Source organism: Pelobates fuscus, chromosome 6 (genome assembly GCF_036172605.1).
Source record: "Pelobates fuscus isolate aPelFus1 chromosome 6, aPelFus1.pri, whole genome shotgun sequence".
Lineage (NCBI taxonomy): Eukaryota > Metazoa > Chordata > Amphibia > Anura > Pelobatidae > Pelobates > Pelobates fuscus.
This window is the reverse complement of record NC_086322.1, coordinates 188,155,120-188,227,208: the sequence shown is the minus strand read 5'-3', so window position 1 is coordinate 188,227,208 and position 72,089 is coordinate 188,155,120. Positions and strand designations below refer to the sequence as shown.

Below are 72,089 nucleotides of genomic sequence, written 5' to 3'. Positions count from 1 at the left end.
ACACCACGGGTACCAGATAGGTGACAACGAGCACCCTGGGATGCCTGTTGTGGTTGGTCTTCCTCCTCCTCCTCAAAGTCACATTCCTCCTCTGACTCCTCTTCCTCACAATCCTCTTCCAGCGTTGCCGCAGGTCCAGCAAACGATGCTGATAAGGCTGTTTCTGGTGGTGATGGTGACCACAACTCTTCCTCTTCATGCTTATCTACGGCCTGATCGAGCACTCTTTGCAGGGCACGCTCCAGGAAGAAAACACGCTGATGGTGCCTTTGTTGCGACTGACTAGGTTTGTCACCTCCTCAAAAGGACGCATGATCCTACAGGCATTGCGCATGAGCGTCCAGTAACTTGGCAAAAAATTCCCAGCTCCGCAGAGGCTGTCCTAACACCCCAGTCATACAAATACTCATTAACTGCTTTTTCTTGTTGGAGCAGGCGGTCGAACATTAGGAGTGTTGAATTCCAACGTGTTGGGCTGTCGCAAATCAAGCACCTCACTGGCATGTTGTTTCGCCGCTGGATATCGGAAAAGTGCGCCATGGCCATGTAGGAACGCCTGAAATAACCACACACCTTCCTGGCCTGCTTAAGGACGTCCTGTAAGCCTGGGTACTTATGCACAAAGCATTGTATGATCAGATTACACACATGTGCCATGCACGGCACATGTGTCAACTTGCCCAAATGCAATGCCGCCAACAAATTTCTTCTGTTGTCACAAACCACTTTGCCGATCTCCAGTTGGTGCGGAGTCAGCCACTGATCCACCTGTGCGTTCAGGGCGGACATGAGTGCTGGTCCGGTGTGACTCTCTGCTTTCAGGCAAGTAAACCCCAAGACGGCGTGACACTGCCGTATCCGGGATATGGAACAGTACCTGGGGAGCTGGGGGGGTGCCGTTGATGTGGCGCAAGAAGCAGCAGCAGAAGAGGACTCAGCCGAGGAGGTTATGGAAGAGGATGGAGTAGGAGGAGTAGAGGAGGTGGCAGCAGGCCTGCCTGCAAGTCATGGCGGTGTCACCAACTCCTCTGCAGAGCCACGCATTCCATGCTTGGCAGCCGTCAGCAGGTTTACCCAATGCGCAGTGTAGGTGATATACCTGCCCTGACCATGCTTTGCAGACCAGGTATCAGTGGTCAGATGGACCCTTGCACCAACACTGTGTGCCAGACATGCCATTGCTTCCTTTTGCACAATTGAGTACAGGTTGGGGATTGCCTTTTGTGGAAAGAAAATTCGGCCGGGTACCTTCCACTGCGGTGTCCCAATAGCTACAAATTTTTGGAACGCCTCAGACTCCACCAGCTTGTATGGTAAAAGCTGGTGGGCTAAGATTTCAGTCAAGCCAGCTGTCAGACACCGGGCAAGGGGGTGACTTTGTGACATTGGCTTCTTACGCTCAAACATGTCCTTGACAGACACCTGACTGTGGGCAGATGAGCAGGAACTGCTCAAGGCGAGAGACGGAGGGGCGCATGGTTGAGAGGGGGCAAGGAGGACAGCAGTGGTTAACGTGGCTGAAGATGCTGGACCAGGAGGAGGATGGCGGCTTTGAATTTGTGTGCTGCTTGTACTCATGTGTTGATCCCATAGGCGTTTGTGATGTGCGATCATGTGCCTTCGCAAAGCAGTTGTACCTAGGTGGGTGTTGGACTTCCCACGACTCAGTTTCTTTTGGCACAGGTTGCAAATGGCATCGCTGTTGTCAGAGGCAGACACAAAAAAAAATGCCACACTGCTGAGCTCTGCAATGACGGCATTCTGGTGGTGGCAACAGCATGCGTTGATTGGCGTGCTGTCTGGCTGACCCCGGATGCCGATGCATGCTGTCTGACTGTGCCACTAGCTCCTTGCGACGACCTCCCCCTGCTTCCAACTCATCTCCTCCTCCTCCTCTCTGTCTCGCCATCTGAACTTTCCCCCTGTTCTTCTTCTCTTCTAGCGGGCACCCACGTGACATCCACGCATCGTCATCATCAACCGCTTCACTTGTATCTGACAACTCAGCAAAGAAAGCAGCAGTGGGTACAACAGCATCATCATCACACGGTATGCAGGGGCGGACTGACCGGTCGGGCACTTCGGACATGGTCCGAGGGCCCGGCCGGGAGGGGGGCCCGCCATCAGGGGGCCCGGCCGCCCCTTTAAATGCTGCAGCCGCCTGAGCGCTCTCTTAAGAGCGCTCAGGCGGCTGCAGCTTCTCACCTCCCCTCCCCGTAGCGTGGCCGAGCTGCTCTGCGTCCGCGGTGCCGGCCGGAGTTATAGGAAGGTGCACACACACTGAGTGTGCACCTTCCTGTCAGTCCGGCCGGGTACAGGAAACAGAAACTCCTGTTCCGCGCGGAACAGGAGTTTCTGTTTCCTGTACCCGGCCGGACTGACAGGAAGGTGCACACTCAGTGTGTGTGCACCTTCCTATCAATCCGGTCGGCACAGCGGACGCAGAGCCTCTCGGCCACGCTACGGGGAGGGGGTAAAAAGAGAGAGGGAGGGAGAGAGGGAGAGAGGGAGGGAGAGAGGGAGGGAGGGAGAGAGGGAGGGAGGGAGGGAGAGAGGGAGGGAGGGAGGGAGGGAGAGAGGGAGGGAGGGTGGGAGGGAGGGAGAGAGGGAGGGAGGGAGGGAGGGAGAGAGGGAGGGAGGGAGGGGGGGGAGTTAAAAGAGAGAGGGAGGGGGGGTTAAAAGAGAGAGGGAGGGGGGGTTAAAAGAGAGGGAGGGGGGGCAGGGGCGGACTGACCGGTCGGGCACTTCGGACATGGTCCGAGGGCCCGGCCGGGAGGGGGGCCCGCCATCAGGGGGCCCGGCCGCCCCTTTAAATGCTGCAGCCGCCTGAGCGCTCTCTTAAGAGCGCTCAGGCGGCTGCAGCTTCTCACCTCCCCTCCCCGTAGCGTGGCCGAGCTGCTCTGCGTCCGCAGTGCCGGCCGGAGTTATAGGAAGGTGCACACACACTGAGTGTGCACCTTCCTGTCAGTCCGGCCGGGTACAGGAAACAGAAACTCCTGTTCCGCGCGGAACAGGAGTTTCTGTTTCCTGTACCCGGCCGGACTGACAGGAAGGTGCACACTCAGTGTGTGCGCACCTTCCTATCAATCCGGTCGGCACAGCGGACGCAGAGCCTCTCGGCCACGCTACGGGGAGGGGGTAAAAAGAGAGAGGGAGGGAGAGAGGGAGAGAGGGAGGGAGAGAGGGAGGGAGGGAGGGAGGGAGAGAGGGAGGGAGGGAGGGAGGGAGAGAGGGAGGGAGGGAGGGAGGGAGGGGGGGGAGTTAAAAGAGAGAGGGAGGGGGGGTTAAAAGAGAGAGGGAGGGGGGGGTTAAAAGAGAGAGGGAGGGGGGGTTAAAAGAGAGGGGGGGGTTAAAAGAGAGAGGGAGGGGGGGGTTAAAAGAGAGAGGGAGGGGGGGTTAAAAGAGAGAGGGAGGGGGGGTTAAAAGAGAGAGGGAGGGGGGTTAAAAGAGAGAGGGAGGGGGTTAAAAGAGAGAGGGAGAGGGGTTAAAAGAGAGAGGGAGGGGGGGTTAAAAGAGAGAGGGGGGGTAAAAGAGAGAGGGAGGGGGGGTTAAAAGAGAGAGGGAGGGGGGGTTAAAAGAGAGAGGGAGGGGGGTAAAAAGAGAGAGGGAGGGGGGTTAAAAGAGAGAGGGAGGGGGGGTAAAAAGAGAGAGGGAGGGGGGTTAAAAGAGAGAGGGAGGGGGGGTTAAAAGGGAGGGGGGTTAAGAGAGGGGGGGGGTTGTTAAAAGAGATGGGTTAAAAGAGAGAGGGAGGGGGGTTTAAAAGAGGGAGGGGGGTTAAAAGAGAGAGGGAGGGGGGTTAACAGAGAGAGAGGAGGTTAAAAGAGAGAGGGGGGTTAAAAGAGAGAGGGAGGGGGGTAAAAAGAGAGAGGGAGGGGGTAAAAAGAGAGAGGGAGGGGGGTAAGAAGAGAGAGGGAGGGGGTAAGAAGAGGGAGGGGGGTAAGAAGAGGGAGGGGGTAAGAAGAGAGAGAGGGGTAAGAAGAGAGAGAGGGGTAAGAAGGGAGGGGGGAGTAAGAAGAGGGGGAGGGGGAGTAAAAGAGGAAGGGGGGAGTAAGAAGAGGGGGAGGGGAGAGTAAGAAGAGGGGGGAGGGAGTAAGAAGAGGGGAGATTAAGAAGAGAGGGGGGGAGTAAAGGGGGTAAGAAGAGGGGAGGGGGGAGTAAAAAGAGGAAGGGGGAGTAAGAAGAGGGGGGAGGGGGGTAAGAAGAGGGGGGAGGGGGTAAGAAGAGGGGGGAGTAAGAAGAGGGAGGAGTAAGAAGAGGGGGAGGGGGAGTAAGAAGATGGAGAGAGTAAGAAGGGGGAGTAAGAAGATGGGGAGAGTAAGAAGGGGGAGTAAGGAGAGGGGGAGGGGGGAGTAAGAAGAGGGGAGAGTAAGAATGGGGGTAAGAAGGGGTAAGAAGAGGGGGAGGGGGGGTAAGAAGAGGGGGAGGGGGAGTAAGAGGAGGGCAATTGCCCCCTCCCCTGTCCGCAGGCACCGTGCGGGCAGCCGGCAGGGGAGGGAGGAAGAGAGGACCCGGGAGCTCAGCCTGCAGCTCCTCTGGGTCCTTCTTGCGCGAGCACAGATCGTTGCCGCGGTTACCACGGCAACGTTACGGCTCTTGCAAGAGTAAACTCTAGCCCTGGAGCTACGGGCTAGAGTTCACTCTCAACACTGTGACCACCAGGTATTCCTGGTGGTCGCAGTGGTGAGAGTGAACTTTAGCCCCATAAACACACTGCCCCCACACCATACACATTCACACACTGCCCACCATACACACACACTGCCCCCACACACACCATACACATTTACACACATTGCCTCACACACACACACACATACACTGCCCACCCATACACACACAGCCCCCCATACTAACATTGCCACACACATACACAGCCCCCTCGTACACACATTGCCCCACACACCCTACACATTCACACACTACACCCCCTCACACACACTGAACCTTTCACACAGACTGCACCCCTTACACATTGCACCACTGCTCCTATACCCTACTACAGCCTCATATCCCAGCAGACCCCAGGTAAGTTGTCAAACTGTTCTTAAACGGTTTGACTACTTACTCTGGGAGGGGGGCCCGGCCCTCCTGGCACCATAACGACTACACAGAGTAGTAGTGGTTATTGTGCATGGATTATTTCTTTAAATAATCTACGAGTGCCCCAGTAGCCAGCAAGCCAGCCAACCCACAGGCCAGCCAGCCCACAGGCTGGCCAGTAGACAGCCAGCCAGCCTACAGGCCACCAGTTAGGCTTAAAGCCAGCAACCCCACAGCCTTCCAACCGCAGCCAGCAAGCCACAGCCTGCCAGCCAGCAAGCCACAGCCTGCCAGCCGCAGCCAGCAAGCCCACAGCCTGCCAGCCGCAGCCAGAAAGCCCACAGCCTGCCGGCAGTAGCCAGTAAGCCCACAGCCTGCCAGCAAGCCCACAGCCTGCCAGCCGCAGCCAGTAAGCCCACAGCCTGTCAGCAAGCCCACAGCCTGCTAGCCGCAGCCAGTAAGCCCACAGCCTTCCAGCAAGCCCACAGCCTGCCAGCCGCAGCCAGCAAGCCCACAGCCTGCCGGCAGTAGCCAGCAAGCCCACAGCCTGCCGGCAGTAGCCAGCAAGCCCACAGCCTGCCAGCAAGCCCACAGCCTGCCAGCCGCAGCCAGTAAGCCCACAGCCTTCCAGCAAGCCCACAGACTGCCAGCCAGCAACAGTAATTAAGGTAAGAGGAGCCAACTTGGCCTAGGTATCAGCTATGTTGTGTTGCTATTTTGTGAATAGGAACCAGAGTGTTGGAGAGACCCCCCTCCAGGCCCCATAAGACTCCATTGTAGTCTCTAATGGGACCTGGAGGAAATTCTTTCTAACACACTCTCTAAAGGACACTGAGATAGCCTCTGCTAGAATGCTCCCCCCCTCCATGGCCCATTAGCCCTCAATTGTAGTCTCTACTGGGGCCTGGAGGCGACTGTTTCCAGCAGGGACACTGAGATGGCCTCTGTTAGAAAGACCCCCTTCCAAGCCTGTTAGACTCCATTGTAGTCTCTAATAGGGCCTGGAGGGGATTCTTTCTAACACACTCTCTAAAGGACACTGAGATAGCCTCTGCTAGAAAGACCCCCCTCCATGGCCCATTAGCCCTCAATTGTAGTCTCTACTGGGGCCTTGAAGGGATTATTGCACTTTTGTTCCTTGTGTCTAAAGATTGTGTAGGGTGTGGCTGGAGGCGGGACATGGGTGGCGCTTGCTGCGGAGTATGGGTGGGGCCTGTAAGGGGGCCCTTGATTTATTTTGCCCGGGGGCCCTGAGGGTTCTCAGTCCGCCCCTGACCGTATGTGTGTAATGCTGCCTGACTGAGACATATCCCTGTCATCTACATCCTCTGGCAATAATGGTTGCGCATCACTAATTTCTTCCAACTGATGTGTAAATAACTCCTCTGACAGATCAAGTGAAGCGGCTGTGGTGCTAGAGTTGGTGGTGGCGGCAGGCGGGCGAGTGGTAACTTGAGAGGTGCCCGAAGCTAAGCTGGAGGAGGATGGTGCGTCAAGGTTCCGAGTGGAAGCTGTAGAAGATTGGGTGTCCTGTGTTAGCCAGTCAACTATGTCCTCAGAACTTTTCAAGTTCAGGGTACGTGGCCTTTGAACACTGGGCATTATTCTAGGGCCAAAGGGAATCAAAGCACCACAACCACGACGGCCCCTGCATGGTGGCCCGCCTCTGCCTGTAATTTATTTTTCGATTAGTGGTACTATGCGTGCAAGCTACTGTGACAACAGATATGAGTGGCACTGGTACGACACTGTGCCCTGACAGGCCCTGAAACGCACACTCGTGAAGGAAACTGACTGCTATTATATTACAGTTTTAAAAAAAATGTACACTACTGTTACACCAGATATGAGTTGCACTGGTGACACTGTGCCCTGGCAGGCCCTGAAACGCACACTCGTGAAGGAAACTGACTGCTGTTATATTACAGTCCAAAAAGTTTTTTTGGTTTAAATGCAAGCTACTGTGACACCAGTGAGTGAGTGGTGGCAATGGGCAGGCCCTGAAACGCACACTAGTGAAGGAAACTGACTGCTTTTATATTACAGTCAAAAAAGTTTTTTTGGTTTAAATGCAAGCTATTGTGACACCAGTAAATGAGTGGTGGCACTGGGCAAGTGGGCACAGTATATGCTGCAATTACATTACACAAAAAAAAAAGCAGACTGATGTTCTAACCCTTGGGGTGCTGTCCTTACAGCAGAGATCAGATGAGTCCTTCAGGACTGTAGTGGACACTGAATACACTAGCCTAGCTATCAATTTCCCTATCAAATCAGCAGCAGCTACACTGTCCCTACTCTCACTAAGAACGCAGCTTCACAATGAATGTAAAATGGATGCTGTCCAGGAGGTGGGAAGGTCTGGGAGGGAGGGTCTGCTGCTGATTGGCTGGAATGTGTCTGCTGACTGTGAGGTACAGGCCAGGGTCAAAGTTTACTCAATGATGATGAATAGGGGGCGGACCGAACAGCGCATGTGTTCGCCATCCGTGGCGAATGCGAACAAGCTATGTTCGCCAGGAACTATTCGCCAGCGAACAGTTCGGGACATCATTAATCCCCACCAAAAATAAACCAAAATCTGTGCAAAAGGGGTTCTTTTCATGATGATTTATCCACCACAAAATATACTTAGATATTAAAAATATTACAAATATCCTTAATATTAAAGATAAAAATTCTTCAATATAAAATTTAATAAAATTACATGATCACATGTCCTTGTGGGTTAGCATATATAGGGAGGACCACTAGAACTCTTAACACTAGAATCCAGGAACATGTTAGGAATATTAAAAATGTTTTTTTAAAACATTGTGTATCTTTGCATTTCAACAATTATCATAATAGTAATCCATATCTAAAGGAATTTATGGGAATCCAAAAGGTAATTGGAAATTGGAGTGGTGGAGATCCCATGAAATTAATTGGACAAACAGAGATGAAATGGATTTTTAATTTAAACACTATGCAACCTTATGGTCTTAATGATGATTTTGAAATATGCCACTTTTTATAATTTTAAATAAAAAATGTTATTAAAAAATTGTTATATTAAAAAAAATTGTTATCAATATTTTACTGTTTTATATCGAATTTTATTACATTTTATATTGACAAATTTTTATCTTTAATATTTAGGATATTTTTTTAATATTTTTAATATCTAAGTATATTTTGTGGTGGATAAATCATCATGAAAAGAACCCCTTTTGCACAGATTTTGGTTTATTTTTGGTGGGGATGTTAAAAGTGATCTTGAATGTATTCAGTATATACTAATAGTTTGTATCTCTTTGCTTATGTCTCTATAATGCTCTAATATGAGCATATTGCCCTAATAATAGAGGAAGAATGTGGACATTACTATGGACGTGTAACTGCCAACACTATGCCCTTCAGCAAAATGGCGGAATTACCCTTTATGGATTAAGAAACCTGACAGTGAATTTGCGTCACAGGAAATGACGCCAAACTCCATGTGACTAGGAAGAAGACATCACCTAGCAGTGGGGTCAATATAGACCTTTCAGATTCCCGGAAGTGACGCCACGCGCACGAATGTACGTACATGCGTGATGACGTCACTGATAAGGGATAAAGTATTTCAGCTGTAATTCTTCACACTCCCCCACAGAAACGTCCGTGATTGGTTGGAATGTGGCTCGTTTCCTCCAATCCGGACGGGAGGCGGGGAATTTAATCGGAACGAATCAGGATGGAAGTCACCAATTGAGAAAGCCGAGAGAAATTGTTGAAACTTGTTTTGGACAGCTACCAGTATATTGTATGTATTTTATTGATTTTAAATGTTTATGTAATAAATCTTTATTGGATCACATACATCTGGTATATCTTCTATCCTGCTGAAAGAGGGAAGGAGTCATCCCCCAAAAAAGGGTTCACGGGCTAATATACTCAGAGCCAGGTCATAGGCTCTTATCCAGGTGAGAAGCAACCTTCACCATTATTTATACATTATATAATGTTATTGTAGCGGAATGCAGTATTATAATCCACGATCTCCGCTGGTATCACAGGAACATCCACAGTCAGCGCTAGAAAGCAAGGCAATATCCCAATCCTCCCAATAACTGGACGAAACACAGTCTGGGAGTCAACTAACTGGCTTTATTCACAAGCTGGCATATTTATACAGTTCCCCATGCAAGGGGTTTCCGTACAGATGTTTCAGGGGATTTATCCCATCATGCAGTATAATTCTCCCAACAGGCCTTGCTGCACGAGAGGGATACTCCCACTAAAATGGACGGTTAAGTGGATTATCCCCTCGTGCAGCAAAACTGACAATTTACATTAAAATACAGTTTTTGTGTTTTATTTCGGTATATTGACATAACCGAACGTTCGGTAGATAGCTGGGATCTAAGCGCATCTTTTGAGAGAATACCGCTCAGCTCCCAGCTGAACTAACTGAACGCCGCAACAAATAAGGTTATACATTGAAGTTCTCCTCAATCTGTCGATTGTACTTAGGGGAACGATCCTACCGAACACCGGGCTCCCGAACGGCCTGGAAGGACAGCGGTGTTCGTGTCGTCGAGTAGCCGTTTTCAGTTCCAGGCGCTCGATGACCAAACACCGCTGAAGAATAGCGAATCCAAGATGGCCGACCGCCGCATGGTCGGTAGTCGAACGACGGCCACCTAGGAGAGCCTCTAATTACCGATTGCAACATTGTTGCAATCAGTTAACAAGCGCCACACGACTCTAAGTGTGTGGTCCACCAGGGGAGCCCGTATTCGTTTGACGAACAGCCCGGATAGCCGCTGTTCGTCGAACGAAGTACTTGCATGCTGGTAGCTTACGGCTGCCAGCATGCAAACTGCCATAGTACAGTACACACACAGCAAAATACACACAGCACACAATACAGCCTACAGACAACCTTTCTACATTGTAGTCCAGAAGTGGCTAGGTTTGCCACAATGCTCCCCCAGAACCAAGTCGGCATACACAGTCTTGGGGATGTCCAGGAGAGTACTCACAGATCACTTTTCAAGTTCAGTTTGTCTAGATAATCCGGCGGCGTTACCGTTTTGTTTCCCTGGGCGGTAATGTATGGTAAAGTCGAAGGGCTGCAGCGCCAAACTCCAGCGCAGCAGCCTGGCATTGTCCCCAGCCACACGGTTCAGCCACACCAACGGGTTGTGATCTGTGAGTAAGGAAAAAGGTTGTCCATACAAATACGGCTGTAACTTTTTGAGGGCCCACACCACGGCCAGGCATTCTTTTTCAATGGCGGCGTAGCTTACTTCACGGGGCAACAACTTTCGGCTCAAGTAAGCTACGGGATGTTCTCCGCCATCTGCTCCAACTTGGCTCAGCACTGCTCCCAATCCAAACATTGAAGCGTCTGTGTGGACAAGAAATCTTTTAGTTGGATCAGGTGCAGTAAGTACAGGAGCATTAGTTAAAGCAGTCTTGAGTTGTTGAAATGCCTGCTCACACTCTGGGGCCCAGACAACCTGTCGGGGAAGGTTCTTGCGGGTCAAGTCAGTCAAGGGTTTGGCCAGGGCACTGTAATTGGGCACGAACTTTCTATAATACCCCGCTGTACCTAGGAAAGCTAGCACTTGGGTTTTGGTCCTTGAGGTGGGCCACTTTGCTACGGCTTCAATCTTTGCTGGCTCGGGTTTCTGTTGCCCACACCCCACCCGGTGGCCCAAATACTGCACTTCGGCCATCCCTATGTGACACTTGCTGGGTTTGAGGGTTAACCCTGCCTCCCCAATACGATCTAGAATAGCCCCTATATGTCGTAGGTGCTCTTCCCAGGTCTGGCTAAATATGGCGATGTCATCTAAGTACGCACAGGCATAACCTTGGAAGCCGTCCAGTAGCCGATAGGTAACTGTCCCGGGGTTTTGACTCGGTGGGTGGCCAGCGGAGTGTACCCAGGCAAATTGGAGAAGGTAGCCCCTTTAGCTACGATCAGCTCTTGTACCTGGGCACGTTCCTGAGGGCTTAGCCGCTCCCCCAGCTGAACCCCCCGGGATGGCTCTATCTGCCCCTCCGGCTCTAATAGGTCAGGTAGGGGCAGGTTCTCCTGATCCTCGGAGGCTGAGGCACATATCGCCGTCATGTTCTCTATCCTCTCATGGTAGGGTTTGAGCATGTTCACATGGAGCATGGGTCTCTTCCCTACCCCTGAGCAGGGGACAATCACATAGGTGGTGTCACATCTCTGTTCCACCACCTGGTATGGGCCTTGCCAGATGGCCTGCAGCTTGTCTGTGCGGACAGGTTTTAAAATCAACACCTTCTGTCCCACTTGAAAGCTGCGGTCTCTGGCTCCCCTATCGTACCAGCGGCGCTGGCGTTGTTGGGCCGCCTGGAGGTTGGTGCGCACAGTCTGAGTCAGCGCCTCCAGACGGTCCCGGAACTCCAGTACGTATGATACAATAGGGGTTCCATCTGGGCTACTCTCTCCTTCCCAGTGCTCCCTAATTAGATCTAATGGCCCTCGTACCCTCCTCCCGATCAGTAATTCAAACGGGGAGAATCCTGTCAATTCCTGGGGTACTTCCCTATACGCAAAGAGCAGGTGAGGTAAAAACCTCTCCCAGTCTTTATGTGTTTCTCCAAACGTACGGAGCATCTGCTTCAGCGTACCATTGAATCTTTCGCATAGCCCATTGGACTGGCAGTGGTAGGCAGAATTCACTATTGGCTTAATGCCACATGCCTTCCACAGTTGTTGGGTGACTTCGGCGGTGAATTGGGTGCCCCTGTCAGATATTATTTCTTGGGGAAACCCCACCCGGGAAAATACCTTCATTAAAGCCTCAGCCACAGTTTCGGCGTGAATATTAGTGAGGGCTATGGCCTCGGGGTACCTGGTGGCGTAGTCCACTACAGTTAGGATATATATTTTCCCAGAGGGACTGGGTTTTGGTAAGGGCCCACTATGTCTACAGCTACCCTACTGAAAGGTTCTGCAATAATAGGGAGGGGACATAGTTTGGCTTTGTGGCGGTCACCCCGCTTGCCTACTCGTTGGCAAACGTCACAGGAGGTGCAATACTGTTGCACATCTTTAGAAATTCTGGGCCAGAAGAATGCATGGGTTAACCGGTACCGGGTACGGGTCATCCCTAGATGCCCGGACAAGGGGATATCGTGAGCAATCCTAAGTAGCTCCTGCCTATACTTCTGGGGAACTACTAGCTGCTTGGTTGTCCCTGTGACTGACCCTCCTATTTCTCTTTCCTCAATGCGGTACAGTAGCCCCTTCTCCCATGTGTACCGTTCTCCCTCTAACCCTGCCTGGTCGGTGTGTACTCTGTCCCTGTATACCTGTAGGGTGGGGTCTGACTTCACCTCTGCCTAAAATGTAGTTGGGGTATCCCAGGACATGTGTGTCATGTGGGGGGTCATGGTCTCTTACCTGAGCCTCAGAGTGTATTGGTGGAGCCGTGGTGCGAGCCTGTTGCCGTGTAGTCACTGGATGGGCTTCCGGGTGTGGAGCCTGGGGTATAAAAGCAGAAGTCATCTGGCCCAAGTCATTCCCCAGTACAACGTCCGCGGGCAAATTATGCATGAGACCCACTTTCACAGTCCCCTCTCCTACACCCCAATCCAAATGCACCTTGGCAGTGGGTAGTCTGTACACTGCTCCCCCTGCCACTCGTACTGCCACTGATTCGCCAGTGTGGGTTGAACCTGGGACTAAATGAGGTGCTACCAAAGTTAGAGTGGCCCCGGAATCTCGGAGCCCTTGTACCTCCTTCCCTTCCAGGTTCACTAGCTGGCGATGATGCTGCCTGTTGTCGGTGGCTCAAACCGACATCACCTCATGGAGTACTCCTAGAGGTTCCTCGGTCTGAGTCCTCAATATTTCCTGGGTGGCTGGTGCTACCTGATAATGATGAGCAGCGGCCCTTGGTGCCAAATTTTGTCGGACTTGGTTCCACGCTTGTCTGCTCCGGTTCTGAGTGCACTCTCGGGAGATATGTCCCCACTGTTTGCAGGTGTGACACTGGATGTTAGCCCGGCCATTGTATCGGGAGGGAGGTGGTGGATTACTTGGCATTGATCTAGACAGTGGTACTGTGGGGCCTGTCAGGGTATTTATATCGGCAGACATTTTGTGCCATGATAGAAATACAAAGTGTATGTTCTGAAGTCATTGCTAAACAGACCAGACTCCATTTTGTATCTTCAAGTTAACAAAGAGACACAACATTTCTTTCCTTTCTCTATTTCTGACCGCTTAGCCAGAGCTGAATGGAATGTGTATATAAACAAACCAAATAGATAAGACATTGAGAATGGGGGTAGACAGACTGTCAGATTACTAATGGAATATAATAAATTCTATTCCCAGACTTAGGTGACAGAGAGGATTAAATAATTAAATTTTACTTTCGATATTGTACAACGTCCCATTATAGTTTAAGGTGAAACTTAGTTCACAAACTATCAATTTTAGGAATTACTACAGAAAATGGAGACGCATAGTCTGGATAAGTCCGAAGAAATCCCTTTGATGTGACAGAAGATTTGAGTTAGGGCATACATAAAGATAACGTAAATGACGTCAAAAATAGCCACCAGGAAAAGTTAACTCTTTCCTGGATAGGTATGTCTAGTGGAACAAGGCTGCCCTCTTGAGTTCGAATATTAAAATGATTACCTAGAAGGCAACCACACCCCACATTTGTGATTGGCTATCACCTAAGGAATTTTTCCCTTTAAAAAGTTAAGACAAGGGAAGAGAGAGATTGGAGATTCAAAGATTGAAGAGAGAGACATTACGACACTCTGGAGATTCAGAGAGATCCAGGCAGAATCGGGCGACCAGAGTAACCAAGAAACTCTCACACTCCATGCAGAGAAAGAGATCTATGACATTTAGCTACCTGAGGATATCTGATGAGAAAATATCTACTTAACTGGTAAATATACAGACATTTAATTAATTAATTAAAATTAATTAAAATTAATAGCATGATATATGACTGGATAAATCATGTTTGATTTCATATTTAGAAATCGTAATTATTAAAGAATATATATATGGTTATAGCATCCTATCTGCAGCTGGGATTAATATAGCCATTAATGTATTTGTGTGATTAATATCACGTTAGCATATCATGACCATTTATCCAGCTGTATTGATTGGCTCTAAAATAAGATAAAATATCTATTTAGACAAATTAATTAAAATATCAGCTAATATAACATAGTAGGTTTCTCTCATTTGATAAAATCAAGGAAATGGTTATTGACTATTTAAATATTATTTTTATTTAATATTACATAGGAATAGATCTTAAATCCCTAGAAGAGGTTTAACCAGCATTGAAAGGGTTATTTCTAACTGCTAGCTAAGTTCTATTGCCCTACACTGCAGCTCAGTGTGAAACTCACATTCTTTCTCCCTGTAAAGCCTATCATAAATTGTCCTGACAGCTAAGTGCTGTAGAGGCGTTTATATTAACCAGGAAGTAAATGGCCTATTGTATTGCATATATTGTTTTATACTGAATATTCATTGATTATTGCCATATTGTATTGCATATTGTTATACTCGAATTCCATTGATTATTATCATGCATGTTACTCATCATTATTATTTAAATTGTTAAGAAATAAATATCTATTTTTATAACAATTTGTGATTTTTAATTACCGGTATATGGTTATACATTTCATTTAACAAGATAAAGATTAAGGATCTGAGAATTGAAAATCGTGGGCAATTCTCATCTGTTTACATTATTATCCCATAAATATCCCCACAAATTGGAGGCACTGCTGAGATCGTTTAAGTTGAAATTATATTCCATATACAATAATATTTGTGTAATTCATGCAATTAATCTTAATATAGAAAAGAGTTTTGTATTGAGATTAAATCATTGTATAAAATATGGGCAGCGATACATCTGTAACAGATAATACTGAAATAATTGAAGACTTAAGAAAACATGCTTTAATCAATATTCATACACATATGAAAAATGATTTAAGCTATGACGTTTGGTTAAAGAACGTAGAATGGGATGCTAAACGGACGCTTATGACTGATGAACACATACTGAAACAACTTAAAGTAATTGCTGAACAAAAGAACATAGAGAAAAAGATGGGGTACATAATACAATCCTGGCCTTTCTTTATGACAGCACTTCTTAAGGCGTTAGATGAAAACAAGGTATTGAATACCAAACTGGACACGTACAGTGAACAATTTGGCATTCAAGATGGGAAACTCCAAGATTTACTTGCTGAGCATAAAACTCGTCAGGCTGATCATGAAAAAGAAATGACAGCTTTGATGGATAAATATGCACAGGAAATAAATCAGCTCAAAATGCAATTGGATAAATATGAAGAGGAGAGTCTGAAATCAGGCAGTGAGGTTGATAGCCATCATTCTGTGCCAAAAAGTTGCACAAAAATGAAAGAAAAGACTATCTATAAATCCCCTCCTTGTTATGATGTTCCCACACCAGACCAGGTTTTCATAAAACAGTCTGTAAGGAATGAGGTGAGTAATTCAGGAATATCACCTGTGAAACAGAATTCTCCATCTCCTGGCATTGCCAAACAACCTTGGCAATCTTGGGCAGAACAGTTTGAAAAAGCTGTCTTGGCCAAACTTGAGAGGGAGAGTCCAGTTCAAGATGATAGGAATGAAAACAGACATGGTTCTGTACACTGGCAGGATTCTGATGCTGATCAGAATTGTGACAGTGAACAAGAAGCTCAGAGTGATGGGAGTGAAAGTGATTGCACTGTCCACTCTGAAGGCCATGTGACTGATATGCCATCTGCACTGTTGTACGGGTCTAATTCCTCTTCAGCAGACAGATCGCATAGACGTTTAAAAAGAAACAGAAGTCGCAAATCAACGACGCCTGTTTATGAATCGCCAAAGGTTGTTAAGTTCCTTAGAGAGACTGTCCCACAATTTTCTAGAGGTTCAGGAAACATATCCGAACATCTGGAAAATTATGATAGAGCAATGAATTAATTGGGCATGTATGATTACATTCAAAAGAAATGGTTCATTACATGGACCTTTGATTCAATGTGCCGTGTTCATCTTGAAAGTCTTCAAGCTATGCAATTAATGTCCTGGTCCAAGATGAAATATGAAATAATCATGGAATATGGTAAGTATAAAACCGTTGCTTCTGCAAAGAAGGCGCTTTATAACTTAAAGTGCCGTCCAGATCAAAGCCCCAGAGAATTTTTAGTAATTCTTAAAAATGCATACTCCGTGGCCCAAAGAAAACCCAGGTATGAAAGCACAGACTTCAAAGATCTGTATTTTCATGCCATGCCGGTAAGTATACAAATGAATCTAGCAAGAGATTATGATTGTAAGCTACCATTAGAATGGCTAGTCAGTCAGTGCATGAAATTGTATACCATACACCATGCACATGACGAAAATCAGCCAAAGGTTAAGAAACCTGGTGATAAAATGGTATCAGAGACTAAAATTCAGTTAGGTTTAGAAACCCGACAGAAAAAGAGGACCTATTCTGAGGTTTTGAAAACACCAAAGCCTCAGAAACAGGAAAACGCCAGAAGCAATTCTGCAAACTCCTCTGACAATAACTCTGAAAAATCCAATACCAATGGGAATAAACGCCCCATGGTTAATAAAAACCAAGGCAATTCCCAATGGAGAAGGAATCCTCAGGGAAATAGGAGATATGGAAACAGAAACAACCAATCTGCTTCCAATAACTCCCAACAGTCTCAGCCATCCCAGCCAAACTCTAATGGTCAAAGACAAAACGGCAATGGGGGAAATAATTTGCGTCGTCAGGTTGGTCAATTGACAGACCAGATGGGCAAATTAATGGAGCAAATAACAAAGATTAACCAAGTCTTTGCTATCAATCCTTTTTTAGGAGCAGCTCCAATTGCAGAGCCACCGGTGCAACTGCAGCAACAGCAACAAATACCGCAGCCACAATAGCTACAATGACTAAACAGGCTAGGTTGTCAGTAGATGTAATACCTAACCCTGTTTCCTTTCCAGGTACTAACAGCCAAATAAACAATAGTTGTGTTAGGAAACCTATTGCCTATTCCGTCACTTCACTTCCGGGTGAAGGAGGCGCAACGTGTTCCTCTGTTTTTTCATTTCAGCCAAAGGCTAAAATAGCCCCAGCAGCCACTAGTTTCCAGGATCCAGCCCTGAAAGGGTTAACTGATGAGATGCCGACCACTAGTTCCCGCTTGACAGTTCAAGATAATCCTACAAAGGATGGGCCTGTGGGTAAGACTGAGCATTCCTCAGTACAGGTAGAAACTACTGCTGTGACCGGTAATGTATGGAAAACAAGTAATATGTTGACACATTCTAAATTCTTATGTGAATTAGAAGAACATGAAGGAAGGTACTACATGTCTGTAGAAATACAGGATTCGCTACCCCAGCCTTTTAAAGGGTTAATAGATACTGGTTCACAAGCCACGATCTTATCCAATACCTACTTCCAGCAGGTAATGGACTTAGCAACGGATAAGCCGAAGCTAAGAAATTTCCCCAATGCTTTGTTGAGCGTTGGAGGAAATGCCCTTCATGTTATTGGCAATACTTGGTTAAAGTTTAAAATAGGTAACAAAACCTTTAGACACCCGGTGATAGTGGTAGATCTTCCCTATAACCGACTGATTCTGGGTATAGACATACTCAGAAGACTTAACACAATTATTGACTGTGTAAATGGAATTGTATGGTCGCAAGCTAAGGTTCCTATAACCTATGAGAAATCACATGTACAATCTGATCGTAACTGCCATGTGATAGAGGAAAGACCTGACTCGATAGAGGTACATTTTAGGAATAGTCAGTCACCTGACGTGACTATCCTGCAGGTGAATGACACAATCGCACCTGTAGATGAGCATTCCGTAAGAATTGCTCCAGAGAGAATCCAGAATGTCTCTCTGGAAGGTGATGTTTTAACCATTTCTCTCCACAGGGACTATGTTGAATCTGTAGATCTGGCAGGTCATGCTCAATTCCTTGCCAGAATTGAAAGGGTTAATAACAACTTATTCTTTCCTATTCAGATAAATGACTTAGGAAGAAGTAGGAATGCAAAGCTGGACTTAAAGAGTGAGAACAGCTATATTAGCAGAGGTCTGTTAAAGCAGATCGCTAGTCCTAAAATGATCAGGTACGCTTCCCCACATGACAGGTGGATCCAGAACCTGGATGGCGAATCAGACAGTCACAATGTGATAGCAAAATGTTTACTATCTATTTCCATTGGAAATAAGACCGTTAAACATTTATTCCTAGTGATAGACGAACCTCGCTATCAGGTTTACATTGGCAATGATGTCATACATCGCTTTGCCATACACCTTGATCTGATTAATTCCAACTTGTGGACAAGGTTAAAAGGTAATCCTTGTGGATACCTACATGAGGAAAACGCCCTGAAATCAGGACAAATACTACCATATGCGGTAAGTATCCAAGTTCCTGATGACATAACCATTCCACAAGGGACAAGTAATTTTCTTTTACCCCTACAGGTCAAGGAGGGTCAGAGATTAGAAAACTCTGATGCCCTAATCTGTTTATCCAACAGGATACAACAATTAGGGATGGTGGTAACACATACACCAATGGTAAGTATTGGTAAGAATTCCACCTATATAATGGTTAACAATGTTACACCCAATAGTGTTACTTTACCAAAAGGAACATTATTAGGTCTAGCATTGGATGCTGAGTACTATACATTTGGTTTCCAAAACCAAATTATAGGCCTCATCCCTGAAGAATACTTAACTGAGGACGAAATTGTCGATCAGATATTCCATTCCTCCCCAGAAGGATTATTCACTATCCTATCTGTGTATCCCTTCAACGTCAAAGACGGCTCGTGTAAAATCGAAGAAGCATCAATCACCTTCGATCATCCGCTCAATGAGCAGGAATCACAAGAGTATCACGACCAAAGAGAAAAGGTAAGTCAACACCGAACTGACCTAACTTCTAGGCTTGAAGAAGCTTATGAGATAGGCCAGCCTGAAATCTTTCCAGGATTTCAGGAAAGGCTAGAAGAGCAAATATCTTTAGCTGACGGTTGCTCCAACGATGCTGAGCGGCAGCAGCTAAAGGAAATCCTTTTGGAATTCCAAGATATTTTTGCCAAAGATTCCTACGACTGTGGGTTAACTAACCTCCACGTAGCCAGAATACAAACTGATCCAAATTTACCACCTGTATTTATCAAACAATATAGACTCCCATTAGCGTCATACGATGGTCTACAAGACATCATTCAGAATCTAAAGGAAAGGGGCATTATACGTCCAATGCACAGTTCGTATAATAATCCGATCTTGGGAATTCTGAAACCTAATGGACAATGGCGTTTATGCGCTGACTTACGACAGCTAAATAAACACGTCTATATGTCTGGTTGGCCAGTGCCATACATAGACCAATGTTTGGTACAAATGCAGGGATCCAAAATATTCACTGCCATTGACTGTGCGCAGGGATATTGGACTGTACCAGTCCATAATGAAGACCAATACAAATTGGCCTTCACATTTGGAAAGCAGCAGTATACCTGGACCCGCATGCCTTTCGGTTACATAAACTCTGGTCATGAATTCGCTGTGTTCATGCATAAAGCTATGCCTGACGCACTCGAGAGAGGAACGTTATCATATGTCGACGATGTCTTGTTGAAAAGCACTTCCTTTGATAAGCATATCATAGAGATTAGACATGTTCTCACTCAGTTGAGAGAGGCAGGGATTAAACTGTCTTTACATAAGGCGCAATGGTGTCGCACTCATGTCAATTTCCTCGGACATGAGGTAACCTCTGAAGGATTAAATCCCCAGAGGAAGAAGGTTGAAGCCGTACTGAAGGCTAAAACACCTTCAAACATCAGGGAATTAAGATCATTCCTTGGTATGACTAACTACTCCCGTAAGTTTATAGACAACTATGCAGAAATAACAAAACCACTCTTACACCTGCTTAAAAAGGAAATTACCTGGAACTGGGGGGAGCCTCAGGACCTAGCGGTAAGTAAACTGAGGAGGAAGCTCACTCAGGCACCCTGTTTAGCATACCCAGAGGGGGGTAAACCCTTCTATCTGGAGACAGGTTATACCGATTTAAGCATAAGTGCTGTTCTGTACCAGAAGCAGGACAGTTTAAACAAAGTTATTGCATATGCTAGCAAGACTTTGTCACCTGTTGAAGTTAAATTCAACACGTGTGAGAAGGCGTTATTGTCGACTGTCTGGGCACTACAAAATTTTCGTAGCTATATCCAAGGTGAGAAAATAATTGTAGAAACGGCTCACCAACCTCTACAGTATCTGCAGAGTGAAAGAATTAGAGACGGTAATCTCTCTAACAGTCGGATTACTGCATGGACTCTATCCTTACAGGGATGGCCATTAGAAGTCCGTTATAAACATAATAAGAGAAGCCCAGTTGCCCAAGGTTTAGCAGAATTACATGATTGTACTGCTCCATCTCTGGATGATAATGACACCGGAGATGATTTCCTAGAAGAGCAATTGCTATTCCCTTATAAAGTTTATGACGAGGAATACTGTCGACCACTACCGTGGGTATACATTGATGGTTGTTCATATCACCACGTCGCTGGTGCGGAACGGAAGTTAGTTGCAGGTATCGGAATCGCCTGGATAGGTGATTATCCCAATGTATCTATAGGATACAATATTGGTCCCAAAAGCAGTCAGATAGCCGAACTCTGTGCAGTATATAAGACCATTCAAATGGCAATAGAATATAGTATCAAAGAATTTGTTATCATAACTGATTCCAACTATGTTCGCAACAGTTTTGTTGAATATCTGCCTAGCTGGAAACGTAACCAAATGCTGAAAAGCAATAACAAACCTGTTAAACATGGGAAATTGTTTTGTAAAATCGATGAGTTGGTTAAGGAACATGGTTTAACCATATATTGGAAGAAAACCAAAGGCCATTCTAAAATAGAAGGTATTGACAAGGATGGTAATGATTTAGCCGATTCACTGGCAAAACAAGCGGCCATCAATGGTGAAACCCTTAACATTGATGATCTTATGGGTTCAATTCACGTTGAAGCCATAACTAGACGACAGGCTAGAGATAATGCCGACTTAAATGTCGTGCAATGGAGTCTAGAAGCTCCTAGTGAGGACCTGATTACCAGTCAGAAGAACGATCCTGTCATAGGCATATTCTATAGACATATAGAAGACCCTACTGCCAATCCCATCACAGATGAGGATTGCAAAGATAATGAAGATTTACGAATCTTGAGGAGATATAAAGTCCAATTTAGTATCATGGATGGGTTGCTGGTCAGAACTTCTAAACATGGTATTCAACAATGGGTAGTCCCAACTGTATACCGAGGGTTAATGCTCCAACACGCACATGATGCACCTACATCTGGGCATCGTGGTGATAAGATCACATATGAGATATTGCGTGATTATGCATATTGGCCACACATGTTAAGAGATGTTAAGACATACTGTCAGGGATGCTTGATTTGTCCGCAATATCAACCCCATGGTCCAACCCATCGTGCACCACTTCAGAAGAGGGGGGTGTCATTACCCTGGTCTGATATCCAAATTGACTTTATAGGTCCTGTAACAAGATCTTCAAGAGGTAACAAATACATGTTAACAGTTACATGTATGTACACAAAGTGGATAGAATGTTTGCCTTGTAAAGAGAACACGAGTACCGTGTGCGCCACTTTGTTGATTAACCATGTCTTTTCCAGGTTCGGTCTGCCTCAAAGAATTGAGTCAGACAGAGGTAGTCACTTTACCAGCGAAGTTATGGCTAAGATGTGGAATATTCTAGGTGTTAAACGAAAGCTACATATTGCATACCGCGCTGCGTCTAGCGGGGGGGTAGAGCGATATAACCAGTCTATCGTTAATATTCTGAAAAAGTACGTTAAGGAGTCTGGTAAAGACTGGGGCATTAAATTGCCCCTAGTTTTAATGGCGATTAGAGCTACACCTAGCACTGCTACCAAATTGTCACCTTTTGAATTGATGACAGGAAGGAAGATGGTTTTACCAAAGCATTTACTATATCGTACTTCGGATCATAATTTGATCAATGCTGCCACTACGCATCAGTATATTGAAGATTTGCGCAAGCATTTACAGCATGCGTTTGCTTTTGCCCAAAAGAATCTAGAAAAAGCAGCAACAGGGGTTAAGACCTATTACGATTTAAAAACCACGAAAAAGGAATATGAGATAACAGATCAAGTCTATCTATATAATTTTGCGCGGAATCAAGTCAAGGAAAATAAATTTTTACCTTCTTGGAAAGGGCCATATGTCATCATTGACAAAATTTCCCCAGTAGCGTACAAAATAAAAATTCCTAAGGATGGTGATTTTATTGAAAAGTGGGTTCACATTAACCAGTTGCGTGCTTGTCATCCTAAATCTCAATTAAGGATTATAGGTGTGGATTCGGATGCAGAAGGGTGAACGACTAACCTGGATGAATGCTTGATTCACGTGGTATCGTATGATGTGAAATGTTGTGATGTGTCATGATCTCATGTACGTTCATGTCATTAACCATTTCCTTGCCATCCAATAACTACATTTTCTAAGCAGGTTACCAGCTTGTTTAACTGCTATAGGCATATTGCTGAGGAGTCAGTAATAAATGTAGTGAGGGATGACGTTATAAAAATAGAATTAGAGAGAATACATATGTTGATGAATCGTAATAATGTGTTGTCCTAGGCCAAGTGATGTCACACTGTTATAAGTTTGTATACTTAACAAACCTTGAATCATTAGTAGATAAGTCTGAAACGAGTTCCTGATCCGTGACTGTCGAAAGATGTCCAAGAAGGATGTGGCGTGTTTCTGGATCGTACTGCTCCTGTGCCAAGAGCTACGGACCGACCCGATCGCAGAGATGGGACCATCCTCCGGCATCCTGATTCAAGAGACACCAGGGTTCATCTTAACAGAGAAGAGGATCCTTACCCAATATGTGTTCGTCAGCTTGGACCCCAAGATTCCCATCGAGAAGGCGTACAACATTTCATCGATGCAGCTTCCTGAGTTACAGACTTGTTACCAGATGCACCTCCAAAGAGCACAGGACCGTGTGCAAAACATCTTGGAGCAAGCCCGGAAACCATTTGTATCCAGTTCTATTTCGATGAGCAACCGACCCAAAAGGTTCCTCACCGCTATAATTACTGCATTAGTTTGTGCCACTGTCGGTGCAGTTGTCGCAACTGGAATGTCTGCAGCCAACTCTATTACTGTCCAAAAGCTGGATATGGAAATCTATGCGCTAAAGCAACACATTAACGATATTCATCAGGTGATAAAAGAGCAAAGAACACTTCTCCAAGACGTGTTAACTATTGTGGAAGACACAGTTGTTACAACAAATTTGCATTCGGAGTTAATTGCCAAATCCACTGAGTTGCACCAAAGTCATGACTTATTTAAGCGTGAACTTTTATTTCTGCATGACCCAATATTGTTCCACACACTTGCTTTTCTCGACGAAGTGCAAACTGGAATAATCGAATTGGCAGGGGGACACATACCTCTGTATTTTGTATCCAAGGATATTGTTCATGCGATGCTTGCCAATGTGGTTGGAGAAACAATTGAGCCCATGCAATTAAATCTGGCCTTTGAGATGGGGAGCGCTATACCTCTCTTAATTGATCCGGAACGTATGGAGATTTGCTTTTTATTGGCCATACCGTATGTAACTCCCAAAAACATTTTTCAAATGAAAACAATCTACAACGTTGGTACATGGAAGGAAAATATCCATGTAAAAGTCCAAACCCCAGACGTTTTGGCTTTTCAACCGTGGATACCAGATTGGTATTCAATACCAATTTTGAATGACTGTGAGAAATTCAAAGACAATAATTTCCAATGTGATGGAAAACCTTTTGTGTACGATTCTACCAATGCTTTGTGTGGGATCGAGTACCTTAAACATGGCTCTGAAACATGTCAAGTGACTATGTCAAAAACCGACAGTAATGCGTTAGTACATGCTATCTTAGTAAAAGATAAATTGTTGGTAAGCACGTGTCTTAAAAACATGAGTGTTTTTCGCAGGGACCAGGTGACTAATAAAGTAATTGCCTTACCAGCACCTGTATCATTGATCAAGGTACCCCACGACTCTCGTATAACCATCGGTGACGTTACGCTATACCCAGTGTACACTGACGTCCTCGAAAGTGCTATTGAGATGGTGGATCCCTTCCAGAATCTAGATATCCCTCTAGATCCTAATCTTAAGTTCTTGCTGGACCATAAGCCCAACCACACTATCCAAATGTCAATCAAGAAAGATAACATTTCTGTGGACACATTTAAATACTCTGAGTTAGATACTGACCTTATTGATCGTGTTGACTGGTTCGTCCATGTTAAAATTGTTATTGGGTGTGTTATGATAATGATGTTACTATGGTTGATTGTACTAAGCATAAAGTTCAAAACACTTACAGGTACAAAAATATACAAAGATGTTCATCCCACGCATGAGCCTATGTTAGAAATGATGTGATTGCACAATATGTCTTGTGACTTCCATAGTGCCTACTCATAAGCTAATTACTTGGCTATGATATCCACTAAAGGGGGGTTATGTCAGGGTATTTATATCGGCAGACATTTTGTGCCATGATAGAAATACAAAGTGTATGTTCTGAAGTCATTGCTAAACAGACCAGACTCCATTTTGTATCTTCAAGTTAACAAAGAGACACAACATTTCTTTCCTTTCTCTATTTCTGACCGCTTAGCCAGAGCTGAATGGAATGTGTATATAAACAAACCAAATAGATAAGACATTGAGAATGGGGGTAGACAGACTGTCAGATTACTAATGGAATATAATAAATTCTATTCCCAGACTTAGGTGACAGAGAGGATTAAATAATTAAATTTTACTTTCGATATTGTACAACGTCCCATTATAGTTTAAGGTGAAACTTAGTTCACAAACTATCAATTTTAGGAATTACTACAGAAAATGGAGACGCATAGTCTGGATAAGTCCGAAGAAATCCCTTTGATGTGACAGAAGATTTGAGTTAGGGCATACATAAAGATAACGTAAATGACGTCAAAAATAGCCACCAGGAAAAGTTAACTCTTTCCTGGATAGGTATGTCTAGTGGAACAAGGCTGCCCTCTTGAGTTCGAATATTAAAATGATTACCTAGAAGGCAACCACACCCCACATTTGTGATTGGCTATCACCTAAGGAATTTTTCCCTTTAAAAAGTTAAGACAAGGGAAGAGAGAGATTGGAGATTCAAAGATTGAAGAGAGAGACATTACGACACTCTGGAGATTCAGAGAGATCCAGGCAGAATCGGGCGACCAGAGTAACCAAGAAACTCTCACACTCCATGCAGAGAAAGAGATCTATGACATTTAGCTACCTGAGGATATCTGATGAGAAAATATCTACTTAACTGGTAAATATACAGACATTTAATTAATTAATTAAAATTAATTAAAATTAATAGCATGATATATGACTGGATAAATCATGTTTGATTTCATATTTAGAAATCGTAATTATTAAAGAATATATATATGGTTATAGCATCCTATCTGCAGCTGGGATTAATATAGCCATTAATGTATTTGTGTGATTAATATCACGTTAGCATATCATGACCATTTATCCAGCTGTATTGATTGGCTCTAAAATAAGATAAAATATCTATTTAGACAAATTAATTAAAATATCAGCTAATATAACATAGTAGGTTTCTCTCATTTGATAAAATCAAGGAAATGGTTATTGACTATTTAAATATTATTTTTATTTAATATTACATAGGAATAGATCTTAAATCCCTAGAAGAGGTTTAACCAGCATTGAAAGGGTTATTTCTAACTGCTAGCTAAGTTCTATTGCCCTACACTGCAGCTCAGTGTGAAACTCACATTCTTTCTCCCTGTAAAGCCTATCATAAATTGTCCTGACAGCTAAGTGCTGTAGAGGCGTTTATATTAACCAGGAAGTAAATGGCCTATTGTATTGCATATATTGTTTTATACTGAATATTCATTGATTATTGCCATATTGTATTGCATATTGTTATACTCGAATTCCATTGATTATTATCATGCATGTTACTCATCATTATTATTTAAATTGTTAAGAAATAAATATCTATTTTTATAACAATTTGTGATTTTTAATTACCGGTATATGGTTATACATTTCATTTAACACGATAACGATTAAGGATCTGAGAATTGAAAATCGTGGGCAATTCTCATCTGTTTACATTATTATCCCATAAATATCCCCACAGGCCGGTAGGTGTAAAGTTACTGGGTGACACGGTGGGTCGAGGATAAGTCTTAGTTAGGGGTCCGTGATGTCTCCTGGCATCAAAATGTTGGTCAGCTAGTCGAGCCGCTTCCGTTAGGGTGAGGGGTTTCCGATCTCTCACCAATTCTTGTGCCTCTGGGGACAAGCCATTAAAGAATTGTTCCAGCAGCATTAACTGCCTCAGTTCTTCCATAGTAGTGGCGTTGCTGGCTTGTATCCACCCTTGTGATGCTTGGTCCAGCTTGTGCGCCCACTCCGCATGGGAATCTTTTTCTGGTTTGCGCAAGCCTCTGAACTTGCGCCGGTATGCCTCTGGGGTAATGGCATACCTCTCTAAAATCACCCTTTTTACTTTTGGGTAATCTTTGCTGTCCTCTCGGGGTACAGCGTGGTAGGCTTCCGCTGCCTTACCCGATAGTTTGCCTGCCAGTAGGGGTACCCATACGGCCGGTTCCAAGTCATGCAGATCACACAGCCTCTCGAAATCTTGTAAATACCCGTCAATCTCATCTTTTTCTTCACAAAACACCTTAAATGCGTGATATGGGATTTGGGGCTTTACCTGTCCGTAAATGGAGGCAGTAACAGACACTGCCCTGGACGGTGGTTCCGGTGTGCGGTTTGCCATCAGATAATCCTGCACATCTGACATCAGCACGGTCAATATCTCCAAGGGTACTGGCTGCGGCAAAAACTCCATCCTGGTTCTCAGCTCTCTCTGGTATGGGGTCTCTTCCATGGCTGGTGGAGGTGTAGCGCTGCGGGATCTGTCTCCCTCCATCAGTTCCGCGATCAGCACAGCTTTGGATTTGTTGCTGGCTATCTTACCCCTGGCTTCCAGTAGCTCCTTTAATGTCTGCCGTTTCAATACAGTATAATCAATCTCCATACGAATTGCCCTTTGCTTTCCTTGTTCGGTAGTTTCCGTTTACACGAACACCGCTTTTCGGCTGTAAGGTTGGATCCCATCGCTTGCCACCAATTGTGGCGGAATGCAGTATTATAATCCCCGATCTCCGCTGGTGTCACAGGAACATCCACAGTCAGCGCTAGAAAGCACGGCAATATCCCAATCCTCCCAATAACCGGACGAAACACAGTCTGGGAGTCAACTAACTGGCTTTATTCACAAGCTGGCATATTTATACAGTTCCCCATGCAAGGGGTTTCCGTACAGATGTTTCAGGGGATTTATCCCATCATGCAGTATAATTCTCCCAACAGGCCTTGCTGCACGAGAGGGATACTCCCACTAAAATGGACGGTTAAGTGGATTATCCCCTCGTGCAGCAAAACTGACAATTTACATTAAAATACAGTTTTTGTGTTTTATTTCGGTATATTGACATAACCGAACGTTCGGTAGATAGCTGGGATCTAAGCGCATCTTTTGAGAGAATACCGCTCAGCTCCCAGCTGAAATAACCGAACGCCGCAACAAATAAGGTTATACATTGAAGTTCCCCTCAATCTGTCGACTGTACTTAGGGGAACGATCCTACCGAACACCGGGCTCCCGAACGGCCTGGAAGGACAGCGGTGTTCATGTTGTCGAGTAGCCGTTTTCAGTTCCAGGCGCTCGACGACCAAACACCGCTGAAGAATGGCGAATCCAAGATGGCCGACCGCCGCATGGTCGGTAGTCGAACGACGGCCACCTAGGAGAGCCTCTAATTACCGATTGCAACATTGTTGCAATCAGTTAACAAGCGCCACACGACTCTAAGTGTGTGGTCCATCAGGGGAGCCCGTATTCGTTTGACGAACAGCCCGGATAGCCGCTGTTCGTCGAACGAAGTACTTGCATGCTGGTAGCTTACGGCTGCCAGCATGCGAACTACCATAGTACAGTACACACACAGCAAAAAACACACAGCACACAATACAGCCTACAGACAACCTTTCTACATTATAGTCCAGAAGTGGCTAGGTTTGCCACAGTTATCATAAGGATTTCCACACCAGGGCGAGTTTTCCCTGTTTTCTTCTGTTCTTTTTGAGGAACATACTGCAATTGGTTTAAAGACTACCCAAACATCTGACATACCCTTAAGAAATTGCTGGGGAGTAAGTGATTATCATTGAGCGCTACACACTTTCACTATTACATATTGTTTATGTTAAAGACTCTGTTTGGGATTCAATGCCAGTACCATGCACTGCTGGTTTTAACAACTGCACAGTAGGGTGAGGCAGCATTGGAGTAAATGTTGCAGGTAAGTAACCATAAAATATGATGTGAACTGGCTAAATAATTACCAATATAAATAAAATGAAGCCTTCTTGCACATGTTCAAAACAAATGCAGATCACAATGAAAGCAATGCATTATAGAGCACGTTAAGCAAAGTCTTTTAAATATTTAAATTTAAATTTTGCATTTATGGGGTTATAAAATCTTCAGTAATTCTACACTCAGAATAATTTGTATATACAGTTTGGATGCAAACGGGAAGACTACGCGTTTTGCTTTACAATGTCATTTGTCAAAATTAGGTATGTTGTAATGTGAAATGTGTAGACTGCACTGAATTAATTGCTTGGTTTGTTGTCTGAATGCTGTTTTTACATATCGTTACACTGACATCAGTCAGTATGTGGTCACACAATAAATGGGCCATGTTAAAAGTAGCTAACACTGTCTTTCCAAAACAACATACATTCATAAATACATCGTTTTGAAGGGACTTTTTGTGCCACAAACATTTAAATGTATTCTCTGCATACGGTATATGTTCACATGACTTTTGTACTAAACAGAGCCATACTTCAACAGTATATTCAGTCACTGACCCACCAATCTACAGTTAAATCCTTAAGTCCATTTATTGCTAGATGTTCAAGACTCCCTAAGATGCTTAGTAAATCTGGGTGGCCTAAAAATGTCATTATAAACTTATAAAGTATGGCATACCATGTAACCACAATCACATAGTTGGCCTATATTAACAAAGGTATAATGGATTCCATCCCTTCTGGTCTAGGCTAAATATATATTTGACCACACACATTGCAAACTGTTTATTGGTTTCCAGGGTGTGTACCTTTTAGCCACATGGATTCTTTGCTGTTTCAAAATCCATTTTAGTTAAAATTCAAGGAATAACATATCTGGTCGGTTAATGTGATAATGTGAATGGATAAAAATAAACCTTACCTTCCAACATTTCAGTTAGATAAAGAGAGACAGACAGGCATTTTAATTTTATGGGGTGTAATTGGAAGTGCGGCCAGTGGCGAGACTAGTCAGATAATTTTTAAGTGAATTATTAATTTATGCCACTAAAATGTAATTTAGAACTAGAACAAGAACAATGCATCTTATTTACACACTGATTTCTAAACACCTTTATTGTATTTTAAAGACTCATTACTGTGAGTTTTATTGAGGTGGAACACTATAATACACTCAGACACCACATAAATATGGAGCTTCTAGAAATAAGGAACATTAGGATAGAAAAAAGGGACAGAGATTTGGACCTAAAATAGGGACTGTCACACCCAAATAGGGACAATTTGGAGTTCTAAAACTAGGGCATGTGTCTTCAAAACAATATATAACAATTTGAAGCTATTATTGTATATTATTTAGCAGAAAAAAATTGTGCTGTGTTATATGATATTACAATAAATTGTAAAAGTGCTCTGTGCATAAAAATAGGCGCTTAGAAAATAGGTATCCAAAACGTCAATCTATATTTACTTACCTAATCCCAGCATTGAGGAAGCTCTGGCCCCTCCTCCATCCCGAAACGAGCAGGATCTCAAGCGCATGTGCGGCAAATGCCGCGCACACATTAGACCTTCTGCTAGGAAATATTTGAATCAATACTTTTGTATGGGGGAAAATCTGACACTGGAGGCAGTGGTGTACACACGATCTCACTGACAACCGCTAGAGGCGCTTCCGCGATTCTCACTGTGAAAATCACAGTGAGAAGACGCTGGACGTCCATAGGAAAGCATTGAGTAATGCTTTCCTGTGGGCAGTTTGAATGCGCGCGGCTCTTGCAGTGCATGCACATTCGGAGCTGAGAGGCGGATTGGGGCGGAGAGATCCCCAGCGCCAAGGGAGCCTGGCGCTGGAGAAAGGTAAGTGCTGAAGGGGTTTTAACCACACACGCTCTCACGAACAGACGCATACACACTAGCTAACAGACGCACACATTTACTGAAACATAGAAACATAGAATGTGACGGCAGATAAGAACCATTTCTGCCCATCTAGTCTGCCCAATTTGTTTTAAATACTTTCATTAGTCCCTGGCCTTATCTTATTGTTAGGATAGCCATATGTATATCCCATGCATGCTTAAACTCCGTAACTGTGTTAACCTCTACCACTTCAGCTGGAAGCCTATTCCATGCATCCACTACCCTCTCAGTAAAGTAATACTTCCGGATATTATTTTTAAACCTTTGCCCCTCTAATTTAAGACTATGTCCTCTTGTTGTGGTAGTTTTTATTCTTTTAATTATAGTCTCCTCCTTTACTGTGTTGATTCCCTTTATGTATTTAAATGTTTCCATCATATCTCCCCTGTCTCGTCTATCATCCAGGCTATACATGTTAGGTTCCTTTAACCTTTCCTTGTAAGTTTTATCCTGCAATCCATGAACCAGTTTAGTAGCCCTTTTCTGAACTCTCTCTAGAGTATCAATTTCCTTCTGGAGATACGGTCTCCATTACTGCGTACAATACTCCAAGTGAGGTCTCACCAGTGTTCCGTACAATGGCATGAGCACTTCCCTCTTTCTACTGCTAATACTGTACAACCAAGCATTCTGCTAGTATTTCCTGCTGCTCTATTACATTGTCTGCCTACCTTTAAGTCATCAGAAATAATCACCTCTAAATCCTTTTACTCAGATGTTGAGGTTAGGACTCTATCAAATATTTTGTACTCTGCCCTTGGGTTTTTACGTCCGAGTTGCATTATCTTGCACTTATCCACATTAAATTTCAGTTGCCACAACTCTGACCAATTTCTTACCTTACCATCAAGACCTTACTGACAGACACACACTCATTGACAGACAGACACACATACACACTCACTCACTTACAAAACATACACTCTCACCAACAAACACACACTCACTAACAGACACCAAACAGACTCACAAACAGACACACACACACTAACACACACACACTCACTGACACACAAACGAACACACACACACACTGACACTCACTAGCAGACACACACTCAATAACAGACACACACAGTAACACACACACACAGTAACACATACACACACACACACACACACACAAACTAACACACTCACTGACACTCACTAGCAGACACACACTTAATAACAGACACACACAAACTAACACAAAACGAACATACAACTAAAACAATCAGTAACAGACACACACACACTAACACTAACACACATACACACTCACTTTTTAAAAAAAAAAAATTAATCCCCCAGCCTTCCTACCTTTGGGAGTGCTGAGGGGATTCCAGATTTCCCTGGGGTCCAGTGGGGCTGCTGGGCGGCCGGTCCTGCAGGCGGCGAGGGAGCACTGATGCTCCTTTTCAGCTCCCTTGCGCGCCGCTTACTGATACCAGAGCCGGAGTGACGTTATATTCCGGCTCTGGGATCACTGCGGCGCACGCGAGGGAGCTGGGCAGAGAGAGCTCAGGGGAGAATGCTCCCTCGCGCCTCCGCCAAGTGACACCACTGCCAGCTTCGGGGGCCCTGAGGTGGCCAGCTCCTGGGCCCCCCAGGAGAAGAGGCTGGCAAAATGTGGCCGCACTGGCGAACATACCCGGGTCGCGGGACGGCCAGGCCACCTGGTGGGTCGGGCCCGGTCGCAGCTGCAACCTCTGTGACCGCGGTATATGCGCCAGTGGCCGGAGGTCCTCATGCAGAGCATGAAACGTCCAGCATCAGATAACGGACCAAAAGTCCATTTGGATTCTGAAAGTCCTCTAGTGGTAGACAGCCACTGACAGCAGACCCTAGTCTCTAGACCATAAATCTCCTGTAAACACCGTCATGGGTGTTCTATGCTTATACTCCATCTAGGGTAATTCGCTCAAGTACTAAAGAAAAATAAAAATCTTAAAATAAATAAAGTGAAAAAAGTGCGTGCATAGGGATAAGGTGCTCCACAATGGAGAGACCTGTGGAAAAAACCCAACGCGTGTTTCGGCGTGATAATACACCGTCCTCAGGGTCTTTTTTTTTTTTTTTCCTAAACTGAATTAAAGCATAGAATATCCATGAAGGTGTTTACATGAGACTGAAGGTCTAGAGACTAGGGATACTCTTACCACAGACCTCTGGTAACCCTAGAGAGGTGGATTTAATTGATTATATCCCTATTGCGTATCTCTCTGTATATACCCTTCTTTTTAGATATTTTTTCCTGTGTGCCTTGTTCTCACCATTTATCATATCTCTCACTATTACTTTTATGTTTTAGTTTTTGCTTCTTGAAGAAGGCTCTGTCATAACCAGTGCTGTATATACTTCCATGAGGGCTTAAACACATAAAGGGGGAGATTGCTACCTCTTCAGTTAGTTCTCATACTGCCAATCCATACCAGTTTGGAACTTGTGTGGTATGCTTTATTATTAACTATCTATTATTGAGCATCTCACTTGTGGCGAAACCAACCTCGCCACTGTGAACTGGAGAAGCATGGTTGTTAGCCTCCTGCCCTGCGACTATGGCCCTGCAGGTTAAACCTTTTATTTTACCTGCAGAAAGGTTTATTTGTGCCTTTCTGCGGACTGTTAAAGCCATGCTACCCCAGATAGCTATGCCATGGAGCCCAGCCATATACTGAAAGACTGTATGAAAGACTTTGGCTCCCTGGCAATTGAACTGGATGTATGTGATCTGAGCACCATTCGGTAATAATGTGTGCTCAGATCTAAGCTATCTGGGGATATGTGGAATGTATATGTTTTATGTACTAAATGTATCAGTATGCAATTTTATGTATTTTACTGTCTTTTTGTCTGCCATGTGGGTAATGGAGTTTTGCCTCTGTCCTTGGAGATAATTAGATTCCTTCCCCAATTATCTCCAGGCCAGAGGGGCATTGTGGGAGGTAACTCATGTGTGATTGGTGTATTGGGTAATTGCTGTAAATCCCTCCCTTGCATGGGAGAATCCTTTATAAGACAGTTGTGTGAATAAATCAGTGAGTTCCTGCTTAACCCTCAAAGTGAAGTGTTGTCTCATTCTTGGGGGGAATTTGACTGTATGCCGATTGACAGGAGTGTAAACTGTTCATATTGCTTTTCCTGTTTGGCTGCTGCCAGGGTTCGTGTGTCTCTTGTTCGGGAGTTGGTGAATTCATGTGGTTTGCAGTTCGGGAAGTTGGCGATTGCAGTATCTGCTGGTCTATCTGGAAAGGGGATTATCGCCTAAATGGTTTTTATCCTCTTGTGAGCGAAACGGTCCGCAACATCACTCAGGGTTGTTCCCCCTCATATCAGGCTACACTGTTTAATTTGTCCTAGTACTTTTTAGAGTTGCTAATACAGTTATTTTGTTATTTATTATTTTCTCCTTTAAGATCTTATTGGAGTGGATTGGAAATTTAACCTTGTAGTCACTTTCTATTCAAGTGACACCTTTGGTTCTCTACTATTTAGAAGTAATAGCTGTATAGTGGTTCCCTACAATAAGAGACAGAACTCAAGATTGAGGGTGAAGTAAGTCTGTTTGAATGGTAGCCACACTGACCTTTTATGCAAGTCCCCAAGCAAGGGGTGTCACGGCAAGGGTACATAATTTATTATTGCACTATGGAATATTGCTATTTAACATAACTTGTGCAGTGCATCAATAATTGGACACCTGGCTAGAGGACAAATGGCAGAGAAAAATTGCTCTATTGATCAAATGGGGCTTCTGCAAGGTGTGAAACGGATTGACCTTTTTGATCTATCAAAGCAAGGTGAGACATTTTACACTTAACCCGCCGGTAGGTCTAGTTTCAGTGTAAACTAACTGACTTTGACCATATGGCTTGAAACTATCAATGGATAGTTCAATCCTTCGATATGGTAATGGTATTAGTTTCACGAAGACCAGTAGGTTCCAGTATCATATCCAAGAGAAACATTAATACTTACTCACAGCTTAATAATTAAGCCGTTATATTTGGAATGGGACAAGCCCAATCTCTTAATTAAGCCTAAACATGAGTTGCACAAATTAAACCGTGTGGCAGGAATTGTGATGTCAGTCCTATTGGATCGTGGGTGGAGTTTGCAACATGTCTATGGAATGGGAAAATAATAACAAATTTGTAGATGCAATTATGACTTCTGTGGCACTACCTTCTCCCCTATTTATTTGTACCAAATCAATAATAAATACCCACCAAATATTACTTATCACAATATCTATGTAATAGCAAAATACTAATAAGTCTCTTCAGGTAACGTGATTCTTAACCAGACAAAGGCAGAACTTAATAAATGAATGTTTATTATTAGTGATGTCCCGAACGGTTCGCTGGCGAATAGTTCCTGGCGAACATAGCTTGTTCGTGTTCGCCACGGATGGCGAACATATGCGATGTTCGGTCCACCCCCTATTCGTCATCATTGAGTAAACTTTGACCCTGTACCTCACAGTCAGCAGACAAATTCCAGGCAATCAGCAGCAGACCCTCCCTCCCAGACCCTCCCACCTCCCAGACAGCATACAATTTAGATTAATTCTGAAGCTGCATTCTTTTTTTGTATTTTTTTTTGTGTTTGTGTTTATTATACATTATCCTCCATAGCCAGTAACCTGTGTTTTTTATACATTATCACCCATAGCCAGTAACCTGTGTTTATTATACATTATCCCCTATAGCCAGTAACCTGTGTTTATTTGTTTATTATACATTATCCCCCATAGCCAGTAACCTGTGTTTATTATACAGTATCCCCTATAGCCAGTAACCTGCGTTTATTATACATTATCCTCCCATAGCCAGTAACCTGAGTGTAATATAGAGATACTGTGTGTAATACAGAGATACCGAGTGTAATACAGGGATACTGTGTGTAATATTGAGATACTGTGTGTAATACAGAGATACTGAGTGTAATACAGGGATACTGTGTGTAATATAGAGATACTGTGTGTAATACAGAGATACTGAGTGTAATACAGGGATAAGTGTGTAATACAGGATACAGTGTGTAATACAGAGATACTGAGTGTAATACAGGGATACAGTGTGTAATATAGAGATACTGAGTATAATACAGGGATACTGTGTGTAATATAGAGATACTGAGTGCAATACAGGGATACTGTGTGTAATATAGAGATACTGAGTGTAATACAGGGATACTGTGTGTAATATAGAGATACTGTGTGTAATACAGAGATACTGAGTGTAATACAGGGATAAGTGTGTAATACAGGATACAGTGTGTAATACAGAGATACTGAGTGTAATACAGGGATACAGTGTGTAATATAGAGATACTGAGTATAATACAGGGATACTGTGTGTAATATAGAGATACTGAGTGCAATACAGGGATACTGTGTGTAATATAGAGATACTGAGTGTAATACAGGGATAGGATACTAAATGCAATACAGGGATACTGTGTGTAATAGAGGGATACTGTGTGTAATATAGAGATACTGAGTGTAACACAGGGATACAGTGTGTAATACAGGGATACAGTGTGTAATACAGAGATACTGAGTGTAATACAGGGATATTGTGTGTAATATAGAGATGGGACAAGCGGGAGATATGTGGCGGGACATCGCCACTAAGTTCCATGTCCCCTGAGTATTCAGAGGTTTGGTTTTATATTTTGTGTCTCCAATATGTACTGTGATGGTTTTCCCTTGTGTATGTCTTGCTATTACTGCATTGCAGAACATTTAAAAGTTGGCAGTTGACAGTTGACAGTTAACTCCTGGAGCCGTGAATACAAATTGTCAGTTGACTCCCAGGCTTTGTGTCGTGTGGTCCTTGGGAATGGGAATTATGCTGTGTGTCCTGCCTTCTCTATGATGAATCTTGAGTACCAGCGGAGAGCCCTTGGATTAACCCCTGCCGCTCCGCTACAAGGCTTCCATTGGCCCACGTCATTCCAGCACCCCCACACACGAATGCCAAGCTAAAAGAGAGAGCGCCAAGCTGAGAGAAAGGCTGCTGAGCGCCAACTGAGAGGAAGAGAGATGCTTCAGAGCAGCAAGCTGAGAGAGAGCATCAGGCTGAGAGAAATCGCCAGGCTGAGCGGCAGGCTGAGAGAGAGGCTGCTGAGCGCCAAGCTGCCAAAGAGCATAAACTAAAAATGGCTGAATTGGAAAGGTTAACTGCCTCCCCTATTAAGTATTAATTCCAGAGACTCTTCTGCAGAGAATTTTCCAACGTTGGACAAAGATGGTGATTTGGATTTTTCCTGCGCAGTTTTGAAAAAGTTTGCAGGCAGTACCAGCTACCAAAGGACCAGTGGGCAAAATACCTCACCCCTGGTCTTAGAGGTCCTGCACTGGAAGCACTTGCTGCGCTTCCAGCAGAATTTGACCAGGACTATGATGTGATTACGGCTGCCTTGCAAAACGGTACAACCTTACTCCTGAGGTGAACCGAAAGAAATTAAGGACTTTGCAAAAGTGTCCCACAGAAACGAATGCAGCAGTTGTGGGGCACCTGGCGACAGCATTCCGACAGTGGACTTCTGGGCTGGAGAGTACCACTTTGGAAAGTTTGCAAGACCTGTTAATAAGAGAACGGTTTTTGCAGCTCTGCCCCGCCGATGTACAGGAATGGCTGCTGGACCGGAACCCCAAAACAGCCTTGGAGGCGGGTGAGCTGGCACATTTCCACACTGCCAACCGAGCAACAGTGGACCAGAGCAGAGGGTTTGCCAAGGGAGCATCCAGCTGGAGGACCACACCACCACGGCTCCCCATCACCATGCCTAGCGGGCCATCTTTTGTTTCAGCTCCTACCTCAGGGAGATAATCGCAGATGTATTATTTGCAGCCAAGTGAGGCACATTAGTGTTGCTTGCCCTGGGAAACGGCAGCCAGCATCATCAGCTGGGGAGGGACGCTCCTCAAAACCAATGTCCTCTGTGTTGTTTGTAACCAGATCAGAGGGCAGCAACAATATGAATGTGCAACCTCTGACTGTTGGAAAAGAGGTGACTGTGGGACTCAGGGACACCGGGGCAGATGTGACTCTTGTGCCTCCAGAGCTTGTGCGCTCTGAGGATTTAATTCCTGGCAGGACTCTAGCAGTTAAAAAAATTGGGGGGGGGGGGGGGGGGGGGAGGTACGGGTACGGGTACGGATTGTAGTGCCACAAGTTTATTTGGATTGGGGAGTGGGGAAGGGTTTCAGAAATGTTGGGGTAGATGAGAATATCCCTGCAAATGTATTACTTGGTACGGATTGTTATCCCAGTATATGCCTGAAAGTAAATAGTGTTATAAACCCAAGCCTCATAGGGGCCCTACTGTGCAGAGGGTAGTATGTAAAAGTGTACATAGACTACCTTGCTGGGACGGGGATCAGAATGAGCATGTGTGCATGTCTGTGCCGAAACTAGAAGTGTCTGCAATATCTTGTGAGAGTGTGCCAAGACAAAGTTGCTGGGAGGAAGGGCAGAATGAGCATGCGTGCCAGGCTGGGCCAAAACCAGGGTTATCATTGGTACAAGGTGAAAGTTTGCCAGGGCAAGTTTGCTGGGAGGGATGGCAGAATATGTGTCAATCTGTGTCAGAACCAGGGGTGTCCGTAGAAACATGTGAGGATGTATGCCGGCAATTATGCTGGGAGCGAGGGCAGAATCATGTCTGCAATACCATGGGGGATGGGCAAAAACAGCTTCCTGCCTGATCAGACACACTGTTATTAAATGCCAATAATCTGCTAGCCAAAGGACCCATAGCATATTCTAACAGTTCTGTCCATTCTTCTAAGTTAAGACCTCCTTTTTTAGCTCTATTTGCTCCCCTCATAAACCAATGTGTAAAGGTGTTAAAGTTGTTAGTTGGCATACTTCCCCACCATTTCTGGACATTTTCTCTGTCTGTGATTGACATAGTCCTTGTCTGTCTAGAGAAGCTAGTAGGTATTTCTCTTGCATTAAAGTGTTCAGTTATTATTATAGGTGTTTGTGGGACACAATTTACAATTGGCATATTTCCCTTGTGTTTTGTTCCCAGCACTGGTTCTTTACTTTCAGATATAAAAAAAGACTGGCCTGGGCATACTTTAGGAATCTCCTTATCCCATTTATTTGTGTTTTCTTTAGATTTAATTTTATATTCCATGATTAGGTTTTGGAGTTCAGCGATCTTAGCACTATATGCATCACTTGTTGTTTTATTTCCTTTAATTCCTTCTCCAACCCCTGAATCATTTTGTTTGTTTTAGGGCAGCTATTTTAAAACAATCTTTCATCAAAAGCATCTTCCATTTTATTAGTGGTTAACAAATTATCTTGCTGCAATTCGAGTACCATGCTTGCCAAACCCCGTCCAGTATTACAGCAACAACTGCTTGTGCACCAAGCTTTTCTTTTCTTAATATGGCACTTTTTGTTAGCTACAATCTGCATCAAAACATCCATGAAACCTTCATATTTTCCACAATCGGGGCCTGCTGGTTCTGGAAGCTCATTTGGTCCATCATGTTTGTCAATGTCTTTCTTGAAGTACTCTCATACTTCTGCAGAAAAATACTTAGTACCTAAAAATGACATTTTAAAACAGAGCTCTCCCTGAGTCTTTAACCCCTTAAGGACCAAACTTCTGGAATGAAAGGGAATCATGACATGTCACACATGTCATGTGTCCTTAAGGGGTTAAAGGGACACTATAGTCACCTGAACAACTTCAGCTTAATGAGGTTGTTCAGGTGAGAACTATAGCTACCTGCAGCATTTCCTATATAAACACTGTAATTTCTGAGAAAATATAGTGTTTACGTTGGAAGCTAGGAACACCTCCAGTTGCAGTCACTCAGACTGCCACCAGAGGTACTTCCGAGTTGATGAATGCATAATTCGCATTCATTTTCACGTTTGACGTCTTCACGTAAGCATCAGCATACAGGAGATAGGAGGCGCTGTGAACGAGCCTCCTATGTCCTGTAGTAACCCCTAGGCTGTCAGCGATGAAGAGCCAACAGTGTGGGAGATAAAATCTCCTGCACACAACGCCGGCTCGAGCTGACAGGCTGAAGACCGGAGACCAAGCAGGAGGGGAGGATCACAACTGTAAGTAAACTTATTTTGTGTGTGTGGCTGGGTAAGTGAGTGACTGAGTGTGGGTGACTGAGTAAGTGAGTGAGTGTGGGTAACTGAGTGTGGGTGAGTGACTCAGTGTGGGTGTGAGAGTGAGTGTGAGTGAGAGTGGGTGAGTGAGAGTGGGTGAGTGAGTGTGGGTGAGTGAGTGTGGGTGACTGTGAGTTAAGTGACTGTGAGTGAGAGTAAGTGAGTGTGGGTGGGAGAGTGAGTGAGGGTGGGTGACTGAGTGTGACTGAGTGTTGGTTAGTGAGTGTGGGTGGATGAGTGAGGGTGGGCGACTGAGTGTGAGTGAAGGTGGGTGAGTGAGGGTGAGTGAGTGTAAGTGACTGAGTGTGGGTGAGGGAGTGTGGGTGAGTGACTGAGTGTGATTGAGTGTGAGAGTGAGTGTGACATAGAATAGATAGAGATAGATAGATAGATAGATAGATAGATAGTGTGTATATTCAACAGTATTTATTTACAGTGTGTGTTTGTACACAAACACTATATATAGATTTGCCGTAGGAGGGGGCAAGCATAGACAGCGAGCTGAGTTGTCAGTCAGCTCAGCTCGCGAACGCGCATACAGCGCACATGCACGGTAGAGCACTCAGTTTTTTCATAGCGCATGCCCACCAGAGATAAATTTTATTAGTTTGATGGGAAAGGGGGCGTGGCCTGACAAGGAGCTCGGCGCTGGAATGGAGGTAAGTTTTAATGCTAAAAAATTTTTTTATGGCAAGTTCATATAAAAGCAAGAAAGAAGGCTGGGGGACATTTCTTTCTTGCTTTTATATGTTGACTATAGTGATCCTTTAATTGTACTGGAAAAAAGTAATAAAAAGCTTGATATAATGCAATAATCTTATTACAAAAAAATCACTTTAAGTTGATATCATGTGTCATGATATAACATTCTGAATCTCATTTGTGTCCTAATAATTTCACCCCTCTTAATAACCAGCACCACATATTGCCAAAACAACAAATGTGTTTTTCAAGGCCAAAAGGTGGAATGTCTTTTATTGGCCAGATCAACTGACATGCACACCCGATCAACTTTTCAAATACATTATTCATCCTTAAACACAGAAATATAGATTTAAGATCTTTGCTCCATGATTTTAGTAACTTTATCCTAATAAATTGAGAGAGAGAGAGATAAAAAGAATCACGGTCAAGATGTTTTAGTGCATATTAAAAACAACAAGAAGATGACATTAAACAGAGGGTATGGAGCTCCGGAGACTTTATAATCATGTGATGGTATTATTTTTCTGTAATACATGTTTTTCAGTTACACATCTGTTACATTAAATTATATTTTTAGGTTAGGGTTAATGTTCTATTTTCTGTCTCATTCTGGTTTTGAATTTTTGGACTTGCATTTGGAACGTTATATTCGTAAGTATTAACACTAATGTTTTTTTTGCCAAATTCTTGAAAGTAGTTTGGATAGTTCATCAAGTGTACAGATTTCATTACTTAGTCTGTTTTAGATCAAGATCTGGAAACAATTAAGCTCTGTATTTATAGCTTTTATAGTGTTTTCAGGTATTTTAGCCTTTGCATCACAAAATACTAATTTTTAAATAAATGTGTAGCACATTTTAATCTTTAGCATTTTAAATATGGTAAGTTTCTTATATGTTATATCTGCTTTATCGAATGATCCATTTTCACCCTAGATTATTATGTAACTATGTATTTGATGGGTGTATATGCTAGAATGATGTGATAGTTTAATGTCTCTTACACAAATTATGGAGCCCCTTCTCTTGACCTATCTATTGTAGATCTGCAGCTGCAGCATTTTTGTTCTTCTTTTTTTTTTTTTTTTTTTTATAAATTTTTACTGAAGGTAATTCAAAGCAAAAACACTGCAGACTTATAACATTGCATAGAAGATCTGAGTAATAAAGTCAAAGATTTCAAATATACTAGAGACAATATTCAGACCTGGTAAGACTAGAGCAGGAAACAGTAAGCATCACAAGAATAAGCCTATTTAAAACCCTTGGCACGGGCTTGGCATATATCAGAAAATGCGAACCCATCCTAAATTATATAGGATTAGAGGCTCTGGATACAGAAAATCTAAGGAAAACCGCAAAGAAAGAATTTCTAAAAAACAAAACAAAACGTGGAATCTCCTAATTCTTTGTATTGGTGAGAGTTCGAGCATGGGTAATATAAAACATAAGGAATATATTTTGCAGAGGTTAAATCCCACATCAACAATAATCATTAGAGCACACAAAAAACATCTATTTGGTTATCCACCAAAGTGTGATTTGTCTAGAACAGTGTTCTCCAATCCAGTCCTCGTGAACCACCAACAGTCCAGGCTTTATATATTTCCATGTTTTATTCCAATGGAGATACTGACAAAACCTGGACTGTTGGTGGTCCATGAGGACTGGGTTGGAGAACACTGGTCTAGAATGCAAAATGAATGTAAAGGAACACTCCAAGCACCTTAACCAGTATAGCTTGCTTTAGTGACTATAGTGCTAGAAATGCCCTGGCAACCTCCTCCTCCCATTTTAAGCAGTCAAGCCATTTGTGAATGGTTTGACTTCTTGCCTGTAGTCAGCCAGGTACCGCTCCTCACTTCAGACAGAGAGTTAGAAGTGCACTGTGTCACGATTACTAATTAATCCAGCACGTAGAATTATTAGGTACACAGACGCACGGCCGCTGAGCACAAATATCGCAAGGTGAGTATGTATATGTTACACTTAGTTCCCTCTGCACAGTGTGAGGGGTCAAATGATGTGCTCACATTTCTCTTGCTGAATTTAACTGTGGAAGGCAGGAGAGGAGACCAAAATCGGTTGTTCATGATACACTGTTTCTCACAAAAATAACCCAAAAACATGCACACAAATGTTTTAAGTATACCAAAATCATGCCTTTTTATTTTTTATTAATCAGTAACATATTAAATCAAAAATAAAGCAAATGGTTTTTAAAAAGCCTGATTAGTAGAAATTTAAGATATTTATCAAATAGGCAGGAAAGCAACAAAATGAAATATATTTGCAGCTTTAATGATTAACTGGATAAACACAAAGTACACCCATTGTATATCAAATGAATATAAAGGATTCTCTTGAATACTAGCATTCTTCAAGGCTTTGCAATCTCAACAACTGAACGAATACTGTAAAATAAGAACACAAAAATATTATTTTAATATCACCATATCCATTATTTCAATTTCAAAGAGGGCTAGAATTTTTACACATGATTTTCTCAGCAATACTTTTAATATTACTGCAGAGTAAATAACTATTAGCACTAAAGGTGTAATGGAATATATTGTTGAAGATGCTTAGTTAGCCTTATGATGCTAAAACATGTTATATAACTGGATACATAATACTCATACCCATTGGAGAGTTCATTTAATATGGTATATTGGATTTAATTTGAGGCTTCATACATATCAAATGTATTCCCCAGGAATTGTGGAAAATTGTCAGTGGAACTGCAAATGTTAGATTAAAATAAGTTGGTGCAAAACTGTAATCACCAATATAAGGGGTATGATCAACAACAACAACAAAAAACTCCACTTGTTATTTTGGTGCTTAGAATATCCCTTTAAATCTTCTGTTCAACAACTGCTACCAATGTTCCAAATACATATATATATATATATATATATATATATATATAAATATATATATATATTTAGATGTATGTATGTTTGTCCATCTCAACCTATAGGTTAATTATACCTACATATATACATTTTTCAGCCATAGTTAACAGCTTACCATTGTCCAGTGCGCATATACTCAAAACCTTTATTGATATTTTCCAAAGACACTTTGTGGGTCACCAAACCACCAAGGTTGAATTTCTTACTCATGGCATCCTTTACTAAGCCAGGGAAAGATTCTTTTGCTTTATAGTCTTTAAAATGAAACACAATGTATATTTTACAAGTAAATTTGCCTAATTACAAAACAAAAGGCACAGTTCAACATAAACAGAAGTAGTGTAATGCATTTGCAACATTCCTTGTTAGAAACAAAAATAACAATTTTACATCTGTTTATTAATTATCTCAACAATGAGATGTGGTTGAAAAATGCTTATTTACATTGAATATACACTCCACTGCCCCCCCCCTCCCCAAAATAAATAAATTAATTACCATTTAGTGGATACACCCCAAAGAAATCATGCATTTAATTATGCATTTTTCACTGGGTGTATATCTAAAAACAGCTTTCAAAGCTGCAGGTCTCTTGTCTGCAGCCTCTGCAAGCCCCTACTTCCTCAGCCCAAACTTTCTGTGGCTATCCAATCACAGACTTTCCAATGCAGTTCAATGATAAGTCTTTGATTTTAGCTCCACTGAGCTAAACAACCAGGAAGTAACAGGAACAGTTTATGGACTGACAACTTTGTAAAAAATTTTTTAAAAAAATACACACTTTGCACACATAAAGTACTTCAGCAAACTAAGGGACTTTAGGCATTGTTAATGTTTCTTTAATTTACCATGTCATTGTAAACTCATCACTCTTTTTGTTTAGTGAAATATTCCTATATTTCCTAAACACTAAATATAAAATTTGTAGAAAATGTAAAAAACATGACCTGAGGCTTGATATACAGATATATGCCCATTGATTAAAGCACCTCACACTATTAATACAGTCACCTTAACCCCTTAAAGACACATGACGTGTGACATGTCATGATTCCCTTTTATTCCAGAAGTTTGGTCCTTAAGTGGTTAAACACAACTTTCCTTCTTTCAGATCCCCTTCTGTTCATTATTTAGACCACAGATATGTCATCAACATAAATCAACACTTCATGTACAAAGGTTGGAACAATTCTTTGCATTAGCTCATCAATCTTTTTATAGCTTGTGTTGGTTTTTACAGGTACCAACGAATCAAGCCTATAGGGTTATTTTCTCTTCACAGAGTAAATGTTTACTCTGCTTACTGAATAGGAGTTTCCTAATACACTTCAATGGAGTAATTGCTATTCAGTAAACAGAGAAAATGTTTGCTATGTTAAGAGAATCCAGCACATAAAAGTTATGCTTGATTTTCAAAGGATTTGTTTTCTGCTATATCGTACCTCCTAAGAAAGCTCCGCTTATTGAGCGTCCTGTCAGCAGCCACATGGGATCCACAATCAATCTTGCATGTTGATCGGGGACACCAATAATATTTACACTTCCATAAGCACCGTGGCTAGCCAGGATAGTAGAGACCTGAGAAAATAAGAAACACATACTCATTAGTGTAAAAAGGATAAAAGTTTGCAGTATATTAGTGCTAGCATTTTTACAAATGTATTAAGACTTTAAACTAACAGGATTATTCACCTAAGTCTGAATGGCACAAACCAAATGGGGAAAAACCATGTCCATGTAGTTGCACACAGGGCCATTTGGTCTGCAAACTCCAGATATTGATGATGGGCCAGAATTTGGTCCATATTTCGGCCAGATCAAACATCCTTGGATGATTGAAATCCTGGCCAAATGCTGAAAATCCAGGCTCGGAGAATTAAAAATAATCTATTTTTTAAAAATCCAAATAGTTTGCCCACTGGTGGCACTAGCAGAATGCATTTGTTGTATTATTGGCTTAGTATATTAGCGATTTTTCAAAAGTATCCAAACAAATGTTACCGAATCGGTCAGAATCACTGGATCCTGATTGAATTTGGCTTTAATATATATGAGAAATTCAAAAGCAGTCAGAATGTGGTAGTGTTCACCAGATTCTGTCAGTTTGGACAAAATCTGGTGTTTAATGAATAATCCTGTAAGCTTTGTAGATTTGTGTTCAGTAGAGCGTGTAATGAATTAACTAACAAAACTAAAGACATGTTAGTAAGGAAATTAGTAAAAATAATTATAGGACCATAATTTGTTAAATTTGATATATTTTATATCTCAATGTTTACCATGACATCAGTATTTCCAATACATTCAAAGGAATAGTCCACTCCTCCATCAGTCATCTCCACAATAACATCATGGATGGGCTTGTCATAATCATTTGGATCCAAGCAATCTGTACAACCAAATTCTTTAGCTTTGGCAAACTTGCGCTTGTTGATGTCTATGCCAATGATCCGTGAAGCTCCAGACACCTTGCATCCCATTACTGCAGACATTCCAATTCCACCCAAGCCAAACACAGCACATGTGCTACCAGGTTTTACCTATTGCAAAAACAAGAACATACTCAAAAATTAAAGTACAATAAAATAATACAATTATGGTTGAATTACACATCCATAACCAGATTTTAGGCGGGAATGAAACATAATTTTCTCCATATGAGTATTTGAGGCATTTTTATCTTTGAAAATAGGCTACATTTACTTTTAGAGCTCCTTTATATTGTAAAGCGAACAAAAAGGAAGGAAGGAAGCTTATTGCAAGCACTCAATGGTCAGGGGATAACCCTACAGGGACTACCAAGGTAGTGAGGAGCAAAACAGAAAGAAATGAGTGCCCTAAATCATTAATACATAACTTTTAATAATATATTAAAAGGTGGTAAGCCCACCAACGTGAACAAATACTAATAGAGACTTGTTACAGTTCTGGTAGGAGACCCTGTACAAAATAACAGCGTGTCCTAAATGTAATGGTCTCAACAGAAACGTTTGTAACAACTATTTCGGCGTGAGGGGGGGTGAAAAACCCAAACCTGTAGACCCCCACCACGTCAGAAATACAAACTGCTTTGAAAGTAAGGTAAAAAGAGAGGACCTGTACCGAGGTAAATAATGTCTATGGAGTATGCAGTAGTTGTACCAGTAATTAGATATGAGTGAGCTCCCCCATATCTATAGGCATACCCATATGTATGAAACATCTCGATATATAGATCCCAAGGACCATGGTTGGTAATGAAATGGTGCCCAGAGTCAATTAACCCACAATAAATGCATAAATATAGTAACACCTGAGTCTGTACCAAAATCGATGGAACCTAAATCTATAGAGAGGTCCTGTTCTAAAGTTTTCAGTGTCCTCTCATAGAACGCTATGTGCAAAAAAAGCAGTGATTTTGCACGTTAAATGTGAAAACCGGACGTCTCATGAATATTCAAAAAAAAATTTTGTGCTCAAGCTGTATGGCTAATAGTTGTAACCATTTCCCTTTAGTTTATTTCTATTTTATTTTTGCACTGAAATAAAAGCTGTGCTAAGGACAATAAGGATAAATATCACCAAGTTCAACGAAAAAGAAAATCATTTTAGGCCTATGCTTACTTTGGCTGTGTTCACTGCAGTTCCATAACCAGTGGAAAATCCACAGCCAATAAGGCACACATGGTCCATGGGAGCCTTTGGATCAATTTTGACAATGGCAAACTCATCCACCACAGTGTATTCTGTGAAGGTGCTTGAGGACATAAAGTTGTGGATCATTTTCCCTTTGCATGTAAATCTGGTGGTTTTGTCAAGCATAAGTCCAACATTCTTGCCAACACTGTAATTAAAAAAAAAAAAAGCAAACATTGTGTTACATCTTAAGATCAACTCATACCTAAACCATGTATAAAATAAACACCCCCAAAATACGTATTTAGCCGTATTATCATTATAGCTAGTAGAATACAAAAAAACTTGATTATTTAAATTATTTTTTACAAACAAGATAAATTTATGGCAGCCAAACAAGTAAGGACAATATAATATACTTGTCAACAGAAAATTATTAATAAGTCTCTTAACATCTTTATGGTGTTTTATTGCATCATCCTACAAATTATGGGTTTAAGAATGTTAGGGCATAAGGCAGGGTTAAATCCCTGCTCACATCAGGAAATCCCAGGTACCAATAGATACATGAAGCCCCCCTCTGTCAGCTGGGGTACGGTTGCCACTGGTTAAGGTTAGGGTTACAGCTAGTATAAGCAAGCATAGGGGTTGTAGGATTTGTAGATGTTACGACTGCTAGTATGGTCCAACACGCAGAACTATGTAAAATCTACATCGAAAATAGAAAGGAAATAAAAAGGATAGAATGTAAACCGGTCCTTAAAATGGCCGGACTAATACGTTTGAGACAGAGAATGGTCAAGGGACAGCCGAGGTCAAGGAAGCCAGAAATACACAAATACTGTTTAACAAGCCAAGACAGGGGAACCAGAAATCAAGGGGCTACATAAGGGCAAAGGAGGGGAGGGGGCTACATAAGAGCACAGAAGGGAGATAGGACAAAGAGGGCATAGTAGTCTTCTTGTGCCAAAAGAATGGCACAAGAAGAGGGAAAAGAGGGCAGAGGAGGTGAGGGGGGCTACAGAAGAGCACAGGAGGGAAGGGGGCTATATAAGGGCAAAGGAGGAGATAGGGCCTAAAGGGAGCACAGGAGGGGAGGGCACAACATTGGGCACAGGAGGGAAGGAGAGCTACATAAGGGCACAGGAGGGCCTAGGACAACAGAAGAGCATAGGAAAGAGGGGGCTAAAGAGGGCACATGAGAGAAGGGAGCTACATAAGGGCGCATGATAGAAGGGGGCTAAAGAGTGCATAGTAGGGTAGGGGGGCTAAAGAGTGCACAGGAGGGGATAGCACAAAGAGAAACACAAATGTGCTGGGGGGAAAGACACAGAGGACATGGGGGGCACAGAGAGACACACATATGGGCTGGGGACACAAAGACACAGATGGACTGGGGGGCATATAGACACACAAGGGTCTGGGGCACAAAGAGACACACAGAAGGGCTGGTGGGACAAAGAGGAACCTAGAAGCACTGGGAGAGGGTGGCAAAAAGACACACAGCAGGGCTGGGGAAATGAAAAAAGAGACACACAACTGAGTTGGGAGAGAAACAGAAACACAGAGGGCTGGGGGAATTAAGAGGCCTGCCAGCAGCCATAACTGCCTGATCAGCCTGGATCTGCCCTGGCGAGACACATGGTCTGCAGCTCTGCACCCCACAAAGCAGGTGACTAAAAATCATGACCACAAAGGTATTTTAGTGTGGGGAGACTGCTCACTGGAAAAGCCTCCCCAAATACTGTCACCCTCCTCCTACTTGTCATCCCCTCTCAACTGTCATTCCACACAGTATCATCCCCCCTACAAACACACACACACACACACACTGGCACCCCGTCACCTGCCACACACACTGCCAGCCCCCCAGACACACATACACACTGTTATCCCCCCACACACACCAATACACTGTCACCCCCCTACTCACTGTCACCCACACACATACACTTTTACCACACACACACACACACACACTGTCACCCCCCTACACACACACTGTCACCACCTACACTCACACTGTCATCCCCTACAGTGGGGGTCTCACTCATTTTATTTAAAGAATACTGTAAATTACTGAAGAATCCTAGCATGCATATACATCTGTATTCTTGCAGGCTCTCCTTTAATTGTATATTTATACTTATAATACTCACTCATTCTTGATGCAGAAGTTGCTCTCAGGGTGCATACAGGCTTTACACTCCATGCACATTGGACTACAAAGTGGGATGACATGGTCTCCTGTAAAAATACATCAGATCCACCCATTAGCTTTAATACATATGCTCCACTGACTTCATGGAGCATACGTTCTGAAAAAAGTATTTTCTGCTTTACTTTCACTCTTAGAGACCAGTAACAAACAACAAAATATTTTAAGACAGTTTGTCATAATTTTTGTTTATTAAAATAAAAGCTTGCATGTGTTAAAGGCTTTTTGTATATTGTAGTTGTATAAAGTGCACATATATGTAAGTTCTTAATATCAGTTTTCTCCTGGCTTATCATTGACCATGGGGGCAGCCATCTTTAAATTTTGTTTGGTCAGAAGCACTGATTACCCAACCAAAGTCCAAGCAGAGATATAGTGAAAGTGGAAAAAGTCCTGATAGTGGAGCGCTGATTGTAAAAATAGATGAGAATAGAGTATAAAAATAGGAAACCTAACAACCTATGCAATAATACACAAAATAACTATTAAAACCCTTCTCTTCTAAATAATTACATAAAGCAAGTAACTTATATCACAGAAAATACAGAAAAACCTCAAATTCAATACAATAATGGGAGAAAATGAATAAAAGTCCAGTACTGGTGTCCCAAAGAAATGTGTTAAGCTGTCCACTCCATCACATAGATCCATATATATGTAAAAGATAGAAAAAAAGGGGGTATCAACATACCATGTACTTTTCATTTACCACACTGAAGATTGATAGTTAAAAATCCATTTTATTCTAACAATATTTAAAAATATAAAAAAATATAGAAAAAAACTTTCCACATGTATGTATATAGTATATAGATATAGTGCATGTTCACAAATCCAGATGTTAGGAGGATAATGTAATAACGTTTTACTGGGTTATTCACTAAATTCCAAATGACTGCATGTTAAATGGGGCAAAACTATTCACTGCTGTATGGGGCCATCCAGACTTTAAAATCCGGGCATTGTTCATAGTATTATGGGTCTAGATTTAAAAAAAAATCTGTTATTTGCCCAGTGGCTGTGCTAGCAGCCAGCGAGTAAATAGTTTTTAAAAAAAAACCTCGGCAGTGAGAGGGTTAGCCAGCTACAACATCAAAGACATCAAAAAAAATACAAAAATAAAAAGTGGTCTGTTTGTCTTTATCTTTCCTTATGCCTTCTCCTGCCATGTTGCACATGGGACATATCTACTAAACAGTGAGCGTTTATGGGTGTTTTGTGAAGAAAAATATTTAAGAATAAAGAAGATGTCTGATGGTAAGTATATATCGCTTTCCAAAAGATGTATTGCCATACATCACTATCATGATTGAGTGAGGGTGTAGGCAGGACCTTTTTTATTTGAGTGGGATGGCTAGGGGCTTGGGGACCCCCATCCGTCAGGATTAGGGTGGTGAACATTCGGCAAAATTGTGTAGGGGTGGACAATGTGATGTCCACCTTCTTCTAGATATTATTACTGGGATCGGGGGCTGGGGTGGACAGTAGTTCCTCCAATGGTTATTATAGAAGATTACATATAATGTTTAGAATGCTTTATTATCACATTATTTTTTATAAAGGATAAATAAAGAATTGAAAAAAGCAAAACATTGCATTGACTTAATAACTTATCTATTCACAAAAGTGCTGCTTAATCTACCATTGTGCACTAGCTACACATCCCATATTTTAAATAAATGCTATTCTAACATTTTTACAAACAAAAGTACTTGGTAGTGAAGTTGTTAAATGATTTTTCAAGGAGTATAAAAGTACAATCTCTTTAGTTCATTGTAATCTGATATTACCAGGCTTCACACATGTCACTCCTTCACCAACGCTCTCAACAATGCCAGCTCCTTCATGTCCCAAGATGACTGGAAATTTCATGCCAGCCATATGCGCTCCCAGGGCATGGTCATCGGTGTGACAAATGCCACTTGCACAAATCTGAAAATAAAATTTTAAAATAACAAGCAAAGTTAAGTCGTGTGGCATGCCTGCTCAAAAATGTTTGTCCGTCCGTATGTGTGTCTCTATCTATCTATCTATCTATCTATCTATCTATCTATCTATCTATCTATCTATCTATCCTTTGTCTGTGTCTGTTTTAGTCCATTTGCAAAGGAGACAATGTATTTCACTGATAAACACATAAATCAAAAATAAAAAAATAATATACTGTACCTTGATACGGATTTCATGAGCCTTTGGTGGAGCAACCTCAATTTCCTCAACTACAAGAGGTTTGCTAGCCTCCCAGGCAATAGCTGCTTTGCACTTGATTACCTAGAAGTAAATATACAATATAGTTATACAACTATTTCATCGTTAAATAATTTATATTTCTGAGGAATAAATAAATCATTTATTTAAAACATTTATTTTTATTAATTTAACATTGGAAAATATATGCAGCAGCAAAAAAAAAAACAAAAAAAAACATATAGGAGTGTAATTACCAAAATGCATTTTTTTGTAAAAAAAAAAAAAAAGATTGATAAATAAATTAATGAAATAAATAATAAAAATGTGCAACATCAGCTAATTTGTCCAATCACTTTTTCAACTCCTCCCTTTTCATCTGAATTTAGCAATTTAATTGTAAACAAACAAGAATCCACTGTTTAGAACATAAACCCCCAACATTTGATATTCTAAATTGTGACATAATTAAAATCGTACAAATTATATATATATATATATATAAAAAAAACTAAAAACTTTTGTGACAATTTTTTTATGCTCTGCCTAGACTACATTCAACAATAGTGGGTTGGTTCAGTAAAAGATTAATCTAAATATATACATATATACATTTTATTTCTCATCAAGGTTTTAATTTTATGTTGATTTTTTTTTATTTTTTGCCAACTGTCATTTTCTTCTGATAGTTATTTTGTCCAAAAGTGCAAAAATGCCCTGTTCTACTGATCTCCATCCACAGTATTGTGTCCTTGAGCAACATCATGTAAAAACCACATGCTTGCATCCGATATATAATAGCGTAAATGCCCTCTCCTCCTAGAGTCTCCTTAGTATAATGCCAGGATGCAGCACAGAAGACTTTTGTTTTTGCATGTGTAAAGAATGCTCTCTGTGTGTATGGCTCACTGTTTTATTAAAATACCCGTACTGCATATAAAATGTCACTGCAATGTTGTTTTACTGCCTGTATAGATTTCTTGCCACTTGACAAATATTGCCCTGTTCTCCCAGTATGCTGTAGTATTTCATTGAGGCTTATCCTTACATAACCTCAACGGCTGTGTGCGAGCTGGAGATATCCAAAACAAAACAAGCACACCCTTGGTGCCTCCCTCTTTTCCGAATGTTTGTTTTCATGGCTGAAAGCTATAGTAAGTTGGCAGGACATTGCACACTGCACACAAAACAGCCTTATTTTTGTATGCGTACAGAATATTTTCCATTTCATCAAACTATTTGAGATATCAAAGCCTACACTGATTTTTAACTCAGTATGTTTTTCTCCTTGAGGCTTTGCAATAAACATGCATGATTTGTATTGATTAAAGGATTTAAACATATGACAAATGATAGGTAGACTAAGTTACATCCAGATATGTTGGGCAACTGCTTACCTTAGCAGCTCAGCCTAAGATCCGTGCCATTATTTTATTTCTTGTGACTTCACGCTCATACACTGTCTAGCCAATCAATAAAGAGCGTGCAAACATAACAAAAAGTGTTGTTTAAAATGTTTACCCCACTCAGATTAAGACTACTTAAACAAGAGGTTTTTTTTTTTTTGTATTATTCTGACTTTTTTATTTTGTGAGTAAGAATATGTCACTATTGATAACATAAAAAAAAAACAATCAGAGCACCAAAACCACTACAGAGAACACCTGTTGGAACACCTTCTTCAGCAGGTAATGAAGATGAGCCAGTGATAGGAACTGGGCTGCTAACCTGTTATATATTCTCATTTTTGTTTGTTCATTTTATTTATTTTTGTGTAGTAAAAGGTAGACTAGTACTTAGGATGGCTATGTTTAATGAAAGAAACTCTCAGTCTAAGAGAAATGTCTGCTAACATGTAAATGTGCACAACCATGTAACAAACAAAAGTCAACTGTGCCAGAATCAAGAATATTACCATATGAGAGACGAATCAGGAAACCAGAAAGCACTTCATTGTTATGAAATTAAATATGTAACAAGCAACTATGCAAGTTGATAGTCTTAGGAAGGTGAAAGTTTTATATATTAATGTTATCATTGGCATTTATATAACACCAACTCATTCTGCACTTTTTCAATATTATTAATGGGGATTTTAACAAAACATTAGACAAAATGCTACAAGTTTTGACAGGAACAATAGACTGATGAGGGCCCTCCTCAGATGGGCTTACAATCTAGAGGAGCTGGGGAATAAAAACACAACAGATAGGACAGCATGGGGAGTAAGAACCAAGCTAAAGTGTGAAAAAGTAGCAGAAATGGAAGGAACGAGTGAAGTGAATAATGCACCCACTAATTCAGTTCAGAAACTGACGGTTACCTTGTGAGGCCATAGACTATTCTAGAGAGGTGCTTTTTGGGGGACTTCTTAAAGGATTTGGAACAAGGGGAGAGTCTGTTGGGAAGACAGTCTGTTCCTACAAATGTTCAGTGCTTGTGTCTAGAGGATTATTTACTACAACATGAACTGTGGGGAACTGAAAGTGAATTAAAAGAGAATTTAAAATTTCGGGTCTCACTAGGCTAACCAAAAACAGAACTGACTTGAAGGATTTTTCTAAATGTATTATTTTGGTCTAAAATTTAAAATTCATTTTGAATTCACTTTGAATTACCAACAATAATTCATACTTAAATATAGTCACCAGAACAACCATGGGAAAGCATTGTGATTGGCTGAGATCATCAATTCCGTGCGGTGCTGTAAATAAGTTAAGTTTTAATATATTTAGAGAGGGAAGGGGAGACCAGGAGGCTAAATAGTTAGTTTAAAATTAGAGGTTGCTTAAAGTAAATAACTATGTAGTGTTCCTTTAACCCCTTAAAGACACATGACATGTGTGACACGTCATGATTCCCTTTTATTCCAGAAGTTTGGTCCTTAAGGGGTTAAGTAAATAACTCTGACAGGCAAATCACTGTGAGTTTCAAAAATTCAAACTGATAATAAAATAGATTTTTTTGAATTAGCTTTTTCGAATTTGGCCATTATGGCCTACATTTTGTAAATTCACTTTGAATTTCAGCCAATCCTCACATTAGTGCAGCAGTTCCCAAACCAGTCCTCATGGTCCACCAACAGTGCAGGATTTGTATATTTCACTTGTTTATTCCAGTGGAGATACCGATAAAACCTGGACCATTGGTGGGCCGCGAAAACTGGGTTTGGAACCACTGCTTTAGTGAATAACCCTCTTAGTGTGTTTATAATCACTTGAGAGCACCCATGACAACAACATTGCAATGACTATCTGCGTTGTTCACTTTCCTTTTATTCCTTACAGTAGTCTTGTTGATTTGATTTTCCATAAAAGCCAACTTTTTGAAGTCAGCTGTCAAGGAACCATACGGTCAATAAACATCACTAGATGCTCATGCTGGGTAATAATATCTTCTCAAAAGGAGGTAATATGAGTTAATAAATTATGATTTTATAAGTTTACATATGAGTTTAAATATTATTAGATTGTATTGTTAGCACAACACATTGACAGAAATGTTAAAGCAACACTCCAAGTAATATAACCACAAAAGACCATTGTAGTGGGTAAGGCGTTAGAAGTGTTATGGTACCCTGGTAGTGTTAGTAGTCAAACCTTTTAAGAAAAGTTCCAGTTCCCTCTTCCTCTGGAGCCAGATGCTTCTGCAAGGAGCTTCTGTTAGCTCTACTGGGGAGAGTTTAGTTCCTTGGCTGAGAGCAACTGCTGAGCACTCTCTGCCATTGAGTTCTTTCTTTTACAGCCAGTGTTAAGCAGAATAACTAGTGTACTCACTGCACCATAACCATTAGAGCAGGCTGTAGTGGTTATGGTGCTTGGTGTGTTATTTTAAAGGTTCACTCTAAGCACTGAAACAACTTTAGCTTAATCAAATAGTATTGAAGTCATGCATCTGCAGTGTTACTGCTTAATTCTCTACTATTTAGGTCTTAAAACCCTTTGTTCCTGGATCACTAGCCAGACCTCTTCTGATTGAGACACACAGCCTCCCTATAAGCTTTCTGAAAAAGAGTCTAAATCTTTTAGCTTCCTTTATTGCGCAGTGTGTTGAATTTAGAATTTCTTATATCTTGCTTAGTTAATTACCTGTTATAGCCTGCAAAATCCTCCTGTGTTTAATAAAGGTCAACAGAGCAGGATTGAGTTCAAAAGTAAACATAATATTCTGTAAGATCTGACTGAAAATTAAACCATTTTTTTCCTGGAGGCTGTGTGAGTCACATCCAGGGGAGGTTTGTCTAGGGCTGCATAAAAAAGTGAGTTGAGCAGTGCTGTGAAGCTGCAGGTGCATGATCTATGCACTAAAACTGCTTCATAAAGCAAACCTTATAACTTTGGCATCAGGGCAGTGGTGGGAGAAAAGGGTGCCAGTGACACAATCACCAGAAAGGGACCAGAAAACTCTTTAGAAAGGGTCCGCCCCAAGAATTGGCAGGTTAGTGCTGGCACACTGAGGGCCAAAATACAAAATACTACAATGCAAAAAAAAAAAGAGTAAAAAAACATAGGGCAATATTGCCACTTGTGAAATATAAAAAAATGTGTAGATTATACACTCACAAACCCAGGTTGATTGAAGGCATATCAAATAACATGGAGAATATCTTTGTATCCAGACATTAGCATATAGGAGAGAAAAATAAAGGATAATGGTGCAGAGTTTCTAAAACATCATAAATCTTTAATAAATATAGCACTTACAAGATTGAAGTGTAAAAAAGGCACATCATAAAAAGCAGTCTCTGAAACAGCAAACAGGAACACCTCCAACAATGATGTAACTAGATAGGGTCCTTCAGCAGCATCAAAACAGGCAAAATAACAGAAATAAGACAAAATAAAAGAAACTCTAACACTAAAAAGCAGGCCCTACGCGTTTCGTTCAGATGGCTGAACTTTTTCGGGGAAAAATAAGTTACAAACAGATCTCCAAAAAAATGCAGCTGATCGGTACGAAGAATCTAGGACATTTAAATACGATATACATTTCCCGCGGACCCCCGCCCACCAATCAGGATGGGACCCTAGCAGGTGTGATCTGAGGGCCAACCCTACAGGAAGCATGGTTTTAATGTTCTATGCAGGTTACATATGCGCTGAGCATAGAGCAAGCATGTATGAGCTTGGGCTATGCTTGTTGGTCCCAAAAGCGGGACCTCAGTCAGGATGGAGGGTTAAGGCATGAAATCTGAACGGTCCTGATGAAATTGGGATGTTTGGGAGCCCTTAGAGTCTGAAAGCATGGCTTATTTTTGTGCGTTTTAATTTTTTTTTTTTTTTTTTACTCCATGTCCATTGTGCAGGTAGTATGTTTACCAATTATATTTTTTCATGAAGTTTGAACTAACCTGTTTTACATATTTATTTAACAGCATCCATATATTCCCTAGATCAGCGCTGCCCAAAGTGTGGGAACCACTGGTGGATTGCCAGCTGATTTTGCGTTGTTCTCACTGACCCATGCATCCATGAGCCCCCTGTGCTATTTTTGAAGGCCCGGTGCTGCATTTGCCACGCCATAATGGGGCCTCCTGATGTATATAATTGCTGATCATGCTCCCGCTTGGGCGCCACTGCCTTTTAAGAGCATGACCAGGCCCCTGTAATATAGGCTGGCTTAGAGCAAGTGACAACTGATCACTTCTCTCCAGCTATAGAAAAAGAGTGTGGCAAAAGAGGGAGAAGGATGCAGCACTGTATGTCAGTGTGTGTGTGTGCATATGTGTGTCAATGCGTGTATATGTCAGGATGTGTGCATGTGTCGTAGTGTGTCAGGGTATCCATCTGTATACCTGACACACAGATGTACACACACATATACACTATCCATCTGTATATACTGGCATCCATCTGTACATACTGGTCCAATGTGGAGGACCAGTGGAGGGCAGAGGCTAACTGCGCTCTGCCCGGATGCCAGCACTTCTGCTGGAGTGACCTGCAGGTAGTCAGGACCTCGACCAAGGGAAAGGGGAGGCCTGATGCCAGCAGCTTCTGCTGGAGAGGGGCCAGGACCCGGCTGGGAATTGGCTGTGGAGGGGAGATATCGTTTACCTCCTCCTCCTGGTATCCCTGCAAGGTTAGTTGGGGATCTGTACTGGCCGTCTAGCATCCCTGTAGATCCAGTACAAAAAAAAGGTTGTTCCCTCTCCCTGTAAGGTATACGGCCGCTGGGGAGAGAGACGAGTTGTCTCCTCACCTTGTAGGAGGCACTGCCGCTGGGGAGAGAGACCGGCTGTCTCCTCTCCATGCAAGGTACACTGCTGCTGGGGAGTGAGACCGGTTGTCTCTACTCCCAGTAACTCCGGCTGTAGCTGGGGATCTGGGCCGGCTGCCCAGCATCCCTGTAGGGCCGGTAGAGAGACATCAGTCCCATCTCCACCTGCCATTTGGAGTTTCTCCATGGACCGGTCCCCTGGTAATTGGAAAGAGGGATCACCTATCTCCCCTTCCAGTAGCTCTGACTGCTGTTCGAGAGTGAGGCCGGCTGTCTCCACTCCCAGTAGAATACACTTCCGCTGGGGAGAGAGACCAGTTGCCTCCTCTCCCTGTAATGTACACTGCCACTGGGGCGAGAGACCAATTGTCTCCTCTCCCTGAAACTCACTCTGCCGCTGGGGAGGAATGATGACACCTTCTGCTCCCTGTGATGCACATTGCGGCTAGGGAGTGGGACTGACTGTCTCCACTCCCTGTATATTCAGCTGTAGCTGGGGATTTGGCCCAGCTGCCCAGTAGCCCTGTAGGGCTGGTGGAGAGACCTCGGTCCCATCTCCACCTTCCATCTGGGGTTTTTCCCAGGACCAGTCTATGATATCTGTCCAGCTGAATGACTCTAGGTCTGGATCTGCCACCCTGCTCTCCTGCGGTACTTTCAGGGTATATTACTCTGGTATATATATATGACTGGAGCTGAGCAGGTACTGGTACTCCTGCTCCAGATCCCATTCTCTGATGGCCAAATTAATCAGGTCTGGCCCTATGTCGGCAGCAATAGGGAGATCCAGCACGGCTTCTCTGTAGTCATGTATGTCCCAAAGTCGTGACTCTGCAGCATTCCCGAACTCTGGTTTGGCAAAGGCCTCCCATAACAGCCCTGGGCCATTGTAATTCTTGCCCTAGGGTCTGTCATACTTAGTCATCCCAGGAACACGCTGAACCACGTACCAACATAGCACCTGGTATGCGTTGTCAAGCCACAGTTCCCTCCGTGCCAGTAAATCAAGCTGCTTCACCCATTCCAACCTAGGCTGTTCTCCCAGCATAGGCATTGCCACTCGGGCCTGTAGTCGCTGCTCCTCGCTGGGGAGACGTGCACCTCGCCAACACTGTACACCCTCCAGGGTTTCGTCCCACAGCTCTTTTCTGGTGAACTTTCTGTAGTACCGTCCCATCCTGTAGGGTCAAGAGGTTCTGCAACCTCCAGTGAAACTCCTCCTCCACTTCGAGCGTTGTCCAGGGACTAGCTGGCTTTATATCGCTGTAGACAGGGATGCAGCACAGTGGCTGGCTCTATCCATCCATATCAATCCGTAACGATTCAGGTGTCTTCAGGATGCTGTTCCTCTCACTAGGAAGTCATCCCACCGCTGTCACCAATGTAACGGATCACCTGGCACCCCGACTGGGCACCTCCGCCAACAGATGCTTCCTAGCTGACGCTGAGGCCGTAAGCACCGCACCGGACACCACAAGCACCGCAGACTCCACAACTGCCGTAGCTTAGCTGGGATCTCGACGTCTTCCTCCCACCCTGGACCAACCTCTGATATCCAGGACCATGTAGGGAAGACCTCTCCTACTCCAGAGAGCGTAGCAGGAACAGCTCTTATAACAGCCAGTGATTAGAACCCAGGGGAGTATAAGGAGTATAGCAATACCCAGTGTGAATATAACAGTATAGCAGTTCCCTTCCAATCACGAGACCAAGCTATGTGTTGAGGCTTAAGCAGGACTCACTTTTAATGGTGCCACACTGGCCTTTTATGACAATCCCCAAGCAAGGTGTACGCCCACATGGTCCTTGTTGGGGACAGGGACACAAACTTACAAGCCAATGATAACACGTTTAAAATGTATGACACTCCCACGTACAATATAGGATGCACACTATAATAACTACAATAATCAAGTGAAATACACCTTTATTAGTAAGAGAAAATCACACTATCACAAAATAACAAAAATAGGCAAAGTAACAGAAATAGAGGCAAACAATAATACAATAGTACTATACCACTAAACTCTTACAAGCCCCAGGGCAGAAACACAAGTTATCCAAAAATCACCCAGATCAGATAAGGGATTCAGAAATGTTATGGAAGTCATATTTTTTACCAATAGCAGGCATGGTCCCATAGCTGAAAATAGTTCCATAGAATCCTGGCTAAGTGCCGCTGGAGAACTGGCCAGGAATCACGAGGCTTTCATGCCAAAAATAGTTCCAGGGCATTCGTGGCTAAGTACCGCTGAAGTCTATTCGCGGTTTTGGTCCACGCGAACAAGATGGCCACCACCACGTGGTCGAATGGCACTTCAAATGGCTTTGGGAGTTCGGGAGTTTGAAGTGCCGCTTTGAAAGTTCGAATAATTATTGTCCAAAGTCATAATAAGTACAAATAGGATTTTTTAACCATAATAAATTAAAGGGGCCATAGTCACAGGGTAAAACACTGACAAGTAGTCCCCTCCAAACCCCAGTGGTGTAGAGGCTTTCATCACACCATCTATGTGTGTGTATATATGTCAAGGTGTGTATCAGTGTGTGTGTGTATTTGTCAGTGTGTGCATATTTCAGGGTGTGCGTGTGTGTATCTGGGTGTCAGGGTGTATCTATGTGTGTGTTTGTCAGTGTGTATAAGAATTTATGTGTCAGTGTGTTTATATGTATGTATCTGTGTGTTAAAGTGTATATATATCTGTGTAAGTATGTATGCGGCAGTGTATGTGCATATATCCAAGCAATGAAACACCAACACAACATGCAAACACACTGCAATCTAACTCCAAAATTATATACAAACACACCCCTTCACTCATAAACCAATACTACGCCCAAATGTACATTTGCATTTAAAAGCCAACATTACATCCAAACACGTCCCTGCAATCAAACGCAAACATTGAATACAAACACAACCCAGTATTAAAATACAAACATTATATAAAAACACTCCTTTATTCAAACATCAACACTACAAATGAAAGCACACCTCCATTTCAAAACCAACACTACATACAAACACCCCACTGCATTCAAACGCAAATAACCCCCTACACACACACACATATATTTCACACTAAAGCTTACATTCAAAACGACTATATTCAAACGCACAAACGCTCACAAATGCAACCCTGCAAGTATGGGCAAATGGTAGATCCCCAGCTGGCATAGCATTGTTGGAGTTCTCCAACAGATGGGGACTATATTTTGAGCACTTTATGCCAGGTTTATGCCTCTAAACTGTCATGATATGCCAATGTTATGCATCTAAAAATGATCGTCATGGTGTGTCATTTTTGTGCATCTAAAATTGACATAATTTGCTAATTTTATGCATCTAAAACAGCCATGATATGTCAATTTTATGCATTTAAAACTGATTGCCATGGTGTGCCAATTCATGCATCTAAAATTGATGGCCATGATGTGCAAGTTTTATGCATCTAAAGCGGATTGCCATGATGTGTCAATTGTATTTATCTAAAACTCATTGCCACGGTGTGACTATTTTAGGCATTTAAACTGGATGCCTTGGTGTGCCAGTTTTATGTATCTAAAGCTGATTGCCACTATGTGCCCATTTTTATACATCTTAAAATGATTGCCATGGTGTGCCAATTGTATGCATCCTAAACTGATTGGCATGGTATGCCAAGTTTATTAATCTAAATCTGATTTCTATGATGTGCTATCCCCTCTTCCTTTTAAAATATGCATTACAAGCAAGTGGGTTGCAAAACATTACAGTTTTCAAAAGTGGGTCTTGGCACATAAACGATTGGGAAGCACTAGAATTCAGAGATAGGCAACCTTCGGCACTCCAGATGTTGTGGACTACATCCACCATAATGCTCTTACATCCATAATGCTGGCAAAGCATTATGGGAGGTGTAATCCAAAACATCTGGAGTGCCGAAGGTTGCCTATGCCTGCACTAGATGATGGCTTGTTCTTGGAACAAGATGCATTGATTTAATGCATCTCTACGAGCAGATGCTGATTGACGCAGTGCGGTGGTTTGCCGCACATGCTCATTATCCTCCCAAGCATCGGAATCGCTGAGATAGTTAATTTTCATGATCTCAGCCAAGAAGGCGGAATGGGGGCAGAGCCAGCCTCATCGGAACTGTGCGGCGGTGGAATAAAGGTGAGCTTAACACTTTTTTTAGATAGGCCAACCACCTAATGTGTTTTTAACACTATAGTATCAGGAAAATATTTGTATTCCTGACACTTTAGTGTTTCTTTAACCCCTTAAGGACCAAACTTCTGGAATAAAAGGGAATCATGACATGTCACACATGTCATGTGTCCTTAAGGGGTTAATGAAGTGTATTTTGTTCATAAGCCTTGTATTTTTTTTTTTATTATTATTAATATAATCCATTGCTGTTTCTAAGAAATAGCAATGTTTACACTTGTCCAAAACCATCCTCCATTGACTAGCAGACTGACTGGCACTAGAGGTGCTTGCTCCTTAATCCCTTAAGGACATTAAGGCATTCCATCCATCCTGAAAATAAAGCCACTTTAAAGCCACTAGGATGGCATGAATGTTCTGCAGTTTTGGTGTGAGCAGGGTTAAATCTGTGCTTTTACCAGGGAGACACCTGTGGTATCAATCAATACCTGTGGCTTGTCTCTGTTAGCTTGGGCCATATTTAGTGGCCCGGCATCAGCTCAATAAGCTGTGTTCAGCGCTTAAACTGAGGGATGCATACAACCTTTTAAAATACTGTGGCTGAACAGTCACTTTCGGGCCCACAGTAATTTTCTCGTAATCCAATTAGACTAAAAAGACTCGTATAGGGCCTCCATGCATCCCCCTCTGTTAAAGTGGAACAAACACATAGCTCAAATTCTAAGTTTTGTTGTGGTTCAGAAGTTAGACAATTGCCTCCATCCTTAAGGGTTTAGGATCTATAAAAAGGAACTGTTCTTATATTTAACTAAATCATGCTTAACATGATGATGGTAACTGCTCTTAGTGCCTCTTACAGAGAAGCATTGGTTTCAGTGCTACATATCATTTGATCAGTGGAATGCACAAATTATTCTCTATGAGAAGCATTGGTTTGGACAAAAGTCATGATTCCTGATAACTTCACCAACTACAGAGCCACTGCACCAACGAGGCTATCCTGGCACTGTAGAAGTACTACAAACATTTGTTGTAATGTGTTTTTTTTTTTTTTTTTTTTAATAGTGCCACAAAGCTAAATCTAAACATTAAGATGAACAATGTACCATTAAAAATATATATTTATGTTTAATGCTACAGTGTTCCTTTCAACAGAAAGCACTGCCTGTGTAACATATTTTTTTTACGAAGGAAGCACTGATAAGGACAGATATTAATGTTGTACTCTGCAAAGTAAAGAGATGTAGAAGACACAGTACATTGATGTACATGATTACTAATGCTATATAAAAATAACACTTTTCAATTTATAAATATAAAGATTTCAAGCATTTGAAAGACTTCTAACTTTTATTTGCAAGCTAACAAAGATTTAAAAATGGTGTATTATTATGAATTCTCCTGATACTCAGATTATTGAAAAATGTATGTTTTCTGCATTGCTTAAGGGCAATCTAGAAAAAGGGCATTAATCTCTTAACACACAGCATTTATCTATACTATATCTACCAATAGGCAATTGCGGAAAAGAAATCCGAACTTAATAAACAGTTAATGGTACACATTTTTGGAATTGTGAAAATGAAAACAATGAAAGAGTTCAAGAAGGATTTGATATACACACCGCTGTCTGAGTGCACAAAAATCCCAATAAATTGTGACGGGGTTGGATACACTTTTTGTCTTTTTTTCTCCTGTCAGAATTCATTCTTCTCTTTACTTTATTTTGTTTTATTTGTTGCCATGTAAATATTGTATTTGGTTACAAGGAACAGTAATATAGTGGGAAAATCTAAGTTTAAATGTTTCCAATCAATTTAAATTGTTCTTGTTATATGGGCTTAAATAACAACAGTTGGAAATGTATAAAAGTTTTTAAACAATTATTGCAGTAAACAATACCCCAATAAATAAAACTCACACAACCGTTATAAAATAGTAGAGGCCATTGATTTTGCAATATTATATAATATGGCATATTCAAATCTGGAGAGCAAAAACAAGTGTTAAATGTTTTCTCACCTTTCCAGCAGTTGGCATCTCTGTAGTTTTCACTCACAGATTATTCTGCAAAAGTCTAAAAAAAAAAAACTGACTTAAGATCTGCGCGTCAGCTCTTAACTGCTTTGCAGGATATGCAGGCACAGAATAAATATAGGACTCTTAATTTGATTAACTACACCCCTTACAGAGACAAAGCTTAAATGTAAAAAAAAATACATGTCCTCAATTGTCTCTCAACAAACACAACTACCCAATGAGTTTAGTGCCAACAAAAATGACAAAGCAATATTTTTTTATTTATTATTCTAAACAAATCATTTTTTTTAAATGAACAGGAGATTTAACTATTACATTCCCTTTTACGTACACTATTTTAACCTCTTAAGGACACACGGCATGTGTGACATGTCATGATTCCCTTTTATTCCAAAAGTTTGGTCCTTAAGGGGTTAATTAACTTTAAAATTTGCATGGGTAGTTTACGTTAGCATTTTTTTATTGTGATCGTGAACAAAACAAGGTTTAACCCTTAATCGGGTTCAGCATGTATATTAAACACGTATGTAACCCCTAACATGGATGTTATGCTTCAAAGACTTTAAAGAGTGGTGTGTATTCATTAATGTTATAGATAATTAACATAGACATTGCATGTTTTAACCCCAAAAATAACTGAACTGGAATTCACAACTTTTATTTATATTTTTTCGGCTTGACAATTTTGTCTTCATAATTATAGTTTGCTTGTCAATTATCAGTAGATTCCAGCTTGCTCAATAAACGACATCACTAATTCAGTACCCTAAGGCTATGCAGAACTTATTTTGTTAAACTAATTGCATGCATACTGCCTTAGGTACTAATTAGTCTTCAGTGTAGTATATGGTTGCAATCTATTTGATATTTACATTTTTAGTGTTAATAATGTCTTTGTAAGGCAAATCAGCAACGCTGTCTGATACTAAATACACGTTATACATCCTGTATAAAGTACACATCCTGTGAACATATGTCTGGTATTTCACTCATGTTTACTTTGTTTCAAGAAAATTGTATGAGATCATAGGGTTATATTTTGAATCAATTTGGAACTTTTGAAAAATGCGCATAATTATGTTCATGTTATGTGCAAAGTGTACTTTTTAGAGAAATAAATGGTTTCTTTGGGATTTTTTTCAGTAGGTTTGCAGGAAAAAGATTGCATGATGTCAAAACAGACCTCCAATTAGATAAAATAAGCAAAATGTGCTGTTTCATATACTTTTTTGTCAAAATGTTTCCTTATTATTTTTATTATATATGGAAGAAAATCTCTTTTGGTGTCAGTATTCATTTCAAAGTTCTCATATAGCAAAATTTCCACTTTTCCAAAGAAAAATAAATATTTATGCAATCCATAAAAGATTATATATCAAATAGTAAAATATGGGGAAACTCTGTGGATTTTAGCGAATTGAAATTCAGGTATACAAGTCAACTCTGGGCATAGTTAGAGATGGAAAACAAACTAGATATGCCATACCTTCACCCAAATAGATGGAGATGCCCTGAAATATTATTGCTTGATAATACATTTTGTACAGATTTTTTTTCTTTTGGCTGCCAATTTCTAAGCGTGATGAAGTTTACAATGGCATCATTTGACGGTGTTGGCTTTGGAAAATGATAAATTAACTTTGTTTCCCTAAGTTTAGGGGTTATTAAATATGTACCCTAGCTGTAGAAGAACAACAGCTCCAATTAAGCCCAGCCAGTCTCAAGGACCCAGCCACATTATCTAAGATCAATATCCCATTGATGCTGAATGGGAACTGGGGGAAGGAAAGCTGTAAAATACCCCCTTGAAGTATTGATTGCTTGACATTGCCTGCATGTTTCTTTACACATACACTACACACACCAAAATATGTCTCCCTGGATACAGTTAATTTATATATTACTCTAGATAATATAAAAATGCAATGACCCTTTCACTGAAAGCAGATGCCTTAATGGTGGCAGATTATATCCAATCCTGCATGGGAATGTAACTCGTACTAATCTCTGGCAGGCCAGGTGCTGCACTAGGATAAACCCTAGCCTTAACCCTAACCTTAACCCTCAAAAACCATAACGTCAAAGAAACATAATGGAGAGTCATGTATTAGTATAAAATTGCCATCTCGGGCTCTGCAGATATTCTTTTCAGTTTAATGGTGGTTTTTTTGGTATCTCTAAAGGTTTAGAGCCCAGCAATTATTTTTTTCATATTATACAGTTCACCCAATTGGAATCTCTCTAACCCATCTACTTTCCCATTAAATCTATGTTTATTTTGTATTCAACCTGGCTACTTTTCAAGAAGAGGGTGCCAGCTATTTTAGCTTGCTGAATAAAGCAAATATATGCCCACGGATTAATTGTTCAGTGTAGGAGTTACACCCATGATTGAAAATAAATACAGTTTGATGGCAAAACTCTTTAGAATAGCAAGTTTGAATTAGCTGGGAAGTGAATGTAAGTAGAATGTAAGTAAAGAGTAGCCTATTGTTAAAGGAGATTGTAGAATGCATAATAGAGTTTGTTCACTAAGTGGAAAAAATATCCAAAATGAATAGAGAAATTGGAAATTACAGCCATTTTGTGTACATTTACATAGACTTTTCTTATCAATTATCCCCAATTTCTGGTTTGGAAATCCAACTTCAGTTTTTGTTCCATTTGGTATTAAAAAGTGAGAGTAACTAGAATTATCTTCTGGGACATTTATATTCCCATAACTACTTATTTGGCAGACAAAAGAGGTTGTTTGTTAATGACCAGTCTTGATGACTATTTTTTGTCATTATGTTTTGGTATTTTGTTAAGCATTTGGGAAAATATTTAAGTGCAGTTTGTTTTCACTTGATGTTAATTTAATTTTTGCCTCCAGAGACATAATATTTCTATGATGGCTAAAATTGCCATATATTGTGCTAAAATACAATGGTTGGTGGGAGTAGTGTAACATATAAGGATATCACTGAAGCTTTTTCAATGGAGTGGGACTCTCATCCAGCGTACCCATATAGCTATCACTTAAGTTAGAGATAATAAGTTAATTTTTTTGTTGTAGAAGATAAACATTTAAGGATTTTTTCATCACATGTATCATTTCAAGTTATATATTAAACAAACTAAATTTTAACAGGATGTGAAATTACTGTGTGTGTGTATAGCTGTTTGTGGTGTACAGCTAGTTGTGAGTAATCAGGGCCGGATTGGGAATTAAAAGCAAATTCCATACCAGGTCAAAATGCTTCATGACAACATAGTGTGCTGATTTAGAGTTGGAAAAGATTATCTCTTCAACATGAAGGAAAACCCTCAAATGCACTAGAGGACTCTTCGAATAACAAATTACAGTGATATGTGCATTTCCCCTGATTATTTAGCAAGGGGTTTATTCACTAAGTGCTGACACTTTAAGTTTACAGTAAGGAATGTTGCCACACTGATTTGCAATAGGACCCACACATTGAGTAAATTTAAAAAATGAGAAATAACATGTGAGGGTAACATGGCAAGATTTTGATTAGAGCTATGTAAGTATAGAGAAGAGGTTGTGGGGAGTGATGTGAGTAAATTCCTTTCAAATGCACCACTATTTATATAACAGCATATTCATTTGTTTTTAAAACACTCTTTTGTCATAATTACATACACCTTAACCAGTGGCGTTTCTAGGATTCATATTTAGGGGGGGCACATGGTAGGCCAGGGACAAAAGTAGGGGGGCAGTTATAAAATCGGTATGTATGTGTGTGTGTGTGTCTGTGTACACTCCCTCAGTCCCTCTGCAAACTGCAGTCTCAGCCAGGTAGGTAATGTGTCTCACCTTAGATTTAGCTGCACTGTCCATTCAGCTCGTATCTACCCCATGGATAGAAGAATCAATGTCTTTTCTCCCCCCCCCCCCCCCCCTTCCATCCATGTAGTGGATGTAGTGAGTATTTTATGTAGTGTGTCCATTTAATTCATTGTGTGTGTGTGTGTATAGTGGATACAGTGTCTGTGTTTGTGTAGTGAATGCAGTGTGTGTAGTGTATCTAGTATTTGTGTGGTGGATACAGTGTGCCTAGTGGATGTAGTGGATGTAGTAGTGTCTGCGTAGTGCATGTAGTATTGGATAAGTACTGGGGGAGTGCTGTTTAAATTCATTGGGCAGGTTTTGGGAATGACCATGTGGGGGGCAGAGTGTGGGGATGGCAGTGTGAATGGGCAGGCTAACAGACAACATGCCCTTACTGATACACACTTACTAACAGACAGTCATTGTCTCACACACTATTCAACTAGCACACATGTTCACTGACAGACACACACTGACACGAACACACTCCCAGAGACACATGCACTCACTGACATACACACACTCACTGAAATGCACACAGTCACAAACACACAGCCAGACAGTTACACACACAGGCAGACAGCCCCACACACAGACAGAGATTCACACACAGAGAGGCAGATAGTCACCCACACAGTTGCAGTCACACACGCAGAGACAGATAGTCTCACACACACACAGTTGCAGTCAAACATAGAGGCAGAAAGTCACACACACAGAGTCAGACAGTTACACACACACAGAGGCAGTTACACACACACAGTTACCTCTCTCCATTATGACTAGGGAGGGAGAAGTGGAGGCAGTGCAGCTCCTGGAGTCTGGATGGTAGTGAAGCAGGGACTCCTTTTTGCTTCCCCCTACCTGTGCAGCAGTTACCCTCAACCAGCATTTCTTCTGTACAACTCGTATGGTAAGCTCCGCCCCACTGCAATGTGTTTTTTTGTAAAAAATGTTATTTTAAATAATCTCAGGTGGAGAATAATGAAATCCTCCACCTGAGTAGCCGGACCTGTATAGGCTCACCCCTAAGGCAAGCCCTTGAAACAGCTCCTGCACTTGGGGGGGCGGGGGCAAAAGGGGGGACATTGCATGATGTAGCACCCCAGCGACACCCCAGCTATGCAAAATGCATGTTATGTATTTTCTCAAATTTCCTCAAGTTAAGTTAACTTTTATTTCAGTTTCATCTCAGCTCAGTTTAATTCATAAGAAAGATATTTGACCCAGGCTGCCATCCAACTTTTCTAAATTGATTAAATAAGATGATTAAAGTTATAGCTATTTATAATTGCATACAAGTAAAACATTTGAGTAGATAACTCTGTAGGGATACTGCAAAGATTTTCAACAACAAATTACATTTGTTTCCTTCTGCTCATCCAAAATCTACATTCAGTCTTTTTTGCTTGCCCTTTTCCTTTCTAGTATCGGCCTCTTCAAGTCTCTATCTTTGTTCTTTCTTCTAAGTATTTTTCCCGTCTTTCACATCACATGCTGCAAATATCTGTGTTCCCCGTTTTTTTTTGGTCCTTTCCCCACTAATTCATGTTATATACAAAAATGCAATAGAAAAACCTGAATTCATGTTCTGTACAAAATCAAAGCCATAATCCATATCATGTACATTAATTTAAAAAAAAAAAAAAAACAGTTCATATATCCTGAATCCTGACCACATCAAAGGTCGATACTATGTAAATATTCTGAGGTACCTCCTACCACAGTCTATACTAATATAAAAAATTTTTGCTATGGGTTAACTTTCCTAGGCAGTTACGAAGCCTCTTAAAGAAGAAAAAAATAAAAAAGTTATAAATGGGAAAATGAGAAAAAATAAATGAAAAAAATAAGAAAAAAATTAAATATACTACAAATTTGCAGCCTTGGAAAAACGGTAAAAATTTACAATAATAAAGTCACTTTATAGTATAAATTGTGAGTAACCCTCTTGAGTTTTTGAGCATTCATTTAGAATACGGTATCACTAATTTGACTCCGTATATATATATTTTTAGGTTGTTTATAGGTGGGTAACCTCGATACCTGCACCCATTTACAGGTCTGAGTGCCAACATACATTTATATTTTGTGTCTGTGTATTGATTGTTTGTAGTGTTGGGTGTATGAGAGGCTGTGTGTATGTTGTATGTGTTACTGTGTTTGTGATGGGTGTGCATATGTGGAGGCTGTGTGTATTTTGTGAGGTTGATATTGTTGTGCTTGTGGGGGTCTGCACTTCATATCTGAGAGTCAAATACTATGCTTACATTGCATTTTTAAACATTTGAATTCTTGCTAAAAAGTCAATTTGGTGCCTGCACTACATATCATGTGTCAGGATGTGGACATGCAAGGACCACCGCAGCACATCTCTGCTGATGACGAAACACAGGTGCCAACTACTGTGGCTTTCTGCAGTGTGCAGACCGGCAATGAGGGCAGGGTTGAGGAGTGGGTGGAAGATGATGTGGAGGATGATGAGGTCCTAGACCCCACATGGAATGAAGGTCATGCGAGTGACGTGTGTAGTTTGGAGGAAGAGGCGGTGGTAGCTCAGAAACACCAGCACGGTATAAGAGGGAGCAGGGTGCAAAAGCGGAGCGGCCATCCCCTAGGCGGTACGCCTGCTACTGCCCACCGCACCCAGGGACCGAGCACACCAAAGCCAGCTCCAAGGAGTTCCCTGGCATGGTAGTTCTTCAGACAATGTGCTGACAACAAGACACGAGTGGTTTGCACTCTGTGCAATCAGAGCCTGAAGCGAGGCTTAAACGTGCTAAACCTGAGTAAAACCTGCATGACCAGGCATCTACATGCAAAGCACGAGCTGCAATGGAGTAAGCACCTCAAAAACCAAGAAAGGTCTCAGGATCCTCCTGCTTCCTCTTCTGCTGCTGTCTCGGCCTCTTCCTCCACCTCTGGAGTCACAGTGGTACCTGCCACCCCGCAAACAGAGGATGTGGCAGCAACGCCACCCCGTCCACCACCATCCCCAAGCATCTCCACACTGTCCCATGGAAGCGTTCAGCTGTCCATCTCCCAAACACTGGAGAGAAAGAGGAAGTACCCCCCTAGCCACCTGCGATCCCTGGCCCTGAATGCCAGCATTTCAAAATTTGTGGCCTTTGAAATGCTGTCATCCTGTCTGGTGGAGACGGACAGTTTTAAAAACCTGATGGCGGTGGCTGTCCCACAGTACGTGGTTCCCAGCCACCACTATTTTTCCAGGTGAGCCATCCTTTCCCTGCACAAGCAATTGGCGGACAAAATCAGGTGTGCACTGCGCAATGCCATCTGTGACAAGGTCCACATAACCACAGATATGTGGACCAGTAAGCGCGGGCAGGGACGCTATATCTCCCTAACTGCACCCTGGGCAAATGTAGTGGCGGCTGGGCCTGAGGCGGATAGCTGTTTAGGGCATGTCCTTCGGCCACCGAGGATTGCAGGGCATTTCTCTTTGCCTCCTATTGCCTACTCTGCTTACTCCGCTTCCTCCTCCTCTACCACCACCTCATCCAGGCAGCGTAACACATTCACCACCAACTTCAGCACAGCCAGGGGGAAAAAACAAAACTCATATGTTTGGGGGAAAAACCTGACACAACGCGCAGGAGCTGTGGACGGGCATGGCACAACAGACCGATGAGTGGTTGTTGCCACTGAGCCTCAAGCCCGGCCTGGTGGTGTGCGATAATGGGCGAAATCTCGTAGCAGCTCTGGGCCTAGCCGGTTTGACACACATCCCTTGCCTGGCGCATGTGCTGAATTTGGTGGTGCAGAAATTCCTGAAAAACTACCCAGATATATCAGAGCTGCTGCAGAAAGTGCGGGCCGTCTGTGCGCGCTTTCGGTGTTATCACCCTGCTGCTGCTCGCCTGTCTGCACTGCAGCATAACTTCGACCTTCTCGCTCACCGCCTCATATGCAACGTGCCCACAAGGTGGAACTCCACCTTGCACATGCTGGAGAGACTGCGCAGCACGCAATAGTGGAGTTTCAGCTGCAGCACGCACAGGTCAGTCGCTCTGCGGAACAGCACCACTTCACCACCAATGAGCAGGCCTTCATGCGAGACCTGTGTGCCATTTTGCACTGTTTCGAGTACTCCACCAACATGGCCAGTGCCGATGACGCCGTTCTCAGCCTTACTATCTCACTTACTATCTATCTCTACACATTGTCTCCTTGAAAAAACGCTTCAGGCGATGATGGAAGAGGATGTGGTACAGGAGGAAGAGGAGGAGGAAGAGGGGTCATTTCCACGGTTATCAGGCCAGTCATTCACAAGTGGCTTGGAGGGTGATTTCCTGCACCAGTATAGGCCAGGTACACAATTGTCCAGCCATTGCACAGTTCTGGAGGATGAGGAGGAGGATGATGAGGATGAGGATGAGGAACCTTGTTCACAGCAGGGTGGCACCCAACACAGCTCGTGGGCATCATCGGAGCGTGGCTGGGGGGATAC

The 72,089-nt window shown here is 42.1% G+C and overlaps 1 protein-coding gene across 1 annotated transcript; it reads right to left on the bottom strand.

The window, feature by feature from the left end:
* Nucleotides 1–42,644: 42,644 nt before the first annotated feature.
* On the bottom strand, nucleotides 42,645–63,891 carry LOC134615564 (alcohol dehydrogenase 1-like). Its single transcript, XM_063460109.1, has 9 exons — nucleotides 63,766–63,891; nucleotides 51,357–51,458; nucleotides 50,978–51,119; nucleotides 49,129–49,216; nucleotides 46,958–47,177; nucleotides 45,634–45,894; nucleotides 44,797–44,932; nucleotides 43,470–43,608; nucleotides 42,645–42,850 (listed from the first exon to the last, which is right to left on the bottom strand). The coding sequence occupies exons 1-9, from the start codon at nucleotides 63,781–63,783 to the stop codon at nucleotides 42,817–42,819; spliced, it is 1,140 nt and encodes a 379-aa protein (XP_063316179.1). The 5' UTR covers nucleotides 63,784–63,891; the 3' UTR covers nucleotides 42,645–42,816.
* Between the last annotated feature and the right edge of the window lie 8,198 nt (nucleotides 63,892–72,089).

Bases quoted from the DNA above. Each gene is read 5' to 3' on its own strand.
- LOC134615564 (XM_063460109.1), bottom strand. The intron at 43,609-44,796 runs GTACGATATAGC...TTCATTTTAAAG, and splicing joins AAGCGGAGCTTTCTTAGGAG to ACTATAAAGCAAAAGAATCT. The intron at 42,851-43,469 runs GTAAGCTGTTAA...CTTATTTTACAG, and splicing joins TATATGCGCACTGGACAATG to TATTCGTTCAGTTGTTGAGA.